This window comes from Juglans microcarpa x Juglans regia, chromosome 5D (genome assembly GCF_004785595.1).
Source record: "Juglans microcarpa x Juglans regia isolate MS1-56 chromosome 5D, Jm3101_v1.0, whole genome shotgun sequence".
NCBI classification, from domain to species: Eukaryota; Viridiplantae; Streptophyta; class Magnoliopsida; order Fagales; family Juglandaceae; genus Juglans; species Juglans microcarpa x Juglans regia.
In genome coordinates this window covers 21,237,320-21,309,408 of record NC_054602.1, presented here as the reverse complement: position 1 = coordinate 21,309,408, position 72,089 = coordinate 21,237,320, and the positions used below count along the sequence as shown (strand labels likewise).

Below are 72,089 nucleotides of genomic sequence, written 5' to 3'. Positions count from 1 at the left end.
AATTATGTAGTGAGTTTATGGAGTAGGAGGTTGTAAGTTCAACGAATTCCAAGGTTAGATTTTTTATAAGGTCACCTAAGGTTTGAGGCCTCATAGTTTTTAGGAAATAATTTTATGGGATTTAAGGTGATAGGTTCAACAAGCATTTGAAGGATTAGTTAGATTAGAAGTTTTCGATCTTGCCGACATTGATAAGCAGTTTGATAACATTCGGAGTTTTAGAATTTACAAGTTTTATAAGGTGAATGTTTTAGATTTAAGGTCATGGATCTTCAAGATTTTGGGAAATGATTTTTTATCTGGTTTAAGGTTTTAAAATTGAAGAGTTGAAGGGTTGAATTATAATAGGATTTGAGTTCTTAGTTTTGTAGACTTGGTACGCTAGCTTGGTCTATTCTATCAATTGATTAGTTGGTAACCATTAAATTGGGATTGATCAGAGTTGAGCTACTGATATGAGAATTTTTTGGAGAGAACTTCTTTGGAGATGGAAGGTAATGATCTAGTTTGTGTATTTTCCGAGGATTGAAGATGTTGATCTAGTTCAGATAATGATTGTTTTTAACTCGAGGTTAGTGACAGGTTGATGATTTAATCCATATCAATTTTAAGGAATAATAGATGGTGCGGACGTAGGAAATGATTCTTGTTGATTTCGAGGATATAGGCCCAGATGATGGAAATGGTAGTGACCGATCACTTGCACGTTTGGAGGATTATTGGTTCTGGCTAAGTGTGCATGAGATCGATGCATAGTAGTGGTGAGTGTGTATGCATTTCGGAGAGTACAAGGGTCCTTGTCTCATTTTTGGCTTGGAAGAAGTGTCTTGGGTAGGTGTTGAAGATGAATAAATACAATAGTATTAAATTCAAGAGATTTTGGTTTGGAGTTTTTGGTGAGTCAATCGGAGTGTGTAGTCGAAACGGATTACTCAATGAAATGATGGTTGACAATAATTATTGTGATTATCTATAGGAATTAATTGTGACTTGAGGTTACCTAGGAATTTAAATTTTGAGGTTTTACTTTCTTTGGAGATTGAGAATCCAGTTGGTTGAATTAAGGACATTGTTATTTAACTTGAACAGAGATTGATGGGTCGTCATGTTTGGTGTATGATAAGATCTTGGAAGTTGAAGCATAGGCATTAGCGATGAATAATATGATCAAGTATGTGAGTTAATCAAGCATTAGGATCCTTGGGTGATTTGCATTGGCTTTTGGTGGATTGATGATTTGAGCAATATGGCTAGCCTTGAGGTTTAATAGTGATGTGTTATTGAAGGAACTAGTCGTACTAATACTAGCTTATAGGAGTAGAAGTAGGCGGGTGAGTTATCAAATTGGTTTTGATAATGTTTTGGTGAAGTCAATGATGGTTCGTAATGAGTTTAGTCACCGCTAGAGTAGATGTTATTCTGAATGTCGGTGATGAGCTTTTGGGTTTAGATTATGGATAGAAGTTTATAGGTGCTCTTTTTGGTTGGTCAGGTTGGAATCGAATCTTTTTAAGGTATGTTCCTTATCGTAGATGAGACGGATATATTTTGGGTTGAGGTTGCTTATTTTCAATTTGGGATGCTGAGTTGGTTTTCTGTCTATGATCATAGATGTATTTTGTGGAATATTGATTTTGATCAAGGCAGCATGAGTTAATTGAGGAATATGAGTGATAACTCCTGGTTTTGGGAAAAAGAGTATTTTCTACCAAAAGGTGGTAAGAGTTTTATGGTTAGTAGGTATAGAGCCACCTTGTACTCGATGGTGCTAGTTTTTATAAGGACATAAATGTTATGCATGTGGCGAATTATCAGAGTGTGCAGCAGAAACGTGATATTTGTGGTTGTAGTTAAGAGTTCGGATTTTGTGCTGATCTTGAGGAATTAGTGGTGACTTGAATTTTTAGATGATGCTTGTAGTTAGAGATTAATCTTTTGGTTGTGCAATTTTTTATTGATGGTTAACCTTGGTAGTGGCCATTAGGTTACCAAAGGCATATTTTTTTTGAGAAATGTGCCACATGCCGTCAAGTTAAGTCTGAGCTTTAAGGACCTGCTATTAGACTTCAACCTCTCCCTATTCCTAAGTGGAAGTGGGATCATATTTTTATGGATTTTGTTGTGGTTTTGCTGAGGTCTCCTAGTGGAAAAAACTCAGTTTGGGTGATAGTTGATCGGTTGACCAAGAGTGCCCATTTCTTGCCTATCAATAATACCGACTATTTGGGTAAGATGACTCGGTTGTATGTCAAAGGGATAGTGTGTTTGCACGGAGTACCCAAGTATATCGTGTCGGATCGGGACCCGCGGTTCACGTCCCATTTTTGGAAGAGTTTGCAGGCAGCTTTAGACACTAAGTTGAAGTTTAGTACTGTATATCATCCTCAGACAGACGGTCAATCAGAGCGTACTATTCAGACTCTTGAGGTTATGTTGCGGTCTTGTGTCATGGAATTTCAAGGGAGTTGGGAGAATCATCTGCCGCTATTCAGTTTGCTTATAATAACAGTTTTCATTCCTCTATTCAAATGGCCCCGTATGAAGCTTTGTATGGGAGGAAGTGTAGATCACTATTGTGTTGGGATGAAGTTGGCGAAAGTAAATTGATTGGGCCTGAGATAATTCAATAAATGAAGGATCAAGTTCAATTTATAAGGACTAAAATGGTGGAAGCCCAAAGTCGCCAAAAGAGTTATGCAGATACAAGGAGAAGAGACTTATCATTTGAGATAGGTGATTAGGTTTACCTTAAAGTCTCTCCGATGATGGGGGTTAAGCGCTTTGGCAAGAAGGGAAAGCTTAGTCCTAGGTATGTTGGTCCTTTCCAGATTATAGAGAAAGTTGGGCTAGTTGCTTATAGAGTTGCTATGCCGGATTATTTTGGGGAAGGCCATGAACTAGGGTTTCTTTTTATTTTTCTGGAGATTTTAGAGTTTAATCCTGGGAAAGAGCAAAGGTTAAGGTCTAAGACAATACCTTTGGCGAATGTGTCATGGGGCAATCCGTTGGCTTAGGATTTCTCTTGGGAGAGAGAAGCTGTCATGAGAGAGCAGTATCCGTATTTATTTGATTGACTGGCGGTATGTTTCTTAAGTCTACTCTTGGTTGAATCGTATTCTTGTTTTAGCGTTAATGTTTGACCTTGCTAATTTCGAGGACGAAATTTTTTTTAAGGGGAGGAGGATGTAACACCCCGTATTTTAGTGTATTTTTATTGAAGGATTATTTTAATAATTCAAAAATTTATTCTCTTGTTTTAAAATTATCGGATATTTTAAATGGTTTTTTTTATGATCTTTAAATTGTGAAAATTAAATTGTTATGTTTTCTTCATATTTATTTATTGTTGTACATTTAAATTGTTCTTCTTTTTAAATTAATTAATTGTGAGATTTAATTATTTTATTTTCATTGTATCATTACGTTTAATTTATTTTAATGGATTGCTGTTTTAAAATCATTTTCGTTATATCATTTTCTGTGACCCAAGATGTGAGGATTGGACCTCATTTCTTTCCCTTCATTTTTCTTTTTCCTTTTATCTTTTCTTTCCTCTTTCTTTTTTTTTTCTTTTCGTTTTCTTTCCCCCAGCTCTCCCCCGCGCGACAGCCCTTCCCCTTCCCTTTCCCGCGCGTCTGAAAAAAGTCCCACAACAATGGCAAACAATTATGGGAAAAAAACTAGTTTTCCCGGTTATTTTTTAGTATCCGAAAAAATGGTTTCTCTTTAGCTCATAATACTTTTAAACTAGTACGGTGCCCCCTCCCCCCCCGCCCCCCCCCTCCCCAAAAACTCTTTGCTGCAATTTTTTGAAGTTGTTGTAAATACTTGATTTTTGAAGTTCTTGCAAAAAGTCTGAATTTTAAAATTTCATATTTTCTAGTATTTATTTTCTCAACTTTTAACATTATTTACTCAATTCATTTAGCCCAAGAATAGAAGAGGTGTCTCAATAGGAATAAATCTGTTGCTTGGCACCAAAATTATTATCTTGCTTTAAAGATATGTATGCTATGAAGACGATAAGAATAATAGTAATTAATTCAAAATAGTAGGTATATTAGAAACAAATAATGTGCATTTCATTTGTGCTCGTGTGACAGAAAGAGGTTAGTTTTGCCTTTTTATTTAACTTAATTATTATCATATTTATTCTTAAATATTATATATTACATTAGTCCTATCACTACCTACAAAACTATCTAGATAAGAACAAAAAGTTGTCTTACATATAATTTCTTACATAAAATTACAATTTTACTTATAGAACTCATTTTGTTAGTTTTCTTTTGAGATTCAAATTCTGAATTTCAAATTTCCTGATTTTCAGCATATCTATAATTCACAGGTGGAGAATTAAGTTTTTTGTAAGTTTTTCTTAAGTACATTTAGCTTTTTTCAAGAACAAAATCAACAATTCAAAAATGATAATGATAATTTGTGTACAAGTATGATAAGCATCTATCCCTTGATAGTCTTCCTTTGCGATAACAATCAATCTAGCCCCTTAATTTATGTACACCAAGTCAAATTAATGAATGTAATCATGATTATGATCATAATTCAACAAATCCAATTCAAAGACAATCTTCAGCAATGTTAATCAATATTGCCTGTTGATTATAAGATACCTTTAAATTAGTCTATTTGGGAAGAAATGATTAATTATAAGATATAATATGATTTGATTTGTTTCCTTTAGTTCTGAAAGACATACATATATATATACACATATGCATACATACATATACAGTCATGCGAGATTTTTGAAATTAGAATAAAAGAAAAAATACTTTTTCCCTCTACTGAAGTTGCCGAAAATTGTTGGCAAAATCGATGAAAAGAACCATTTCCAACGATGTTTTCTTGTCACAGCATATTCATTGTCCCCCCCCCCCCCCAAAAAAAAAAAATATTGCGGCAATGTTTTTTTTTCAAGTTGATGCAAATGCTTGGCTTGTTCTGGCAATTTTTCTCGAAAAAAAAATCCAAAAAGTGGCTGTAAGAGGTCCCAAAAATAATCTTGAGAAATACAATTTGTTTTTCTGTCAATTTTTTGGTAGCCAAAAAGAAACACTTGCGACAACTCATTGCCACTGGAAATCGATATTATTCCCGGCAAGGTTTGTTGCCAGAAATACAGATTACAAGCGACCTTTTCTCACATGCAATAATTTCTGCGTTCTCTATTTAGTTTGAAACTAGTATGTTTTCTCTCTAGAAAGGAAAAACGTCTCATAATATATTTAACCAGAAAATAGAAAATAATATACTTTAAAATTAGTCTGTCAGGGAAGAAATGGATAATTATAAGATACAATATGATTCGATATGTTTCCTTTAGTTCCAAATTAATTGACTATATATGTGTAAATATATATATATATATATACATATTTCTCATTCAAGTCTTATTTTCTTTTCATCAGATTATATCATGCGGGATTTTTAAAATTTTACTACAATAAAACCACCATTCAGTCACTAGAAATAGTAGCCAAAATTGCTGAAAAGAACGATTTCCGACGATTTCTTCTCATCACAGCATAGCCGCCTTTGTTGCCTAGCCCCCTCTCCCAAATAACTTTTTGTGCCGATTTTTTGAGTTTTCGCAAATATTTGATTTTTTCTAGCGATTTTACTTGCCACAAAAATTCTAAAAAATGACTGGATAAAGTCCAACAACAATGATAGATAATTGTGGGAAAACAATTAGAGTTTTTGACAACTTTTTGGTAGCTAGAAAAAACATTTGCTGCAATATTTCTGTAGAGGTCTCCTGAAGTTGGCTCATGTTGCCGCACAATATAACGACATTGAAACTGTCTCCACTCTTAATCTTCAGAACTCCCGTCAGTTTGTTGGCTTGAAATAATTTGTACATTCTTTCTCAAGTTTGAAACTAACTATTAAAAAAAAATTATGAGTCTCATATTTATTCAATTTTTAAAAATGAGTACGCGAGACTAGCATATCTTAAGGCTACATAATAACATCCAAATTCCTATTTCTTTTACATATTCTTTGTTCACTCTTTCTTTCTTTCTTTCTTTTTTTTTTTTTGGGTATCTCTTTTTTATTATTTTTTAACCATCCAAATGGTTACTTACTACAACAAATATTGCTTTTTCTCGGGAGTGACTGTCGTGGGAAAAAGTATATCCCCAGTGGGAAAAACTTTTTTGCCACCAATTTAGTCCGTGGGAGGCTCGTAACTATAAAATACATTAGGCTAATATTTTACCATTTATATATATATATATATATATGTTATACAGTATGTGAAATATATAATTTTTTCTATTTTTTTTTTTTGTGTTTTTGACACAATAATTTTTCATATTCTAAGTTTCGTATAAACTTCAAAATAGTTTAATTCATTCATTTCTTAACATTCAAATTATATAAATATTATATAAATGAAACAAGCTAGCAATTACGAGCTGCTATGATCAACAAATAAATGTGTGTGTGTGTGTGTTCAAATTTCTCTAGTAAATATAGGGAAAGAACGAGGCAAAAGAAATTAGATATATAAAGAAAAACTCAATATATTTTAGTAAGAATATTTAATTTGCGGTTGAAATTTTAAAAATCTGAATCTTATAAATTATGATCACATCCAAGGATTATAGGTTTTTCTAAAATGGTAAAATTTGATTTGTAATATTTAAATTTTAAAATTTATTTCATAAATTAAATTATGCCATATAGGCACTTTAGTAGTAGTAGGTGTGCTACCAATACACCGGTTTTAGAAACACATACATATGAATATTGATGAAACATGAAAATAACAAAATCACTTAAAATTAACATATATATCAATTATTGTCAACCCTGAAAGCTCTATATAGTACTTGGATCGATATTGAAGATCATTCATATCTGCCGATCATTCATATCTGCCACATAGGGTTAATGATAATATTGATCGAAGTTTTATTAGGAATTAATAAAAACCATCTCCATGAATCCGGTAGAAAATGTCAAGCTAGTACATAAATTAAGCTGCCAAAACTAGCTAAATCATCATCTTATATAAACTAATACGTAAGTTCTCTCAACAAATTAAAGATTAGTCGTCAGACTCTTCACTGCCATCTCTATCATCAGGATTATTATTTGGGACACTACCGGGAAGATGTACATACGACTCTTGGTAAAAGCTATAACTACTAGGATCCAATTGAGATGGCAAACTCATCAACAGATCCTCTTGGAATTCACTCGGTTCATTTGGATAGTTAGACCCAAAGACTCTCTGATCTGTGGAATTATACACCCAGTCGGACCACCCAATTGGTGGAACCATCGTGCCTGGAAGATCATGAGGACTTGCATAATTGAAGTAGCCATTGAAAGTAGCCCCAGTATCGAGAGCATGAGCATTACTGCATTGAGCATCAAATTCTGGCTGCTGGAACCCGTTTTGGAAGGTACTGGCCGTGGTGGTCAGCATATTATCCCAGGCTCCTATTATTGGCACTTCAACATCAGCAATAGCGACAGCTTCGAGATTTCCAAAATTCATCTCATCATCCCTCCCATCATGATCATCTAGCAGAGAAGTTGAACCAACCATCACAAGAGCATTATCTTCAATTTGAATTTTGATTGATTTAACAGCTTTTTTATAAATCCTGCATAAGACCCAGTCATCCAACTGCATAGTACAAGATTTAGTGCTGATCATGGTCAGTTTTTGAGAATAGAATGAAGAGTCTTAAAACGAACATATATATTAATTAGTAAAAGGATGAAAACCTACATACCCTCATGCCATTTGAGCCTCTTTCGCTACAGGGCGAATCCTTGACTCTAAATTCGTGCATAATCCAGTCGGTCTTTTTACCCTTTGGAGCCTTTCCTATATAAAAAACTAATGCCTTCCTATACCCAACTATTGTTCCATTGGATTTGATTTTTCTGTCAGCTCCGGTGGCTTTCCAATATCCATCACCAGCAGCTCGATTTGGCCGTCTTCCATTTTGATACTTTCGATCTCTTGGGGTGAAAATGTACAACTGATCTTCTTGATAATCCTTGCATTTTGCTGTTAATGGAAAAAATTCAAGTGTTACTTTCATAGTAACTTCTGATCTTTAATATGAAATAGTCTTAATTTAAGCTCAAAGTATCGAATGTCATGACTGTATGCACCACATGAATATGCACTCACAAGAACGATAATTAGTTCTACTTGATTAATTGCACATGATTTAATTCAGTCAAACGAAATGAAACTCCATCCAACGTGATGAATTAAACAAAATTGAAGCTAAACATGAATATTTGTTTAATTTCATATATTTATTCCCTTCCAGTTTTGCTAAGTGCATTCGACATGGAAAGAAGAAGATGGATGACATAAGGAATATTAGTTCCAAGAAAAAGAAGCACATCAAGAAAATTAAGGTATCTGCACAATATCTACCATGATTCTCACATTCAGATTATAAATAATTCGCAAACAAGAAACTTTATATCATGCAAAGTTATGTTCAAACCAATTTCATTGGAAAAGATCAAGTTCCAAACAGCTAAAACCATTAAAGAATACCAAGAAAGAAACAGGATGTTTGAACAAGATCAGTACTACCTACCTGCAAGAAAATCTGGGTTATATGCATATAGGTTAACCTCCACGATCTTGTTAATTGGCAGGGGTTGGTTCCATACTTTCTTCTCCAAGTAAAAGATGATGAGCTCTTCATCTGTTGGAAGGAATCTGTACCCGGGAGGCTTGGAAAAAAATCCTTGATCCTTAATCTTGCTGTTGCTGTTGAAATTGTTTGACTCATCATCGAGATCAGCAGGAAACCCTAGATCATGAGCAGCTCCAATATTATTCGTTGTGATCAATGAATTGTCGTTGCTCTCTGGTGTATTACAGTCGAGGGCTACTTGGGGTTGCTCTCCAGAGTTATTGGTGAATGATTGAGTAGTAACAGCAGCCATGAGAATCGGTTTACGTTCCTTGTCATTCTCAGCCTCCATAGCACGACTCTTCTCTGAAAAACAAGTAATTTCAGCAGACGTCAAATAACTTGAAACTCGTACGACGTTCTCTCTCTATAAATAAATATATTTTAACTCTTAGTGCCAGTCCACTTTTACAGATTTTTTTGGAGTCTTGGTGTAACTCCCCGGACCCGGATGGGTCAGAGAGTTACCTCTTAACACTTAAATTCATATCTCACTGTACAAATATAAACTCAAATTCCTCAATTACTCATAGACCCCATTACTTTAAACCATTTACTCCAAAATAAAGAATTAAGAATACGATGAAGTCTCAAAATACATGCCAACTTCCCAAAGTACTAAGTCAATGGAGCAAAATGAAAATATTTAATAAAAATTCTCCAAGAACAAGTACCCTCTTTGTATTTAAAATACTTTGCTCACAAAGTCTTACCCATGCTTCCTATTCTTGAACCTCCGTTGAAGTATCCAAAATATCTGAAAAATGTTGTGGAGATAAGGGGTGAGTTATCAACAACTCAGTAAGCAGAGGACATATGCTAGTGTCTAAACATGAGTATTTATGAAGTACAGTATGCAGAACAAAATATTTTTCAGAGTTATCATGCAGAACAAAACATGTTTTCAAAAGTACCAGAGCGATGGTTTTAAGACAAGTAAAACCCAGAGTACTTTGGCATAACATAACCTGAGCATCATCATCACATCAAAACAGAGCATCTCACAAAGCAGATACCATGTTTCACTCCCGTGATAGGGTTGTGCTAACCCCGGTGGCCAAACCAGAGTAAACATGGGTTCAATTTGAATGGCTCATTTGGGAATTGGAAAAATTTTGTGGGGGCCTGCCAAATAAAATGTAATCATCTATACCCATTTCAAATTGATAATATCTATATCTCATCTTCTCATAAATGATGAATAAAACAGGAATATATTACTTCTAAAAGCAATTTAGCCTATAACTATTCCCAAAAGTCGTGTCGATGATCAGAAAATTAGGGTTTAACAACGAGAAGAAATACAAAGCCATCAAGTTTGACAATACAATGAATCATAAGACACTCTTCATAATGTAAATTCCAATTACATTGAAATTCAACAACAAACAGATTCTACAAATTAGTGCACGACCACAACATCTTAAACAAAATCACAAAAGAGCATTGGAATAGACCATTTCAATTTTTTTTTTTTTGAATAGAGTGGTAATCAAATTTTTCCAGTATACATATAGATTTAAAATTAACAAAAAAAAAAAAAAAAAGAGGTCGGGTCAGGTCGGCATTCCAAAAGTATTGTCGAGTGGAGTAATGGCCAAACGGAACAAGACTATTTTCAGTTCAGGTCGGGTCGGAGAACAGTCCCACTCTAAGAGCCCCGAGTGTGCACATAGGAAAGACCACAATAAAACCATTTTGTTTCCAAAGTGGGTGCACTCAGAGACAAAGAAGTTGGTACCAACTCAAACAGAGCAGAGCAGAGACAGAGTCAGATACAAAATCAATAAACCATGCCAAAGGTTTTCAAATGCCATATCAAAACAAAACAGAGTATCAAAACATAATCGATCATTCTCACATACTGAAAACAAAAACAACACTCGGAGCATCTTTCTAAATCAATGCACAATTTTTCAGATTCACAATATCGCACTTTTTCAGATTTCAGAGACAACATGACAAAATTTGGCTTATTAGAAATCCTCCACAGCAGTACTAAACGAAAATCAATCGTCACCTATAAAATAATCACGTAACTTCCATAAATTTCCAATCTACGTATTTCAATTTTCAATATCTAAACCTGAAATACCTATTTTAATACCTCAAAACCTACAATTTCTCTCAGCTCTAAAATACTATCACTTTTTAAATTTATCATTTTTCCCACTTAACAACTCCGACCAAAACATTAATAATAACTAATATAATTTTGTACTAAAATATTTATTGAAAACTTTCGTAGCCCCGTGGAAAAACATGCCCTACCGGAAACACTTGTTCAAGAAACATTTGGCTAAAAGGGTAAAACTCTAATTATCACTCAAAATATTTACTAAACCCACAGAAGTCTACGGGAACAACTAAGAAAAAGTCTATTCGCAGGCGTGAAGGGGAAGGGCCCCGTGCACGCCAGCCATGGTGGCAAAATGCGACGACTTCCCTTTATTAGATTTCTTCCTCCTCCCCTCAAGATCAGTGTTCCCCTTCCTCCTCCACTCGATGAAAACAAACCCTAAGCCCTTTCTCTCAGGAATTTAGCAAAAGTTGTAGGTTCACAAAAATGTGGAGTTAGCAAAAGTTGCGGCAGAAAGATTTGTTCTTATTGAGCCTGACAACAGCGGGGCATACTCAGCCCTGCCAATCTATATTCAGGTTGGGGATGGAAGGATGCTGCTAAAATTAGAAAATCAATGAGAGATAGAGGATTGAAGAAAGATCAAGGATTCAGTTAGCTTCAAATACAGAAAAGAGTCCATGTCTTTGGGGTGGAATATGGGCTTCACCTACAAAAGGATGCTATATATGATATGGTGCCAAATATCTGGAAAGACAAAAAAAGATGGGTTTCATTACGGACATCTAATCAGATATTGAATGATGTTTAATTTCTCTTGATTTCAATGTACGTATGTGGTTTAACCATATGTGTCGAATTATTGTGCTCAAGTTTTCCTGGTTATTTCATTGTTCTATTTGACTTCTGAAATTATTTTCTTACATGTTTCTACTTCTCTTTCGGAAAGAAACCATGTGAGAAAAATGCAGCAAGGTTTCTAACATGATCATCAGTTTGGTATGAAATTCTGTAACTTATGATGGATGAAACTGTAAAGAAATGAAACAAAGAGATGATGGACGAAACTGTAAAAGAAATGAAAGCAAGAGAGAAGCCAGTCCAAAACTCAGCTTTTTCGAAATCAAGAGATAAAAAAAGAAAGAAATGAAAAGTCTGTTTTCCCTTTCTTCTTCCTCCATTTTGCGTTTTTTTATTTTGAAAATAAAATAAGTGCTGACGCGGTGTCAGAGGGGTGCGCATACAGGTACAATTTCTGCTTGTATGTAGCAGAACTGAACAACTAAACACCTATACCAGAAACAAGGCAGCGTCGTTGCGGTTGGAGAGTAACGGAGGACTTACCGACAGAAGTTTCGAGCGGCGGAAAGCGGCTGGGCACGGCGGTTGGGGTCGATACGCTGCCGAGCTGGGCATGGGAGAGAGAGAGAGTGAGAGAGACCTCACGTAGAAAGAGCGAGGGACCGAGAGAGAGCTCGGCGTGAGAGAGAACGGAAACTCACCGTGAGGCAGCGAGGCGTGCGACGGTCTGGGGCTGGGCGTCGACCAGGGCAGCCTCCGAAGGTGGAGGCTCGTCCTCCGGCGTCTTCTGATGGCTGTGGCGTCGAAGTGGAGGGGGCTAACGACGTGGCTCACGGTGGGGATGCTTCCCCTGTTTTGGCGTGCAAAAACAGAGCCCTACAGGTCCAAAGCGTATCGGCGGCTGGGCCCGGAAGTGCAGGGCAGAGTAGCGGTGGCCGACTCGAGTTGGGCTTCTGCGATGAAGCGGCGTGCAACAGCTGGGCTTTTTGCTACCGGTGGAGATTTACAGTGGCGCGGGTCATGCACAAAGGTGGTTGGCCACGGGTGCTGTGGTGGTGGCGTTAGTTTTCACGTGATCGAAGATGGAGGCCGATATGGGTCTCGGTGATGGTGGTTGAAGGAGGTAGCAGCGGCTGCATGGGGGTTCTATGAAGGTGCTTGCTGCTGCGGTTACACGTTGGCTGTAAAACAAACAAAAGGTGATTTGCTGGGTTATGCTCTCTGCCTTTAATGGCTGACGAGAGATTGTATATAAATAATAAACTGTTTACAAGATAGAGTCAGTTACAAGATTTGATATTCTCAATATGATAAATGTTATCTCCTGGAAACTTGGGCTTGAGACGGTGGTATCCGAATACTTTGGGATGGAGTTGGACTTGGAGTTGATGTCTTTTGAATCTGCTTTGAACTTATCCTGGAGTTCGACTTGTTGTTTGAATCTGTTTTGAACTTATCCTTATCAGGCTGGTCAGTGGGCTGGCGGATTTCGCCGTGCAGGAGAGAACTAGGGAGCGTGGAAATGGAGGTTGGCGTCGAAGCAGGGGAGGCTGGGTGATTCTTGTGGCTGGTTGCAACAACGACGGTAAATAGGCAGTTTCCAAAGGCATGAGATATATGTGTATATTTATATGGGTTATATGAAAACCCTAGAGAAAGAAAAGGGGCTCGAGGTGCATGGGTACGTAGTGTCGCTCGAAGGGGGAGTCGGAGATAAAAAATGAGGGATTTTCGGGATGAAGAGAAAACTACCGAAGAAATCTCATGATCATTTTAAACGGTGCGCTTTGTACCAAATTGAGCTGGGTGCGGCATTGGGCCATACGATGATCGAGTAGAGTCCATTTTAAAAATTTAGTTACAATGACAAGTAGGGGTGTAAACTGGTCGGTCCAGACCAGACCGAACACCCTATAGTTATCCGTCCGGTCCGGTCCGATCCGGTCGATCTATTCGGTCCGGCCTATTTTTTTTTAAATCAATTAATAAAAAAAAATTATTTAAAATACTAAATTAAATTAAGTGACTTATTAATGTGGATTATGTAACAAACTCAACAAAAAAATATTTTATATGGTCAATGATAATAAATTAAATGAAAATTACATTATTAATTTATATAATTACTATATAATTAACTAATTGATATTATATATTAGTTAATTCCTATAATATTAACAAGTGTTAATAACATATTTAAAATCTTATATTGTTAATAGTGATAGGTTAGATGAAAATATATACATAATATTGTTAATTTATAGAATATTAACAAGTATTAATAACATATTTAAAATTTTATATTGTTAATTGTACAATTATTATATAAATAATATATATAATTTTTTTTTATTCGGTCGGTCCGGTCCGGTCTGGTCCGAGAAATCTCCACCCTGGAACCGGACCGAAGACCGAAATTTATGTAGTGTTTGGACCGAAACCGACCATGCATTTTGGTCGGTCTGGTCCGGTCCGGTCGGTTTCTCCGGTCCGGACCGACCACTTTACACCCCTAATGACAAGTCTATTAGAAAAATTTGATAATTGTTAAAAACCAATTTTGGGACCATAAAATAGTATTCGAAAAAATGAGACCCATATGAAAAAATTAATTTTTTAAAAAGAATTCTACATGTCCCGATAAAGGGTCCCGAAATTTTATTTATTTATTTTTTACTCAATTATTAGGGAAGTATTTTGTAATGATGTTGTATTTTTTTAAATGTTTAACAGTATAAAAGAAATGTATGAAACAAAATGTCATTCGGCCTTATCGGTGACTTCTCCCGTGCTACATCCACCATTCTTTTAATAAAGTATTCATTTTTTTAAAAGATTGCTCATCGTTTGCACACTCCATGATTGTATCTAACATTATTCAATATAATACATTTTTAAAATTATTATTAAAAGAACTATAAACATTTTTTATCCTTTAAAAATTTATTATGACAAGAATAAGCTTTTATTTTCTAAGATCGGGATGGCAATTAAAAATTTGAAAAGAACAATAATATTATATATCTGTTCCAATAAGAAAATAATATTTTTATAATTAAAGAATAATATTTTAATACTTCAGGATATCCTTTCATATTATTTCTCATAATAATGAATCATATTGAACACATCTTTTAAATTAATATTACTTTCATTTAAAAAACATTATACTTTTTAAAATTTCAAATTAATACTCTATTTTTATGTTTTATCATTCCAATTACAATTATATCCATTTAGTTTTCTGAAACAATTAACAATTATTTTATTTGAAATTATTTTCTTTTATAAGAACATTATTATTATTATTATTATTAGTAGTATTATTGTTATTATTACTATTATTATGATTTACATGTCTAATAGGTCTTATAACAGGTGGAGCAATGCATCTCCTGTAATGACTTCCATATATAACTTAATTCTAAACATTTGATTTGTTATGGGTTCAATCATTCTAAATTTTCTGTTTCGTTTATTATTTTCAAATATAATTATAGTAGTTTGTAAAATTGGTTGCATAGATTTATGATTACGTTCGCTTTTATCATACTTGTTGTAAGACCCAGGCGACGTGAGGCCCGGACCCATGCGTGAAATGGCTCAGCCATTTCATTATCTTGAAGACTTTCCGCACGACGCCGTTTTGGGAGGTTAGTATTTCTTGCTCTGTTTCCGTTTCTTCCTCCCTTCTTTCTCGCACATTCAGTTTTCCCATTTTGGTTTCATTTCCTCCCGCATCCCTCTCTCCCACGTTACTCTTTTCTCTTCTGTTTCATTTCAGTTTTTCTCCTCGTCGATTTCAGTTGCTATTGCCGAAAACTCTTGCCCTTAATCTCATCATTTTCAGTTCTTCCTCAAAATCATTTCTCAGCTGTTGAGACTCTCCATTGCAGCAGTACACACAGTTTCTCTCTCACGTCCCTCTTGCGCAGTGTTTCATCTTCAGGTAAATCTCCCTCTTTGCTCTCAAGTTGACGCCTTCCTCTTAGTTTATTTCTCTGGTTTTTTGCATTTCTGACTTCAAATTGTTCCAGGCGGTGCCGTTGTGTTCTTCCCCATTCTGAAATCCCTTATTAGCACTCATTCTCTTACGGTCCAGTTGGTTTCACTTCTGTCCGCTCAGTGTTTAATCTCTTTGCTGTGGTTTGGCTTGAACTCTGTTGAACGGGTAAGGAAGTCGTGAACCACTCTCTTTCATGGTGTAGTTTATGACTTTTAATTGTTTGAGCATGGGAAGGATTTCTTCTGTTTATAATCAGAGTCGAGGGCTTAGTAAATATGATGGTTTGGTTGTTGATGAAGGAGTATAATTTCGGAATTTTTGTTGAGGTGCTGTGGTATATTGTTGGGTTGACGTGGGGTGTAGGATGAGTTCTGTATTTGTTCAGGGTTATGTTAGTGTTCTGAGTTTTGAAATATTTGGGTTGGAGGTACGGTAAAGCATTTGGATACTCTTTTGAGTAGGTGCTGTTTTTATATTGGTGGGTTGGTATTTTTGACCATTGAAGTAGATTAATATTTCATTTATAAGGTTGACGTTGATCTTGGGGAATGTTTAGGATAATACCAAAGACTAGTACTTGATTATTGTGTTGGATTTTCGGGCTGTCCAATGTTTTTTTAAGTGGTTGTCTTAGTGAGTTAAATGTGGGTTTTTTTTTTAATTATTAGATGAAGTTATGCCAATTGTCGTTTAATACTCTGTTCGTATTTCTTTGATTTTTATGAATAGGTGACGAGACTGATAGAGGTCTTTTTCAAAGCTTAGAAAATACGCTGCAGGAGTCAGGTAAGTGGGGTTCCTATGCTAGGTTTTATACAAGTTAATAAGACTGAGGTTGATTTTATGAAAACTTGCATATTTTGTGTTGTGTTGGGAACTTGTGAAAATAAAGATCAACCTCGGTCACTCATCTGCATTATTTATGAAATATGTGTGAAAAAGGAAAAATATGTTCTGGCATGCATTGTGTAGACATGAGCTAAATTCTGTTATGTGGTTTCTGAAATCTGAAAAATGAGCGATATTGAGAATATGAAAAGTTGTGCATTTATTTAGAAAGATGTTCTGACTTTCGTGTTCAGTGTGGGTAAACTGTCTGATTCTGTTTTGGTACTCTATATTATTTTGATATAACATTTGAAAACCTTTGGCATGGTGTACTGGTTTTCGTATCTGACTCTATCTCTGCTTTGCTCTGCTCTGTTTGGGTTGGTACCAACTTCTCTGTCTCTGAGTGCACCCACTTTGGAAACAAAGTGGTTTTATTGTGGTCTTTCCTGTATGCACACTCGGGGCTCCGAGAAGAATAAAGGAAAGATTCACTTCTGTCTCTGCCTGGTTTGGCCACCGGGGTTAGCACAACCCTACCACGGGGGTGAAACATGGTCTCTGCTCTGTTTGATGCTCTGTTTTGATCTGATGATGATACTCAGTTTATGTTATGCCAAAATACTATGGGTTTTACTTGTCTTAAAAATCATCGCTCTGTTATTTTGAAAATATGTTCTGTTCTGCATGATAACTCTGGAAAATATTTTATTCTGCATACTCTACTTTATAAATACTCATGTTTGCACGCTAGCATATGATTTCTGCTTACTGAGTTGTTGATAACTCACCCTCTATCATTATAATATTTTTTAGATGATGTGGTGAGTCCAAATGAGGACCTGGATTAGAATGCTGTTTGTGTTTAAGCTGAGGAGATGTTGGTAGAAGGAGGACTTCTGGTGTTCTTAGTTTTAATGTCTTTGAGTTTTATTTATGTCTTGAGTTTAGTAAGATATATGAAATATTTAGTTGGTTTGTTATGACTATCGGGAGGTTATGGACCCCTTTGATTTATTATTATTGCATTAAAGATTATGTGGAGTTTGTAATGAGATTATTGAGAAGATATGAGATTGATTTCATTTATGAAGTTTTTGGAGATTATCCTTTGGATGTGTTGGGAGACATGTTTATGAGTGACAGGTAGTAATTCTCCAAGCCACCTGGGTTTGGGGCGTTACACTTGTTGTTTTAATTTAGATACTTCGTTAAACCCCAATCTTGATGCAAGGGGATCTGGGTTTGATTCGACGTTAATAGCAGCTCTGACTCTGGACTACCTAGAGAAGGCATATCAGCACAAATCCAGTGGAAAAAGGTGAAACTATCTCGCTTTGTCTCTTTCCACGCCACATGTGCCGGATCACCAGAATCACCACCATAAAATCTTTCAGATATGATTTTTGTGGGAGAAAAGAGACAAAGCGTGTTGCCTTCATGCGTTGTCACAGATTTTAAAGTTTATCGGAGTTGGTACAAAATGTAATCCGTTCTTTTTTGCGTCTATCTTAGTACTTTCCTTATTGTATAGTAAAAATAAAAATAAAAAAAGGAGTTTGCCTTTTGGACCATTTTTTTGTAGAAGTTGAGTCATCTCTTTCTATGAAAAGTGAGATTGAGTCCTTATTGTTGTCTCCTGGATGTTTGTCTATAGAGAGTATCAGCAGTAGTGAAGACCAGACCAATCACAAAAGAAAATATTGTACTGATTGAGCTCAAAATGCATTAATTGGTTTATGAAATAATGCTTGATAAGGATGAAATAAAATTGTCCAAGAAATGACTTTTAAGGATGAAATTTAAATTTCATCCCAAAATATTGACAAAAGACATTTACCGTTCCATTGATCAATAAAACGTTCGAACGGGATATTTACTGATAAGAAATTTCTTCCTCAATAAATTTTTTGTTGTTATGGGAAATTGTAGGAAAACTCTCCAAAAAGAACCATTTACAACGATTTTTTGTCACCACGTCGTAGCCACTGTTGTCATCCCCACCCTCAAATAACTTTTTGTCGTATTTTGCTCACCACAAAAAGTCCAAAAAAGTTCCGAAAAAGTTCCACAACAATGGCAAACAACGCTCCACCTAAACTATGTCCAGTCACATACACATGCCATTTGAGCAGTGGCTCAGAAAGATCATCTCTGTCACCAAAACAAAAATCACAATAGGACATGTTAATATAGCCAGAATGCATGACAACAGTGTGTCAGTTATTCAACATAACCTGATCATTCAACTTAAATATTAATATCTTGTAATGCTACATATCAAGCCAAACCCTAAAGATATGAGCTAGGAGCTACATATATGTTCAAACCACTAAAACAAAGTTTGGAAAATCTGTACATACACATGGTTTGAAACATAATATTCTTCTAATTATTCTAAGAAATCATAGCTTTCTTTAGTTTAGTAGCTACTAGAAGCAATATGAAACACTAAAAATAAACTTCGAACATCAGCATGAAGCTGATTAACTATCAACTATCAAGTTCCTTGCGATTTAACCCTCTACATGTTTCTCTCATGTGACATTAAGATATATATTAGTTTCGCTTGGAATTGATAAGTTGAACAAAAGAACAACTTACATATGACCAACTGTAGATTTAACGAGAGAAATTATCCTTGTCCTAATTGAATCATATGCACTTAGAAAACCACTGTGAACCTGAAATAATTGGCGAACGGTTACTTACATTAAACTAGAAAACAGTTTTTGTTAGCATTCTGTGTATCTCAAGAATCCTTTTATAACTGCTATTATATTCAACAACAGTTGAATTTTTTAGATGATCACTTTTTCAATGGATCCTAACTCTCACGTTTTTCAACACTTATACTCTAGAATGATTGTATTTGTCAATGCAAATGGAAGCATTTTCACTCTACATTTGATTAATTTCAAAAATAGCTAGGCCCTATATCTATTATCTTCTCATGTAGAACATATTCTTGAACTTGATCACCTTCTATATGACTCTTCCTCCAAAGATGAGTTAGAAATCATTTATGCTTTTGCTATGCGCACAAGAAAAGTGATTGAATACAAAAAGCAAATCAACATGCATGGACATGCGACTCAGTAATTCTTATATTAGGCATAGTACTTTGAAAGACCAACAATACCATTAGGCATGCATACTTCTGAGTAGTATTACAATTTACATCATGTACGTACACATATTTTACGCGATAATATTATATATACTAAAATCTGTCCCTAATTTTTACTTTTTTCCTATTTGAATTTTAAGTAATTTTAAAATCTTCACCATTTCAATAATTGTCACATTAATTTGTACGTATATATATATATATATACATTGTGTGTAAAATTATAATTACTATTGATTGCATTTTCAAACCAACATTAATATATCCTCCTGTTTTTCGAAGAAGGCTTCGCATGCTTCATGAACATTTTCTTTGCATTTATTCCCGTATGTTCACAATCCTTCATGTTTTGTCCAAGCTCCAAGAAATGCTACATAACTATAAGATATCTAATAAATAACTATCAGATTAGTACGTATATATATACATGATTGTGCATAAAATTATAAGTACTATAGATTGCATTTTCAAACCAACAATGTATCTTTCTGTTTTTCAAAGAAGACTTCGTAAACTAATACTTAAGTTCTCTCGACAAATTAAACATTAGTCGTCAGGCTCTTCACTGCCATCTCTATCATCAGGATTATTATTTGGGACACTACCGGGAAGATGTACATACGACTCTTGGAAAAAGCTATAACTACTAGGATCCAATTGAGATGGCAAACTCATCAACAGATCCTCTTGGAATTCACTCGGTTCATTTGGATAGTTAGACCCAAAGACTCTCTGATCTGTGGAATTATACACCCAGTTGGACCACCCAATTGGTGGAACCATCGTGCCTGGAAGATCATGAGGACTTGCATAATTGAAGTAGCCATTGAAAGTAGCCCCAGTATCGAGAGCATGAGCATTACTGCATTGAGCATCAAATTCTGGCTGCTGGAACCCGTTTTGGAAGGTACTGGCCATGGTGGTCGGCATATTTTCCCAGGCTCCTATTATTGGCACTTCAACATCAGCAATAGCGACAGCTTCGAGATTTCCAAAATTCTTCTCATCATCCCTCCCATCATGATCATCTAGCAGAGAAGTTGAACCAACCATCACAAGAGCATTATCTTCAATTTGAATTTTGATTGATTTAACAGCTTTTTTATAAATCCTGCATAAGACCCAGTCATCCAACTGCATAGTACAAGATTTAGTGCTGATCATGGTCAGTTTTTGAGAATAGAATGAAGAGTCTTAAAACGAACATATATATTAATTAGTAAAAGGATGAAAACCTACATACCCTCATGCCATTTGAGCCTCTTTCGCTACAGGGCGAATCCTTGACTCTAAATTCGTGCATAATCCAGTCGGTCTTTTTACCCTTTGGAGCCTTTCCTATATAAAAAACCAATGCCTTCCTATACCCAACTATTGTTCCATTGGATTTGATTTTTCTGTCAGCTCCGGTGGCTTTCCAATATCCATCACCAGCAGCTCGATTTGGCCGTCTTCCATTTTGATACTTTCGATCTCTTGGGGTGAAAATGTACAACTGATCTTCTTGATAATCCTTGTATTTTGCTGTTAATGGAAGAAATTCAAGTGTTACTTTCATAGTAACTTCTGATCTTTAATATGAAATAGTCTTAATTTAAGCTCAAAGTATCGAATGTCATGACTGTATGCACCACATGAATATGCACTCACAAGAAAGATAATTAGTTCTACTTGATTAATTGGACATGATTTAACTCAGTCAAACGAAATGAAACTCCATCCAACGTGATGAATTAAACAAAATTGAAGCTAAACATGAATATTTGTTTAATTTCATATATTTATTCCCTTCCAGTTTTGCTAAGTGCATTCGACATGGAAAGAAGAAGATGGTTGACATAAGGAATATTAGTTCCAAGAAAAAGAAGCACATCAAGAAAATTAAGGTATCTGCACAATATCTACCATGATTCTCACATTCAGATTATAAATAATTCGCAAACAAGAAACTTTATATCATGCAAAGTTATGTTCAAACCAATTTCATTGGAAAAGATCAAGTTCCAAACAGCTAAAACCATTAAAGAATACCAAGAAAGAAACAGGATGTTTGAACAAGATCAGTACTACCTACCTGCAAGAAAATCTGGGTTATATGCATATAGGTTAACCTCCACGATCTTGTTAATTGGCAGGGGCTGGTTCCATACTTTCTTCTCCAAGTAAAAGATGATGAGCTCTTCATCTGTTGGAAGGAATCTGTACCCGGGACGCTTGGAAAAAAATCCTTGTTCCTTAATCTTGCTGTTGCTATTGAAATTGTTTGACTCATCATCGAGATCAGTAGGAAACCCTAAATCATGAGCAACTCCAATATTATTCGTTGTGATCAATGAATTGTCGTTGCTCTCTGGTGTATTACAGTCGAGGGCTACTTGGGGTTGCTCTCCAGAGTTATTGGTGAATGATTGGGTTGTAACAACAGCCATGAGAATCGGTTTACGTTCTTTGCCATTCTCAGCCTCCATAGCACGACTCTTCTCTGAAAAACAAGTAATTTCAGCAGACGTCAAATAACTTGAAACTCGTACGACGTTCTCTCTCTATAAATAAATATATTTTAACTCTTAGCGCCAGTCCACTTCTACAGATTTTTTTGGAGTCTTGGTGTAACTCCCCGGACCCGAATGGGTCAGAGAGTTACCTCTTAACACTTAAATTCATATCTCACTGTACAAATATAAACTCAAATTCCTCAATTACTCAAAGACCTCATTACTTTAAACCATTTACTCCAAAATAAAGAATTAAGAATACGACGAAGTCTCAAAATACATGCCAACTTCCCAAAGTACTAAGTCAACCGAGCAAAATGAAAATATTCAATAAAAATTCTCCAAGAACAAGTACCCTCTTTGTATTTAAAATACTATGCTCACAAAGCCTTACCCATGCTTCCTATTCTTGAACCTCCGTAGAAGCATCTAAAATATCTGAAAAATGTTGTGGAGATAAGAGGTGAGTTATCAACAACTCAGTAAGCAGAGGACATATGCTAGCCTCCAAACATGAGTATTTACAAAGTACAGTATGTAGAACAAAATATTTTTCAGAGTTATCATGCAGAACAAAACATGTTTTCAAAAGTACCAGAGCGATGGTTTTAAGACAAGTAAAACCTAGGGTACTTTGGCATAACATAACCTGAGCATCATCATCACATCAAAACAAAGCATCTCACAGAGCAGAGACCATGTTTCACTCCCGTGGTAGGGTTGTGCTAACCCCGGTGGCCAAGCCAGACAGAGATAGAGGTGAAATTTTTCCCTTATTACTCTTAGATAGGACTGAACAAAAAAGCCGGCCGAATATTAATTATGCTTTACCGACCCGAAATTGCTCGAACCGTTTAGTTTGCGAATTGGAAACGGAAATACTCAAACTATTTAAAAAACACACAGTTATTAACAGATACCCGAATTACACACAAAAAAGGAGGTCGTTTTTTCCAAAGATATATAACACGACGTTCTCTCTCTTGCATAGGACTGTTCACCATCTGCCTCCCTCAATCCCTCTTTTCTCTCGCTCGAACCTGGAGCCTCTTCCAGACTTGGCTCTCTCTAGTCTCTTCCATCTCTCTCACAGACCCAACAAAAAAAAAATGTATCGCAGCTCTCTCTCTCTGTGTTTCTCACTCTCTAACTCAGTCTCTCTTGCTCGCTCTCTATGGTGGTTGGATCGTGGAAGCTTTCTCTACAAGCCCCGAAAAAAACTAATCCAATGTAAGGAAAAACACTTGGTGATTTATCTGATTAGGTGGGTTAATTATGAGGTGTTAGGGTTAGGGTTTGTACTGGGTTTCCAACAGAAGGGTTGCTGTCTTAGGGCCTAGGGTTTGTATTTTTACATCAATGTTTTGTTCGATATTTCTAATGAAGGGGTTGTGCTTGACGTGGTTTGCATCATTCTGATCCACTGTGCCTGACTCCCATCATCCTCAGTTGATTTTATTCATATCACTTTTTTGTATTTATTTATGTGTCTCAAATGCTCAGTTGATTACATCAATGATTTATTTTATTTTTTTCTAGCCTTCAATTTAGGAAATATATAAAAACCAATTTTAGATTAAATGTGTCTTTCAATTTAAAGAGACTTCTGATCTGATCTATAAGAAGATCATTTTGGTGAGTTGATTTTCTGGACTAGAGTTTTTGATCTGGGTGTTGTAGTGGAGTGTATAAAATATGATGTGTTGTTGAGGAGGTGCAGTGGGAATGAGAAGAAGGGGAAAGTGGGTGTTAAATAAATATTGATTTTTCAGAAAATAGGTTGTGCTGTTGTATGCATATATATATATATATATATATATATATATATATATATATGCCCTGTGTATATATGATTTTTTGTGTATGCATGCCAAATATTTGGATATATGCGGGGAAAATAATGATGACTCCGGAGAGACTAGAAGTTCTGCCTCTTTTTTTTCTTGAAGCTGCCAACTACAATATAAGTTTGTCTATGTGATGCAAATTGGATGGAATTGGGAGTTACATAATGTTGTGGATAATAACTTAGGCTGATGTGCAATGAGGGTTGGGAGTTACTATATTTTGAAGTTTTGCACTATATATTTAAAATTAGTTTGCCCTGTTTGTAGTGTCCCTGGGTATATTGGAGAGTGGATCCTAGGGAGAGGGTTAAAGAAATTTAAAGTCTTACCCTCTTTGTTTAGTCTACTAACACTAAGGGTTTTCTTTACTTTGATGATGGCTACTGATGTGCTTAATAATGACAAGAAATTGCATGCTCTTAACCACACAATATCGACACTTAACAAGCTGAAGCTCGAGATATTAAGCAACCATTGTTGCAGACTGTTGTGATTCTTTATTCTTCATTCTTTTCTTTTGTATAGAAGAAAATGGTGACTAATGAATGGTGTATTGTAGTCGCTTATAACTGAAATGTTGAATAATTTGCAATTCAAATGTACAGAAGAATTCTGAAGTGTTGAGCCTTTTCTAGTCCATCATTAAACTCCACGATGGAATGTTTGTACGTTATTTAACGGACTTGTAATAAGCAGGGATGAATGAGGCTGAGGGTAGTGCATGCACTTGAGGATGAAATCATGAAACTGAAACTTTCTATGGCTTGCCATACAATTTATATTATTGATATAATGTTCGGAGACTCTGGCCATGTGACATACAATTTATATTATTGATGTGGGATGTTCAACAAGATATGGAAGCTCTTATTGATTTGATCCATTAAATGGAAACATTTTATTTGATGTGGAAATATCATGTGATTTGATCGAAATGTGAAGAGTGAACATGGGTTCAATTTGAATGACTCATTTGGGAATTGGAAAAATTTTGTGGGGGCCTGCCAAATAGAATGTAATCATCTATACCCATTTCAAATTGATAATATCTATATCTCATCTTCTCATAAATGATGAATAAAACAGGAATATATTACTTCTAAAAGCAATTTAGCCTATAACTATTCCCAAAAGTCGTGTCGATGATCAGAAAATTAGGGTTTAACAACGAGAAGAAATACAAAGCCATCAAGTTTGACAATACAATGAATCATAAGACACTCTTCATAATGTAAATTCCAATTACATTGAAATTCAACAACAAACAGATTCTACAAATTAGTGCACGATCACAACATCTTAAACAAAATCACAAAAGAGCATTGGAATAGACCATTTCAATTTTTTTTTTTTTTTTTGAATAGAGTGGTAATCAAATTTTTCCAGTATACATATAGATTTAAAATTAACTAAAAAAAAAAAAGAGGTCGGGTCAGGTCGGCATTCCAAAAGTATTGTCGAGTCGAGTAATGGCCAAACGGAACAAGACTATGTTCAGTTCAGGTCGGGTCGGAGAACAGTCCCACTCTTAGGGCCCCGAGTGTGCACACAGGAAAGATCACAATAAAACCACTTTGTTTCCAAAGTGGGTGCACTCAGAGACAAATAAGTTGGTACCAACTCAAACAGAGCAGAGCAGAGCAGAGACAGAGTCAGATACAAAATCAATAAACCATGCCAAAGGTTTTCACATGCCATATCAAAACAAAACAGAGTATCAAAACATAATCGATCATTCTCACATACTGAAAACAAAAACAAAACTCGGAGCATCTTTCTAAATCAATGCACAATTTTTCAGATTCACAATATCGCACTTTTTCAGATTTCAGAGACAACATGACAAAATTTGGCTTATCAGAAATCCTCCACAGCAGTACTAAACGAAAATCAATCGTCACCTATAAAATAATCACGTAACTTCCATAAATTTTCAATCTACGTATTTCAATTTTTAATATCTAAACCTGAAATACCTATTTTAATACCTCAAAACCTACAATTTCTCTCAGCTCTAAAATACTATCACTTTTTAAATTTATCATTTTTCCCACTTAACAACTCCGACCAAAACATTAATAATAACTAATATAATTTTGTACTAAAATATTTATTGAAAACTTTCGTTGCCCCGTGGAAAAACATGCCCTACCGGAAACACTTGTTCAAGAAACATTTGGCTAAAAGGGTAAAACTCTAATTATCACTCAAAATATTTACTAAACCCACAGAAGTTTACGGGAACAACTAAGAAAAAGTCTATTCGCAGGCGTGAAGGGGAAGGGCCCCGTGCACGCCAGCCATGGTGGCAAAATGCGACGACTGCCCTTTATTAGATTTCTTCCTCCTCCCCTCAAGATCAGTGTTCCCCTTCCTCCTCCACTCGATGAAAACAAACCCTAAGCCCTTTCTCTCAGGAATTTAGCAAAAGTTGTAGGTTCACAAAAATGTGGAGTTAGCAAAAGTTGCGGCAGAAAGATTTGTTCTTATTGAGCCTGACAACAGCGGGGCATACTCAGCCCTGCCAATCTATATTCAGGTTGGGGATGGAAGGATGCTGCTAAAATTAGAAAATCAATGAGAGATAGAGGATTGAAGAAAGATCAAGGATTCAGTTAGCTTCAAATACAGAAAAGAGTCCATGTCTTTGGGGTGGAATATGGGCTTCACCTACAAAAGGATGCTATATATGATATGGTGCCAAATATCTGGAAAGACAAAAAAAGATGGGTTTCATTACGGACATCTAATCAGATATTGAATGATGTTTAATTTCTCTTGATTTCAATGTACGTATGTGGTTTAACCATATGTGTCGAATTATTGTGCTCAAGTTTTCCTGGTTATTTCATTGTTCTATTTGACTTCTGAAATTATTTTCTTACATGTTTCTAATTCTCTTTCGGAAAGAAACCATGTGAGAAAAATGCAGCAAGGTTTCTAACATGATCATTAGTTTGGTATGAAATTCTGTAAGTTATGATGGATGAAACTGTAAAGAAATGAAACAAAGAGATGATGGACGAAACTGTAAAAGAAATGAAAGCAAGAGAGAAGCCAGTCCAAAACTCAGCTTTTTCGAAATCAAGAGATAAAAAAAGAAAGAAATGAAAAGTCTGTTTTCCCTTTCTTCTTCCTCCATTTTGCGTTTTTTTATTTTGAAAATAAAATAAGTGCTGACGCGGTGTCAGAGGGGTGCGCATACAGGTACAATTTCTGCTTGTATGTAGCAGAACTGAACAACTAAACACCTATACCAGAAACAAGGCAGCGTCGTTGCGGTTGGAGAGTAACGGAGGACTTACCGACAGAAGTTTCGAGCGGCGGAAAGCGGCTGGGCACGGCGGTTGGGGTCGATACGCTGGCGAGCTGGGCATGGGAGAGAGAGAGAGTGAGAGAGACCTCACGTAAAAAGAGCGAGGGACCGAGAGAGAGCTCGGCGTGAGAGAGAACGGAAACTCACCGTGAGGCAGCGAGGCGTGCGACGGTCTGGGGCTGGGCGTCGACCAGGGCAGCGTCCGAAGGTGGAGGCTCGTCCTCCGGCGTCTTCTGATGGCTGTGGCGTCGAAGTGGAGGGGGCTAACGACGTGGCTCACGGTGGGGATGCTTCCCCTGTTTTGGCGTGCAAAAACAGAGCCCTACACGTCCAAAGCGTATCGGCGGCTGGGCCCGGAAGTGCAGGGCAGAGTAGCGGTGGCCGACTCGAGTTGGGCTTCTGCGATGAAGCGGGGTGCAACAGCTGGGCTTGTTGCTACCGGTGGAGATTTACAGTGGCGCGGGTCATGCACAAAGGTGGTTGGCCACGGGTGCTGTGGTGGTCGCGTTAGTTTTCACGTGATCGAAGATGGAGGCCGATATGGGTCTCGGTGATGGTGGTTGAAGGAGGTAGCAGCGGCTGCATGGGGGTTCTATGAAGGTGCTTGCTGCTGCGGTTACACGTTGGCTGTAAAACAAACAAAAGGTGATTTGCTGGGTTATGCTCTCTGCCTTTAATGGCTGACGAGAGATTGTATATAAATAATAAACTGTTTACAAGATAGAGTCAGTTACAAGATTTGATATTCTCAATATGATAAATGTTATCTCCTGGAAACTTGGGCTTGAGACGGTGGTATCCGAATACTTTGGGATGGAGTTGGACTTGGAGTTGATGTCTTTTGAATCTGCTTTGAACTTATCCTGGAGTTCGACTTGTTGTTTGAATCTGTTTTGACCTTATCCTTATCAGGCTGGGCAGTGGGCTGGCGGATTTCGCCGTGCAGGAGAGAACTAGGGAGCGTGGAAATGGAGGTTGGCGTCGAAGCAGGGGAGGCTGGGTGATTCTTGTGGCTGGTTGCAACAACGACGGTAAATAGGCAGTTTCCAAAGGCATGAGATATATGTGTATATTTATATGGGTTATATGAAAACCCTAGAGAAAGAAAAGGGGCTCGAGGTGCATGGGTAGGTAGTGTCGCGCGAAGGGGGAGTCGGAGATAAAAAATGAGGGATTTTCGGGATGAAGAGAAAACTACCGAAGAAATCTCATGATCGTTTTAAACGGTGCGCTTTGTACCAAATTGAGCTGGGTGCGGCATTGGGTCATACGATGATCGAGTAGAGTCCATTTTAAAAATTTAGTTACAATGACAAGTAGGGGTGTAAACTGGTCGGTCCAGACCAGACCGAACACCCTATAGTTATCCGTCCGGTCCGGTCCGGTCCGGTCGATCTATTCGGTCCGGCCTATTTTTTTTAAAATCAATTAATAAAAAAAAATTATTTAAAATACTAAATTAAATTAAGTGACTTATTAATGTGGATTATGTAACAAACTCAACAAAAAAATATTTTATATGGTCAATGATAATAAATTAAATGAAAATTACATTATTAATTTTTATAATTACTATATAATTAACTAATTGATATTATATATTAGTTAATTCCTATAATATTAACAAGTGTTAATAACATATTTAAAATCTTATACTGTTAATAGTGATAGGTTAGATGAAAATATATACATAATATTGTTAATTTATAGAATATTAACAAGTATTAATAACATATTTAAAATTTTATATTGTTAATTGTACAATTATTATATAAATAATATATATAATTTTTTTTTATTCGGTCGGTCCGGTCCGGTCCGGTCTGGTCCGAGAAATCTCCACCCTGGAACCGGACCGAAGACCGAAATTTATGTAGTGTTTGGACCGAAACCGACAATGCATTTGGTCGGTCTGGTCCGGTCCGGTCCGGTCGGTTTCTCCGGTCCGGACCGACCACTTTACACCCCTAATGACAAGTCTATTAGAAAAATTTGATAATTGTTAAAAACCAATTTTGGGACCATAAAATAGTATTCGAAAAAATGAGACCCATATGAAAAAATTAATTATTTAAAAAGAATTCTACATGTCCCGATAAAGGGTCCCGAAATTTTATTTATTTATTTTTTACTCAATTATTAGTGAAGTATTTTGTAATGATGTTGTATTTTTTTAAATGTTTAACAGTATAAAAGAAATGTATGAAACAAAATGTCATTCGGCCTTATCGGTGACTTCTCCCGTGCTACATCCACCATTCTTTTAATAAAGTATTCATTTTTTTAAAGGATTGCTCATCGTTTGCACACTCCATGATTGTATCTAACATTATTCAATATAATACATTTTTAAAATTATTATTAAAAGAACTATAAACATTTTTTATCCTTTAAAAATTTATTATGACAAGAATAAGCTTTTATTTTCTAAGATCGGGATGGCAATTAAAAATTTGAAAAGAACAATAATATTATATATCTGTTCCAATAAGAAAATAATATTTTTATAATTAAAGAATAATATTTTAATACTTCAGGATATCCTTTCATATTATTTCTCATAATAATGAATCATATTGAACACATCTTTTAAATTAATATTACTTTCATTTAAAAAACATTATACTTTTTAAAATTTCAAATTAATACTCTATTTTTATGTTTTATCATTCCAATTACAATTATATCCATTAAGTTTTCTGAAACAATTAACAATTATTTTATTTGAAATTATTTTCTTTTATAAGAACATTATTATTATTATTATTATTATTATTATTATTAGTATTATTGTTATCAGTTTTTCTCCTCGTCGATTTCAGTTGCTATTGCCAAAAACTCTTGCCCTTAATCTCATCATTTTCAGTTCTTCCTCAAAATCATTTCTCAGCTGTTGAGACTCTCCATTGCAGCAGTACACACAGTTTCTCTCTCACGTCCCTCTTGCGCAGTGTTTCATCTTCAGGTAAATCTCCCTCTTTGCTCTCAAGTTGACGCCTTCCTCTTAGTTTATTTCTCTGGTTTTTTGCATTTCTGACTTCAAATTGTTCCAGGCGGTGCCGTTGTGTTCTTCCCCACTCTGAAATCCCTTATTGGCACTCATTCTCTTACGGTCCAGTTGGTTTCACTTCTGTCCGCTCAGTGTTTAATCTCTTTGCTGTGGTTTGGCTTGAACTCTGTTGAACGGGTAAGGAAGCCGTGAACCACTCTCTTTCATGGTGTAGTTTATGACTTTTAATTGTTTGAGCATGGGAAGGATTTCTTCTGTTTATAATCAGAGTCGAGGGCTTAGTAAATATGATGGTTTGGTTGTTGATGAAGGAGTATAATTTCGGAATTTTTGTTGAGGTGCTGTGGTATATTGTTGGGTTGACGTGGGGTGTAGGATGAGTTCTGTATTTGTTCAGGGTTATGTTAGTTGTTCTGAGTTTTGAAATATTTGGGTTGGAGGTACGGTAAAGCATTTGGATACTCTTTTGAGTAGGTGCTGTTTTTATATTGGTGGGTTGGTATTTTTGACCATTGAAGTAGATTAATATTTCATTTATAAGGTTGACGTTGATCTTGGGGAATGTTTAGGATAATACCAAAGACTAGTACTTGATTATTGTGTTGGATTTTCGGGCTGTCCAATGTTTTTTTAAGTGGTTGTCTTAGTGAGTAAAATGTGGGTTTTTTTTTTAATTATTAGATGAAGTTATGCCAATTGTCGTTTAATACTCTGTTCGTATTTCTTTGATTTTTATGAATAGGTGACGAGACTGATAGAGGTCTTTTTCAAAGCTTAGAAAATACGCTGCAGGAGTCAGGTAAGTGGGGTTCCTATGCTAAGTTTTATACAAGTTAATAAGACTGAGGTTGATTTTATGAAAACTTGCATATTTTGTGTTGTGTTGGGAACTTGTGAAAATAAAGATCAACCTCGGTCACTCATCTGCATTATTTATGAAATATGTGTGAAAAAGGAAAAATATGTTCTGGCATGCATTGTGTAGACATGAGCTAAATTCTGTTATGTGGTTTCTGAAATCTGAAAAATGAGCGATATTGAGAATATGAAAAGTTGTGCATTTATTTAGAAAGATGTTCTGACTTTCGTGTTCAGTGTGGGTAAACTGTCTGATTCTGTTTTGGTACTCTGTATTATTTTGATATAACATTTGAAAACCTATGGCATGGTGTACTGGTTTTCGTATCTGACTCTATCTCTGCTTTGCTCTGCTCTGTTTGGGTTGGTACCAACTTCTCTGTCTCTGAGTGCACCCACTTTGGAAACAAAGTGGTTTTATTGTGGTCTTTCCTGTATGCACACTCGGGGCTCCGAGAAGAATAAAGGAAAGATTCACTTCTGTCTCTGCCTGGTTTGGCCACCGGGGTTAGCACAACCCTACCACGGGGGTGAAACATGGTCTCTGCTCTGTTTGATGCTCTGTTTTGATCTGATGATGATACTCAGTTTATGTTATGCCAAAATACTATGGGTTTTACTTGTCTTAAAAACCATCGCTCTGTTATTTTGAAAATATGTTCTGTTCTGCATGATAACTCTGAAAAATATTTTATTCTGCATACTCTACTTTATAAATACTCATGTTTGCACGCTAGCATATGATTTCTGCTTACTGAGTTGTTGATAACTCACCCTCTATCATTATAATATTTTTCAGATGATGTGGTGAGTCCAAATGAGGACCTGGATTAGAATGCTGTTTGTGTTTAAGCTGAGGAGATGTTGGTAGAAGGAGGACTTCTGGTGTTCTTAGTTTTAATGTCTTTGAGTTTTATTTATGTCTTGAGTTTAGTAAGATATATGAAATATTTAGTTGGTTTGTTATGACTATCGGGAGGTTATGGACCCCTTTGATTTATTATTATTGTATTAAAGATTATGTGGAGTTTGTAATGAGATTATTGAGAAGATATGAGATTGATTTCATTTATGAAGTTTTTGGAGATTATCCTTTGGATGTGTTGGGAGACATGTTTATGAGTGACAGGTAGTAATTCTCCAAGCCACCTGGGTTTGGGGCGTTACACTTGTTGTTTTAATTTAGATACTTTGTTAAACCCCAATCTTGATGCAAGGGGATCTGGGTTTGATTCGACGTTAATAGCAGCTCTGACTCTGGACTACCTAGAGAAGGCATATCAGCACAAATCCAGTGGAAAAAGGTAAAACTATCTAGCTTTGTCTCTTTCCACGCCACATGTGCCGGATCACCAGAATCGCCACCATAAAATCTTTCAGATATGATTTTTGTGGGAGAAAAGAGACAAAGCGTGTTGCCTTCATGCGTTGTCACAGATTTTAAAGTTTATCGGAGTTGGTACAAAATGTAATCCGTTCTTTTTTGCGTCTATCTTAGTACTTTCCTTATTGTATAGTAAAAATAAAAATAAAAAAAGGAGTTTGCCTTTTGGACCATTTTTTTGTAGAAGTTGAGTCATCTCTTTCTATGAAAAGTGAGATTGAGTCCTTATTGTTGTCTCTTGGATGTTTGTCTATAGAGAGTATCAGGAGTAGTGAAGACCAGACCAGTCACAAAAGAAAATATTGTACTGATTGAGCTCAAAATGCATTAATTGGTTTATGAAATAATGCTTGATAAGGATGAAATAAAATTGTCCAAGAAATGACTTTTAAGGATGAAATTTAAATTTCATCCCAAAATATTGACAAAAGACATTTACCGTTCCATTGATCAATAAAACGTTCGAACGGGATATTTACTGATAAGAAATTTCTTCCTTAATAAATTTTTTGTTGTTATGGGAAATTGTAGGAAAACTGAACAACTAAACACCTAACCAGAAACAAGGCAGCGTCGTTGCGGTTGGAGAGTAACGGAGGACTTACCGACAGAAGTTTCGAGCGGCGGAAAGCGGCTGGGCACGGCGGTTGGGGTCGATACGCTGGCGAGCTGGGCATGGGAGAGAGAGAGAGTGAGAGAGACCTCACGTAGAAAGAGCGAGGGACCGAGAGAGAGCTCGGCGTGAGAGAGAACGGAAACTCACCGTGAGGCAGCGAGGCGTGCGACGGGCTGGGGCTGGGCGTCGACTAGGGCAGCGTCCAAAGGTGGAGGCTCGTCCTCCGGCGTCCTCTGATGGCTGTGGCGTCGAAGTGGAGGGGGCTAACGACGTGGCTCACGGTGGGGATGCTTCCCCTGTTTTGGCGTGCAAAAACAGAGCCCTACACGTCCAAAGCGTATCGGCGGCTGGGCCCGGAAGTGCAGGGCAGAGTAGCGGTGGCCGACTCGAGTTGGGCTTCTGCGATGAAGCGGCGTGCAACAGCTGGGCTTGTTGCTACCGGTGAGATTTACAGTGGCGCGGGTCATGCACAAAGGTGGTTGGCCACGGGTGCTGTGGTGGTCGCGTTAGTTTTCACGTGATCGAAGATGGAGGCCGATATGGGTCTCGGTGATGGTGGTTGAAGGAGGTAGCAGCGGCTGCATGGGGGTTCTATGAAGGTGCTTGCTGCTGCGGTTACACGTTGGCTGTAAAACAAAAGGTGATTTGCTGGGTTATGCTCTCTGCCTTTAATGGCTGACGAGAGATTGTATATAAATAATAAACTGTTTACAAGATAGAGTCAGTTACAAGATTTGATATTCTCAATATGATAAATGTTATCTCCTGGAAACTTGGGCTTGAGACGGTGGTATCCAAATACTTTGGGATGGAGTTGGACTTGGAGTTGATGTCTTTTGAATCTGCTTTGAACTTATCCTGGAGTTCGACTTGTTGTTTGAATCTGTTTTGACCTTGTCCTTATCAAGCTGGGCAGTGGGCTTGCGGATTTCGCCGTGCAGGAGAGAACTAGGGAGCGTGGAAATGGAGGTTGGCGTCGAAGTAGGGGAGGCTGGGTGATTCTTGTGGCTGGTTGCAACAACGACGGTAAATAGGCAGTTTCCAAAGGCATGAGATATATGTGTATATTTATATGGGTTATATGAAAACCCTAGAGAAAGAAAAGGGGCTTGAGGTGCATGGGTAGGTAGTGTCGCGCGAAGGGGGAGTCGGAGATAAAAAATTGAGGGATTTTCGGGATGAAGAGAAAACTATCGAAGAAATCTCATGATCGTTTTAAACGGTGCGCTTTGTACCAAATTGAGCTGGGTGCGGCATTGGGCCATACGATGATCGAGTAGAGTCCATTTTAAAAATTTAGTTACAATGACAAGTAGGGGTATAAACTGGTCGGTCCAGACCAGACCAAACACCCTATAGTTATCGGTCCGGTCCATCTATTCGGTCCGGCCTATTTTTTTTTAAATCAATTAATAAAAAAAATTATTTAAAATACTAAATTAAATTAAGTGACTTATTAATGTGGATTATGTAACAAACTCAACAAAAAAATATTTTATATGGTCAATGATAATAAATTAAATGAAAATTACATTATTAATTTATATAATTACTATATAAATAACTAATTGATATTATATATTAGTTAATTCATATACTATTAACAAGTGTTAATAACATATTTAAAATTTTATATTGTTAATAGTGATAGGTTAGATGAAAATATATATAAAATATTGTTAATTTATAGAATATTAACAAGTATTAATAACATATTTAAAATTTTATATTGTTAATTGTACAATTATTATATAAATAATATATATAATTTTTTTTTATTCCGTCGGTCCGGTCCGGTCCGAGAAATCTCGACCCTGGATCCGGACCGAAGATCGAAATTTATGTAGTGTTTGGACCGAAACCGACCATGCATTTGGTCGGTCTGGTCCGGTTCGGTCGGTTTCTCTGGTCCGGACCGACCACTTTACACCCCTAATGACAAGTCTATTAGAAAAATTTGATAATAGTTAAAAACCAATTTTGGGACCATAAAATAGTATTCGAAAAAATAAGACCCATATGAAAAAATTAATTTTTTAAAAAGAATTCTACATGTCCCGATAAAGGGTCCCGAAATTTTATTTATTTATTTTTTACTCAATTATTAGGGAAGTATTTTGTAATGATGTTGTATTTTTTTAAATGTTTAACAGTATAAAAGAAATGTATGAAACAAAATGTCATTCGGCCTTATCGGTGACTTCTCCCGTGCTACATCCACCATTCTTTTAATAAAGTATTCATTTTTTTAAAAGATTGCTCATCGTTTGCACACTCCATGATTGTATCTAACATTATTCAATATAATACATTTTTAAAATTATTATTAAAAGAACTATAAACATTTTTTATCCTTTAAAAATTTATTTTGACAAGAATAAGCTTTTATTTTCTAAGATCGGGATGGCAATTAAAAATTTGAAAAGAACAATAATATTATATATCTGTTCCAATAAGAAAATAATATTTTTATAATTAAAGAATAATATTTTAATACTTCAGGATATCCTTTCATATTATTTCTCATAATAATGAATCATATTGAACACATCTTTAAAATTAATATTACTTTCATTTAAAAAACATTATACTTTTTAAAATTTCAAATTAATACTCTATTTTTATGTTTTATCATTCCAATTACAATTATATCCATTTAGTTTTCTGAAACAATTAACAATTATTTTATTTGAAATTATTTTCTATTATAAGAACATTATTATTATTATTATTATTATTATTATTATTATTATTATTATGATTTACATGTCTAATAGGTCTTATAACATGTGGAGCAATGCATGTCCTGTAATGACCTCAATATATAACTTAATTCTAAACATTTGATTTGTTATGGGTTCAATCATTCTAAATTTTCTGTTTCATTCATTATTTTCAAATATAATTATACTAGTTTGTAAAATTGGTTGCATAGATTTATGATTACGTTCGCTTTCATCATACTTGTTGTTTTAATTTAGATACTTCATTAAACCCAATCTTGATGCAAGGGGATATGGGTTTGATTCGACGTTAATAGCAGCTCTGACTCTTGACTACCTAGAGAGGGCATATCAGCACAAATCCAGTGGAAAAAGGTGAAACTATCTCGCTTTGTCTCTTTCCACGCCACATGTGCCGGATCATCGGAATCGCCACCATAAAATCTTTCAGATATGATTTTTGTGGCAGAAAAGAGACAAAGCGTGTTGCTTTCATGCGTTGTCACAGATTTTAAAGTTTATTGGAGTTGGTACAAAATGTAATCCGTTCTTTTTTGCGTCTATCTTAGTACTTTCCTTATTGTATAGTAAAAATAAAAATAAAAAAAGGTGTTTGCCTTTTGGACCTTTTTTTTGTAGAAGTTGAGTCATCTCTTTCTATGAACAGTGAGATTGAGTCCTTATTGTTGTCTCTTGGATGTTTGTCTATAGAGAGTATCAACAGTAGTGAAGACCAGACCAGTCACAAAAGAAAATATTGTACTGATTGAGCTCAAAATGCATTAATTGGTTTATGAAATAATGCTTGATAAGGATGAAATAAAATTGTCCAAGAAATGACTTTTAAGGATGAAATTTAAATTTCATCCCAAAATATTGACAAAAGACATTTACCGTTCCATTGATCAATAAAACATTCGAACGGGATATTTACTGATAAGAAATTTCTTCCTCAATAAATTTTTTGTTGTTATGGGAAATTGTAGGAAAACTCCCCAAAAAGAACCATTTACAACGATTTTTTGTCACCACGTCGTAGCCACTGTTGTCATCCCCACCCTCAAATAACTTTTTGTCGTATTTTGCTCACCACAAAAAGTCCAAAAAAGTTCCGAAAAAGTTCCACAACAATGGCAAACAATGCTCCACCTAAACTATGTCCAGTCACATACACATGCCATTTGAGCAGTGGCTCAGAAAGATCATCTCTGTCACCAAAACAAAAATCACAATAGGACATGCTAATATAGCCAGAATGCATGACAACTGTGTGTCAGTTATTCAACATAGCCTGATCATTCAACTTAAATATCAATATCTTCTAATGCTACATATCAAGCCAAACCCTAAAGATATGAGCTAGGAGCTACATATATGTTCAAACCACTAAAACAAAGTTTGGAAAATCTGTACATACACATGGTTTGAAACATAATATTCTTCTAATTATTCTAAGAAATCATAGCTTTCTTTAGTTTAGTAGCTACTAGAAGCAATATGAAACACTAAAAATAAACTTCGAACATCAGCATGAAGCTGATTAACTATCAACTATCAAGTTCCTTGCGATTTAACCCTCTACTTGTTTCTCTCATGTGACATTAAGATATATATTAGTTTCGCTTGGAATTGATAAAGTTGAACAAAAGAACAACTTACATATGACCAACTGTAGATTTAACGAGAGAAATTATCCTTGTCCTGACTGAATCATATGCACTTAGAAAACCACTTTGAACCTGAAATAATTGGCGAACGGTTACTTACATTAAACTAGAAAACAATTTTTGTTAGCATTCTGTGTATCTCAAGAATCCTTTTATAACTGCTATTATATTCAACAACAGTTGAATTTTTTAAATGATCACTTTTTCAATGGATCCTAACTCTCACGTTTTTCAACACTTATACTCTAGAATGATTGTATTTGTCAATGCAAATCGAAGCATTTTCACTCTACATTTGATTAATTTCAGAAATAGCTAGGCCCTATATCTATTATCTTCTCATGTAGAACATATTCTTGAACTTGATCACCTTCTATATGACTCTTCCTCCAAAGATGAGTTAGAAATCATTTATGCTTTTGCTATGCGCACAAGAAAAGTGATTGAATACAAAAAGCAAATCAACATGCATGGACATGCCACAATTCTGGCTGACTCAGTAATTCTTATATTAGGCATAGTACTTTGAAAGACCAACAATACCATTAGGCATGCATACTTTTGAGTAGTATTACAATTTACATCATGTACGTACACATATATTTACGCGATAATATTATATATACTGAAATCTGTCCCTAATTTTTACTTTTTTCCTATTTGAATTTCAAGTAATTTTAAAATCTTCACCATTTCAATAATTGTCACATTAATTTGTACGTATATATATACATTGTGCGTAAAATTATAATTACTATAGATTGCATTTTCAAACCAACATTAATATATCCTCCTGTTTTTCGAAGAAGGCTTCGCATGCTTCATGAACATTTTCTTTGCATTTATTCCCGTATGTTCACAATCCTTCATGTTTTGTCCAAGCTGCAAGAAATGCTACATAATTATAAGATATCTAATAAATAACTATCAGATTAGTACGTATATATATGCATGATTGTGCATAAAATTATAAGTACTATAGATTGCATTTTCAAACCAACAATGTATCTTCCTGTTTTTCAAAGAAGACTTCGTATGGTTCATGAACTTTTTCTTTGCATTTATTCCTGCACCATTCTTTTTCCAAGCTGCTGCAAGAAATGCTGCATAATTATAAGATATCTAATAAATAATTTTTGGTAATATACAAATTTATAGCCATCAAGGACGAAACATCGGATTAGACTCCTTTTTATTGAATCCTAATTTGTTCTACATACTAGGCGTGTAACTGTAAAATATATTAGGCTAATATTTTACCATTTATATATATATTATACAGTATGTGAAATATATAATTTTTTTCTATTTTTTTCTTTTTTGTGTTTTTGACACAATAATTTTTTATATTCTAAGTTTCGTATAAACTTCAAAATAGTTTAATTAATTCATTTCTTAACATTCAAATTATATAAATATTATATAAATGAAACAAGCTAGCAATTACGAGCTGCTATGATCAACAAATAAATGTGTGTGTGTGTGTTCAAAATTTTCTAGTAAATATAGGGAAAGAACGAGGCAGATGAAATTAGATATATAAAGAAAAACTCAATATAATTTAGCAAGAATATTTAATTTGCGGTTGAAATTTTAAAAATCTGAATCTTATAAATTATGATCACATCCAAGGATTATAGGTTTTTCTTAAATGGTAAAATTTGATTTGTAAGATTTAAATTTTAAAATTTATTTCATAAATTAAATTATGTCATATAGGCACTTTAGTAGTAGTAGGTGTGCTACCTATACACCGGTTTTAGAAACACATACATATGAATATTGATGAAACATGAAAATAACAAAATCACTTAAAATTAACATATATATCAATTATTGTCAACCCTGAAAGCTCTATATAGTACTTGGATCGATATTGAAGATCATTCATCTTTGCCACATAGGGTTAATGATAATATTGATCGAAGTTTTATTAGGAATTAATAAAAACCATCTCCATAAATCCGGTAGAAAATGTCAAGCCAGTACATAAATTAAGCTGCCAAAACTAGCTAGATCATCATCTTATATAAACTAATACTTAAGTTCTCTCAACAAATTAAAGATTAGTCGTCAGACTCTTCACTGCCATCTCTATCAACAGGATTATTATTTGGAACACTACCGGGAAGATGTACATACGACTCTTGGTAAAAGCTATAACTACTAGGATCCAATTGAGATGGCAAACTCATCAACAGATCCTCTTGGAATTCACTCGGTTCATTTGGATAGTTAGACCCAAAGACTCTCTGATCTGTGGAATTATACACCCAGTTGGACCACCCAATTGGTGGAACCATCGTGGCAGGAAGATCATGAGGACTTGCATAATTGAAGTAGCCATTGAAAGTAGCCCCAGTATCGAGAGCATGAGCATTACTGCATTGAGCATCAAATTCTGGCTGCTGGAACCCGTTTTGGAAGGTACTGGCCGTGGTGGTCAGCATATTATCCCAGGCACCTATTATTGGTACTTCAACATCAGCAATAGCGGCAGCTTCGAGATTTCCAAAATTCATCTCATCATCCCTCCCATCATGATCATCTAGCAGTGAAGTTGAACCAACCATCACAGGAGCATTATCTTCAATTTGAATTTTGATTGATTTAACAGCTTTTTTATAAATCCTGCATAAGACCCAGTCATCCAACTGCATAGTACAAGATTTAGTGCTGATCATGGTCAGTTTTTGAGAATAGAATGAAGAGTCTTAAAATGAACATATATATTAATTAGTAAAAGGATGAAAACCTACATACCCTCATGCCATTTGAGCCTCTTTCGCTACAGGGTGAATCCTTGACTCTAAATTCGTGCATAATCCAGTCGGTCTTTTTACCCTTTGGAGCCTTTCCTATATAAAAAACCAATGCCTTCCGATACCCAACTATTGTTCCATTGGATTTGATTTTTCTGTCAGCTCCGGTGGCTTTCCAATATCCATCACCAGCAGCTCGATTTGGCCGTCTTCCATTTTGATACTTTCGATCTCTTGGGGTGAAAATGTACAACTGATCTTCTTGATAATCCTTGTATTTTGCTGTTAATGGAAGAAATTCAAGTGTTACTTTCATAGTAACTTCTTATCTTTAATATGAAATAGTCTTAATTTAAGCTCAAAGTATCGAATGTCATGACTGTATGCACCACATGAATATGCACTCACAAGAAAGATAATTAGTTCTACTTGTTTAATTGCACATGATTTAATTCAGTCAAACGAAATGAAACTCCATCCAACGTGATGAATTAAACAAAATTGAAGCTAAACATGAATATTTGTTTAATTTCATATATTTATTCCCTTCCAGTTTTGCTAAGTGCATTCGACATGGAAAGAAGAAGATGGTTGACATAAGGAATATTAGTTCCAAGAAAAAGAAGCACATCAAGAAAATTAAGGTATCTGCACAATATCTACCATGATTCTCACATTCAGATTATAAATAATTCGCAAACAAGAAACTTTATATCATGCAAAGTTATGTTCAAACCAATTTCATTGGAAAAGATCAAGTTCCAAACAGCTAAAACCATTAAAGAATACCAAGAAAGAAACAGGATGTTTGAACAAGATCAGTACTACCTACCTGCAAGAAAATCTGGATTATATGCATATAGGTTAACCTCCACGATCTTGTTAATTGGCAGGGGCTGGTTCCATACTTTCTTCTCCAAGTAAAAGATGATGAGCTCTTCATCTGTTGGAAGGAATCTGTACCCGGGAGGCTTGGAAAAAAATCCTTGATCCTTAATCTTGCTGTTGCTGTTGAAATTGTTTGACTCATCATCGAGATCAGCAGGAAACCCTAGATCATGAGCAGCTCCAATATTATTCGTTGTGATCAATGAATTGTCGTTGCTCTCTGGTGTATTACAGTCGAGGGCTACTTGGGGTTGCTCTCCAGAGTTATTGGTGAATGATTGGGTAGTAACAGCAGCCATGAGAATCGGTTTACGTTCCTTGCCATTCTCAGCCTCCATAGCACGACTCTTCTCTGAAAAACAAGTAATTTCAGCATACGTCAAATAACTTGAAACTCGTACGACATTCTCTCTCTATAAATAAATATATTTTAACTCTTAGCGCCAGTCCACTTCTACAGATTTTTTTGGAGTCTTGGTGTAACTCCCTGGACCCGGATGGGTCAGAGAGTTACCTCTTAACACTTAAATTCATATCTCACTGTACAAATATAAACTCAAATTCCTCAATTACTCATAGACCTCATTGCTTTAAACCATTTACTCCAAAATAAAGAATTAAGAATACGACGAAGTCTCAAAATACATGCCAACATCCCAAAGTACTAAGTCAACGGAGCAAAATGAAAATATTCAATAAAAATTCTCCAAGAACAAGTACCCTCTTTGTATTTAAAATACTATGCTCACAAGGGCTTACCCATGCTTCCTATTCTTGAACCTCCGTAGAAGCATCTAAAATATCTGAAAAATGTTGTGGAGATAAGGGGTGAGTTATCAACAACTCAGTAAGCAGAGGACATATGCTAGCCTCCAAACATGAGTATTTACAAAGTAGAGTATGTAGAACAAAATATTTTTCAGAGTTATCATGCAGAACAAAACATGTTTTCAAAAGTACCAGAGCGATGGTTTTAAGACAAGTAAAACCCAGAGTACTTTGGCATAACATAACCTGAGCATCATCATCACATCAAAACAAAGCATCTCACAGAGCAGAGACCATGTTTCACTCCCGTGGTAGGGTTGTGCTAACCCCGGTGGCCAAGCCAGACAGAGATAGAGGTGAAATCTTTCCCTTATTACTCTTAGATAGGACTGAACAAAAAAGCCGGCCGAATATTAATTATGCTTTACCGACCCGAAATTGCTCGAACCGTTTAGTTTGCGAATTGGAAACGGAAATACTCAAACTATTTAAAAAACACACAGTTATTAACAGATACCCGAATTACACACAAAAAAGGAGGTCGTTTTTTCCAAAGATATATAACACGACGTTCTCTCTCTTGCATAGGACTGTTCACCATCTGCCTCCCTCAATCCCTCTTTTCTCTCGCTCGAACCTGGAGCCTCTTGCAGACTTGGCTCTCTCTAGTCTCTTCCATCTCTCTCACAGACCCAACAAAAAAAAAAAAAAATGTATCGCAGCTCTCTCTCTCTGTGTTTCTCACTCTCTAACTCAGTCTCTCTTGCTCGCTCTCTATGGTGGTTGGATCGTGGAAGCTTTCTCTACAAGCCCCGAAAAAAACTAATCCAATGTAAGGAAAAACACTTGGTGATTTATCTGATTAGGTGGGTTAATTATGAGGTGTTAGGGTTAGGGTTTGTACTGGGTTTCCAGCAGAAGGGTTGCTGTCTTAGGGCCTAGGGTTTGTATTTTTACATCAATGTTTTGTTCGATATTTCTAATGAAGGGGTTGTGCTTGACGTGGTTTGCATCATTCTGATCCACTGTGCCTGACTCCCATCATCCTCAGTTGATTTTATGCATATCACTTTTTTGTATTTATTTATGGGTCTCAAATGCTCAGTTGATTACATCAATGATTTATTTTATTTTTTTCTAGCCTTCAATTTAGGAAATATATAAAAACCAATTTCAGATTAAATGTGTCTTTCAATAAACCATGCCAAAGGTTTTCACATGCCATATCAAAACAAAACAGAGTATCAAAACATAATCGATCATTCTCACATACTGAAAACAAAAACAAAACTCGGAGCATCTTTCTAAATCAATGCACAATTTTTCAGATTCACAATATCGCACTTTTTCAGATTTCAAAGACAACATGACAAAATTTGGCTTATCAGAAATCCTCCACAGCAGTACTAAACGAAAATCAATCGTCACCTATAAAATAATCACGTAACTTCCATAAATTTTCAATCTACGCATTTCAATTTTCAATATCTAAACCTGAAATACCTATTTTAATACCTCAAAACCTACAATTTCTCTCAGCTCTAAAATACTATCACTTTTTAAATTTATCATTTTTCCCACTTAACAACTCCTACCAAAACATTAATAATAACTAATATAATTTTGTACTAAAATGTTTATTGAAAACTTTCGTAGCCCCGTGGAAAAACATGCCCTACCGGAAACACTTGTTCAAGAAACATTTGGCTAAAAGGGTAAAACTCTAATTATCACTCAAAATATTTACTAAACCCACAGAAGTTTACGGGAACAACGAAGAAAAAGTCTATTCGCAGGCGTGAAGGGGAAGGGCCCCGTGCACGCCAGCCATGGTGGCAAAATGCGACGACTTCCCTTTATTAGATTTCTTCCTCCTCCCCTCAAGATCAGTGTTCCCCTTCCTCCTCCACTCGATGAAAACAATCCCTAAGCCCTTTCTCTCAGGAATTTAGCAAAAGTTGTAGGTTCACAAAAATGTGGAGTTAGCAAAAGTTGCGGCAGAAAGATTTGTTCTTATTGAGCCTGACAACAGCGGGGCATACTCAGCCCTGCCAATCTATATTCAGGTTGGGGATGGAAGGATGCTGCTAAAATTAGAAAATCAATGAGAGATAGAGGATTGAAGAAAGATCAAGGATTCAGTTAGCTTCAAATACAGAAAAGAGTCCATGTCTTTGGGGTGGAATATGGGCTTCACCTACAAAAGGATGCTATATATGATATGGTGCCAAATATCTGGAAAGACAAAAAAAGATGGGTTTCATTACGGACATCTAATCAGATATTGAATGATGTTTAATTTCTCTTGATTTCAATGTACGTATGTGGTTTAACCATATGTGTCGAATTATTGTGCTCAAGTTTCCTGGTTATTTCATTGTTCTATTTGACTTCTGAAATTATTTTCTTACATGTTTCTAATTCTCTTTCGGAAAGAAACCATGTGAGAAAAATGCAGCAAGGTTTCTAACATGATCATCAGTTTGGTATGAAATTCTGTAACTTATGATGGATGAAACTGTAAAGAAATGAAACAAAGAGATGATGGACGAAACTGTAAAAGAAATGAAAGCAAGAGAGAAGCCAATCCAAAACTCAGCTTTTTCGAAATCATGAGATAAAAAAAGAAAGAAATGAAAAGTCTGTTTTCCCTTTCTTCTTCCTCCATTTTGCGTTTTTTTATTTTGAAAATAAAATAAGTGCTGACGCGGTGTCAGAGGGGTGCGCATACAGGTACAATTTCTGCTTGTATGTAGCAGAACTGAACAACTAAACACCTATACCAGAAACAAGGCAGCGTCGTTGCGGTTGGAGAGTAACGGAGGACTTACCGACAGAAGTTTCGAGCGGCGGAAAGCGGCTGGGCACGGCGGTTGGGGTCGATACGCTGGCGAGCTGGGCATGGGAGAGAGAGAGAGTGAGAGAGACCTCACGTAGAAAGAGCGAGGGACCGAGAGAGAGCTCGGCGTGAGAGAGAACGGAAACTCACCGTGAGGCAGCGAGGCGTGCGACGGTCTGGGGCTGGGCGGCGACCAGGGCAGCGTCCGAAGGTGGAGGCTCGTCCTCCGGCGTCTTCTGATGGCTGTGGAGTCGAAGTGGAGGGGGCTAACGACGTGGCTCACGGTGGGGATGCTTCCCCTGTTTTGGCGTGCAAAAACAGAGCCCTACACGTCCAAAGCGTATCGGCGGCTGGGCCCGGAAGTGCAGGGCAGAGTAGCGGTGGCCGACTCGAGTTGGGCTTCTGCGATGAAGCGGCGTGCAACAGCTGGGCTTGTTGCTACCGGTGGAGATTTACAGTGGCGCGGGTCATGCACAAAGGTGGTTGGCCACGGGTGCTGTGGTGGTGGCGTTAGTTTTCACGTGATCGAAGATGGAGGCCGATATGGGTCTCGGTGATGGTGGTTGAAGGAGGTAGCAGCGGCTGCATGGGGGTTCTATGAAGGTGCTTGCTGCTGCGGTCACACGTTGGCTGTAAAACAAAAGGTGATTTGCTGGGTTATGCTCTCTGCCTTTAATGGCTGACGAGAGATTGTATATAAATAATAAACTGTTTACAAGATAGAGTCAGTTACAAGATTTGATATTCTCAATATGATAAATGTTATCTCCTGGAAACTTGGGCTTGAGACGGTGGTATCCGAATACTTTGGGATGGAGTTGGACTTGGAGTTGATGTCTTTTGAATCTGCTTTGAACTAATCCTGGAGTTCGACTTGTTGTTTGAATCTGTTTTGACCTTATCCTTATCAAGCTGGGCAGTGGGCTGGCGGATTTCGCCGTGCAGGAGAGAACTAGGGAGCGTGGAAATGGAGGTTGGCGTCGAAGCAGGGGAGGCTGGGTGATTCTTGTGGCTGGTTGCAACAACGACGGTAAATAGGCAGTTTCCAAAGGCATGAGATATATGTGTATATTTATATGGGTTATATGAAAACCCTAGAGAAAGAAAAGGGGCTTGAGGTGCATGGGTAGGTAGTGTCGCGCGAAGGGGGAGTCGGAGATAAAAAATGAGGGATTTTCGGGATGAAGAGAAAACTACCGAAGAAATCTCATGATCGTTTTAAACGGTACGCTTTGTACCAAATTGAGCTGGGTGCGGCATTGGGCCATACGATGAACGAGTAGAGTCCATTTTAAAAATTTAGTTACAATGACAAGTAGGGGTGTAAACTGGTCGGTCCAGACCAGACCGAACATCCTATAGTTATCGGTCCGGTCGATCTATTCGGTCCGGCCTATTTTTTTTTAAATCAATTAATAAAAAAAATTATTTAAAATACTAAATTAAATTAAGTGACTTATTAATGTGGATTATGTAACAAACTCAACAAAAAAATATTTTATATGGTCAATGATAATAAATTAAATGAAAATTACATTATTAATTTATATAATTACTATATCAATAACTAATTGATATTATATATTAGTTAATTCATATAATATTAAGAAGTGTTAATAACATATTTAAAATTTTATATTGTTAATAGTGATAGGTTAGATGAAAATATATATAAAATATTGTTAATTTATAGAATATTAACAAGTATTAATAACATATTTAAAATTTTATATTGTTAATTGTACAATTATTATATAAATAATATATATAATTTTTTTTTATTCGGTCGGTCCGGTCCGGTCCGAGAAATCTCCACCCTGGATCCGGACCGAAGACCGAAATTTATGTAGTGTTTGGACCGAAACCGACCATGCATTTGGTCGGTCTGGTCCGGTTCGGTCGGTTTCTCTGGTCCGGACCGACCACTTTACACCCCTAATGACAAGTCTATTAGAAAAATTTGATAATAGTTAAAAACCAATTTTGGGACCATAAAATAGTATTCGAAAAAATAAGACCCATATGAAAAAATTAATTTTTTAAAAAGAATTCTACATGTCCCGATAAAGGGTCCCGAAATTTTATTTATTTATTTTTTACTCAATTATTAGGGAAGTATTTTGTAATGATGTTGTATTTTTTTAAATGTTTAACAGTATAAAAGAAATGTATGAAACAAAATGTCATTCGGCCTTATCGGTGACTTCTCCCGTGCTACATCCACCATTCTTTTAATAAAGTATTCATTTTTTTAAAAGATTGCTCATCGTTTGCACACTCCATGATTGTATCTAGCATTATTCAATATAATACATTTTTAAAATTATTATTAAAAGAACTATAAACATTTTTTATCCTTTAAAAATTTATTTTGACAAGAATAAGCTTTTATTTTCTAAGATCGGGATGGCAATTAAAAATTTGAAAAGAACAATAATATTATATATCTGTTCCAATAAGAAAATAATATTTTTATAATTAAAGAATAATATTTTAATACTTCAGGATATCCTTTCATATTATTTCTCATAATAATGAATCATATTGAACACATCTTTAAAATTAATATTACTTTCATTTAAAAAACATTATACTTTTTAAAATTTCAAATTAATACTCTATTTTTATGTTTTATCATTCCAATTACAATTATATCCATTTAGTTTTCTCAAACAATTAACAATTATTTTATTTGAAATTATTTTCTATTATAAGAACATTATTATTATTATTATTATTATTATTATTATTATTATTATTATGATTTACATGTCTAATAGGTCTTATAACATGTGGAGCAATGCATGTCCTGTAATGACCTCAATATATAACTTAATTCTAAACATTTGATTTGTTATGGGTTCAATCATTCTAAATTTTCTGTTTCATTCATTATTTTCAAATATAATTATACTAGTTTGTAAAATTGGTTGCATAGATTTATGATTACGTTCGCTTTCATCATACTTGTTGTTTTAATTTAGATACTTCATTAAACCCAATCTTGATGCAAGGGGATATGGGTTTGATTCGACGTTAATAGCAGCTCTGACTCTGGACTACCTAGAGAGGGCATATCAGCACAAATCCAGTGGAAAAATGTGAAACTATCTCGCTTTGTCTCTTTCCACGCCACATGTGCCGGATCATCGGAATCGCCACCATAAAATCTTTCAGATATGATTTTTGTGGCAGAAAAGAGACAAAGCGTGTTGCTTTCATGCGTTGTCACAGATTTTAAAGTTTATTGGAGTTGGTACAAAATGTAATCCGTTCTTTTTTGCGTCTATCTTAGTACTTTCCTTATTGTATAGTAAAAATAAAAATAAAAATAAAAAAAGGAGTTTGCCTTTTGGACCTTTTTTTTGTAGAAGTTGAGTCATCTCTTTCTATGAACAGTGAGATTGAGTCCTTATTGTTGTCTCTTGGATGTTTGTCTATAGAGAGTATCAACAGTAGTGAAGACCAGACCAGTCACAAAAGAAAATATTGTACTGATTGAGCTCAAAATGCATTAATTGGTTTATGAAATAATGCTTGATAAGGATGAAATAAAATTGTCCAAGAAATGACTTTTAAGGATGAAATTTAAATTTCATCCCAAAATATTGACAAAAGACATTTACCGTTCCATTGATCAATAAAACATTCGAACGGGATATTTACTGATAAGAAATTTCTTCCTCAATAAATTTTTTGTTGTTATGGGAAATTGTAGGAAAACTCCCCAAAAAGAACCATTTACAACGATTTTTTGTCACCACGTCGTAGCCACTGTTGTCGTCCCCACCCTCAAATAACTTTTTGTCGTATTTTGCTCACCACAAAAAGTCCAAAAAAGTTCCGAAAAAGTTCCACAACAATGGCAAACAATGCTCCACCTAAACTATGTCCAGTCACATACACATGCCATTTGAGCAGTGGCTCAGAAAGATCATCTCTGTCACCAAAACAAAAATCACAATAGGACATGCTAATATAGCCAGAATGCATGACAACTGTGTGTCAGTTATTCAACATAGCCTGATCATTCAACTTAAATATCAATATCTTCTAATGCTACATATCAAGCCAAACCCTAAAGATATGAGCTAGGAGCTACATATATGTTCAAACCACTAAAACAAAGTTTGGAAAATCTGTACATACACATGGTTTGAAACATAATATTCTTCTAATTATTCTAAGAAATCATAGCTTTCTTTAGTTTAGTAGCTACTAGAAGCAATATGAAACACTAAAAATAAACTTCGAACATCAGCATGAAGCTGATTAACTATCAACTATCAAGTTCCTTGCGATTTAACCTCTACATGTTTCTCTCATGTGACATTAAGATATATATTAGTTTCGCTTGGAATTGATAAAGTTGAACAAAAGAACAACTTACATATGACCAACTGTAGATTTAACGAGAGAAATTATCCTTGTCCTGACTGAATCATATGCACTTAGAAAACCACTGTGAACCTGAAATAATTGGCTAACGGTTACTTACATTAAACTAGAAAACAATTTTTGTTAGCATTCTGTGTATCTCAAGAATCCTTTTATAACTGCTATTATATTCAACAACAGTTGAATTTTTTAAATGATCACTTTTTCAATGGATCCTAACTCTCACGTTTTTCAACACTTATACTCTAGAATGATTGTATTTGTCAATGCAAATCGAAGCATTTTCACTCTACATTTGATTAATTTCAGAAATAGCTAGGCCCTATATCTATTATCTTCTCATGTAGAACATATTCTTGAACTTGATCACCTTCTATATGACTCTTCCTCCAAAGATGAGTTAGAAATCATTTATGCTTTTGCTATGCGCACAAGAAAAGTGATTGAATACAAAAAGCAAATCAACATGCATGGACATGCCACAATTCTGGCTGACTCAGTAATTCTTATATTAGGCATAGTACTTTGAAAGACCAACAATACCATTAGGCATGCATACTTTTGAGTAGTATTACAATTTACATCATGTACGTACACATATATTTACGCGATAATATTATATATACTGAAATCTGTCCCTAATTTTTACTTTTTTCCTATTTGAATTTCAAGTAATTTTAAAATCTTCACCATTTCAATAATTGTCACATTAATTTGTACGTATATATATACATTGTGCGTAAAATTATAATTACTATAGATTGCATTTTCAAACCAACATTAATATATCCTCCTGTTTTTCGAAGAAGGCTTCGCATGCTTCATGAACATTTTCTTTGCATTTATTCCCGTATGTTCACAATCCTTCATGTTTTGTCCAAGCTGCAAGAAATGCTACATAATTATAAGATATCTAATAAATAACTATCAGATTAGTACGTATATATATGCATGATTGTGCATAAAATTATAAGTACTATAGATTGCATTTTCAAACCAACAATGTATCTTCCTGTTTTTCAAAGAAGACTTCGTATGGTTCATGAACTTTTTCTTTGCATTTATTCCTGCACCATTCTTTTTCCAAGCTGCTGCAAGAAATGCTGCATAATTATAAGATATCTAATAAATAATTTTTGGTAATATACAAATTTATAGCCATCAAGGACGAAACATCGGATTAGACTCCTTTTTATTGAATCCTAATTTGTTCTACATACTAGGCGTGTAACTGTAAAATATATTAGGCTAATATTTTACCATTTATATATATATTATACAGTATGTGAAATATATAATTTTTTTCTATTTTTTTCTTTTTTGTGTTTTTGACACAATAATTTTTTATATTCTAAGTTTCGTATAAACTTCAAAATAGTTTAATTAATTCATTTCTTAACATTCAAATTATATAAATATTATATAAATGAAACAAGCTAGCAATTACGAGCTGCTATGATCAACAAATAAATGTGTGTGTGTGTGTTCAAAATTTTCTAGTAAATATAGGGAAAGAACGAGGCAGATGAAATTAGATATATAAAGAAAAACTCAATATAATTTAGCAAGAATATTTAATTTGCGGTTGAAATTTTAAAAATCTGAATCTTATAAATTATGATCACATCCAAGGATTATAGGTTTTTCTTAAATGGTAAAATTTGATTTGTAAGATTTAAATTTTAAAATTTATTTCATAAATTAAATTATGTCATATAGGCACTTTAGTAGTAGTAGGTGTGCTACCTATACACCGGTTTTAGAAACACATACATATGAATATTGATGAAACATGAAAATAACAAAATCACTTAAAATTAACATATATATCAATTATTGTCAACCCTGAAAGCTCTATATAGTACTTGGATCGATATTGAAGATCATTCATCTTTGCCACATAGGGTTAATGATAATATTGATCGAAGTTTTATTAGGAATTAATAAAAACCATCTCCATAAATCCGGTAGAAAATGTCAAGCCAGTACATAAATTAAGCTGCCAAAACTAGCTAGATCATCATCTTATATAAACTAATACTTAAGTTCTCTCAACAAATTAAAGATTAGTCGTCAGACTCTTCACTGCCATCTCTATCAACAGGATTATTATTTGGAACACTACCGGGAAGATGTACATACGACTCTTGGTAAAAGCTATAACTACTAGGATCCAATTGAGATGGCAAACTCATCAACAGATCCTCTTGGAATTCACTCGGTTCATTTGGATAGTTAGACCCAAAGACTCTCTGATCTGTGGAATTATACACCCAGTTGGACCACCCAATTGGTGGAACCATCGTGGCAGGAAGATCATGAGGACTTGCATAATTGAAGTAGCCATTGAAAGTAGCCCCAGTATCGAGAGCATGAGCATTACTGCATTGAGCATCAAATTCTGGCTGCTGGAACCCGTTTTGGAAGGTACTGGCCGTGGTGGTCAGCATATTATCCCAGGCACCTATTATTGGTACTTCAACATCAGCAATAGCGGCAGCTTCGAGATTTCCAAAATTCATCTCATCATCCCTCCCATCATGATCATCTAGCAGTGAAGTTGAACCAACCATCACAGGAGCATTATCTTCAATTTGAATTTTGATTGATTTAACAGCTTTTTTATAAATCCTGCATAAGACCCAGTCATCCAACTGCATAGTACAAGATTTAGTGCTGATCATGGTCAGTTTTTGAGAATAGAATGAAGAGTCTTAAAATGAACATATATATTAATTAGTAAAAGGATGAAAACCTACATACCCTCATGCCATTTGAGCCTCTTTCGCTACAGGGTGAATCCTTGACTCTAAATTCGTGCATAATCCAGTCGGTCTTTTTACCCTTTGGAGCCTTTCCTATATAAAAAACCAATGCCTTCCGATACCCAACTATTGTTCCATTGGATTTGATTTTTCTGTCAGCTCCGGTGGCTTTCCAATATCCATCACCAGTAGCTCGATTTGGCCGTCTTCCATTTTGATACTTTCGATCTCTTGGGGTGAAAATGTACAACTGATCTTCTTGATAATCCTTGTATTTTGCTGTTAATGGAAGAAATTCAAGTGTTACTTTCATAGTAACTTCTTATCTTTAATATGAAATAGTCTTAATTTAAGCTCAAAGTATCGAATGTCATGACTGTATGCACCACATGAATATGCACTCACAAGAAAGATAATTAGTTCTACTTGTTTAATTGCACATGATTTAATTCAGTCAAACGAAATGAAACTCCATCCAACGTGATGAATTAAACAAAATTGAAGCTAAACATGAATATTTGTTTAATTTCATATATTTATTCCCTTCCAGTTTTGCTAAGTGCATTCGACATGGAAAGAAGAAGATGGTTGACATAAGGAATATTAGTTCCAAGAAAAAGAAGCACATCAAGAAAATTAAGGTATCTGCACAATATCTACCATGATTCTCACATTCAGATTATAAATAATTCGCAAACAAGAAACTTTATATCATGCAAAGTTATGTTCAAACCAATTTCATTGGAAAAGATCAAGTTCCAAACAGCTAAAACCATTAAAGAATACCAAGAAAGAAACAGGATGTTTGAACAAGATCAGTACTACCTACCTGCAAGAAAATCTGGATTATATGCATATAGGTTAACCTCCACGATCTTGTTAATTGGCAGGGGCTGGTTCCATACTTTCTTCTCCAAGTAAAAGATGATGAGCTCTTCATCTGTTGGAAGGAATCTGTACCCGGGAGGCTTGGAAAAAAATCCTTGATCCTTAATCTTGCTGTTGCTGTTGAAATTGTTTGACTCATCATCGAGATCAGCAGGAAACCCTAGATCATGAGCAGCTCCAATATTATTCGTTGTGATCAATGAATTGTCGTTGCTCTCTGGTGTATTACAGTCGAGGGCTACTTGGGGTTGCTCTCCAGAGTTATTGGTGAATGATTGGGTAGTAACAGCAGCCATGAGAATCGGTTTACGTTCCTTGCCATTCTCAGCCTCCATAGCACGACTCTTCTCTGAAAAACAAGTAATTTCAGCATACGTCAAATAACTTGAAACTCGTACGACATTCTCTCTCTATAAATAAATATATTTTAACTCTTAGCGCCAGTCCACTTCTACAGATTTTTTTGGAGTCTTGGTGTAACTCCCTGGACCCGGATGGGTCAGAGAGTTACCTCTTAACACTTAAATTCATATCTCACTGTACAAATATAAACTCAAATTCCTCAATTACTCATAGACCTCATTGCTTTAAACCATTTACTCCAAAATAAAGAATTAAGAATACGACGAAGTCTCAAAATACATGCCAACATCCCAAAGTACTAAGTCAACGGAGCAAAATGAAAATATTCAATAAAAATTCTCCAAGAACAAGTACCCTCTTTGTATTTAAAATACTATGCTCACAAGGGCTTACCCATGCTTCCTATTCTTGAACCTCCGTAGAAGCATCTAAAATATCTGAAAAATGTTGTGGAGATAAGGGGTGAGTTATCAACAACTCAGTAAGCAGAGGACATATGCTAGCCTCCAAACATGAGTATTTACAAAGTAGAGTATGTAGAACAAAATATTTTTCAGAGTTATCATGCAGAACAAAACATGTTTTCAAAAGTACCAGAGCGATGGTTTTAAGACAAGTAAAACCCAGAGTACTTTGGCATAACATAACCTGAGCATCATCATCACATCAAAACAAAGCATCTCACAGAGCAGAGACCATGTTTCACTCCCGTGGTAGGGTTGTGCTAACCCCGGTGGCCAAGCCAGACAGAGATAGAGGTGAAATCTTTCCCTTATTACTCTTAGATAGGACTGAACAAAAAAGCCGGCCGAATATTAATTATGCTTTACCGACCCGAAATTGCTCAAACCGTTTAGTTTGCGAATTGGAAACGGAAATACTCAAACTATTTAAAAAACACACAGTTATTAACAGATACCCGAATTACACACAAAAAAGGAGGTCGTTTTTTCCAAAGATATATAACACGACGTTCTCTCTCTTGCATAGGACTGTTCACCATCTGCCTCCCTCAATCCCTCTTTTCTCTCGCTCGAACCTGGAGCCTCTTGCAGACTTGGCTCTCTCTAGTCTCTTCCATCTCTCTCACAGACCCAACAAAAAAAAAAAAAAATGTATCGCAGCTCTCTCTCTCTGTGTTTCTCACTCTCTAACTCAGTCTCTCTTGCTCGCTCTCTATGGTGGTTGGATCGTGGAAGCTTTCTCTACAAGCCCCGAAAAAAACTAATCCAATGTAAGGAAAAACACTTGGTGATTTATCTGATTAGGTGGGTTAATTATGAGGTGTTAGGGTTAGGGTTTGTACTGGGTTTCCAGCAGAAGGGTTGCTGTCTTAGGGCCTAGGGTTTGTATTTTTACATCAATGTTTTGTTCGATATTTCTAATGAAGGGGTTGTGCTTGACGTGGTTTGCATCATTCTGATCCACTATGCCTGACTCCCATCATCCTCAGTTGATTTTATGCATATCACTTTTTTGTATTTATTTATGGGTCTCAAATGCTCAGTTGATTACATCAATGATTTATTTTATTTTTTTCTAGCCTTCAATTTAGGAAATATATAAAAACCAATTTCAGATTAAATGTGTCTTTCAATAAACCATGCCAAAGGTTTTCACATGCCATATCAAAACAAAACAGAGTATCAAAACATAATCGATCATTCTCACATACTGAAAACAAAAACAAAACTCGGAGCATCTTTCTAAATCAATGCACAATTTTTCAGATTCACAATATCGCACTTTTTCAGATTTCAAAGACAACATGACAAAATTTGGCTTATCAGAAATCCTCCACAGCAGTACTAAACGAAAATCAATCGTCACCTATAAAATAATCACGTAACTTCCATAAATTTTCAATCTACGCATTTCAATTTTCAATATCTAAACCTGAAATACCTATTTTAATACCTCAAAACCTACAATTTCTCTCGGCTCTAAAATACTATCACTTTTTAAATTTATCATTTTTCCCACTTAACAACTCCTACCAAAACATTAATAATAACTAATATAATTTTGTACTAAAATGTTTATTGAAAACTTTCGTAGCCCCGTGGAAAAACATGCCCTACCGGAAACACTTGTTCAAGAAACATTTGGCTAAAAGGGTAAAACTCTAATTATCACTCAAAATATTTACTAAACCCACAGAAGTTTACGGGAACAACGAAGAAAAAGTCTATTCGCAGGCGTGAAGGGGAAGGGCCCCGTGCACGCCAGCCATGGTGGCAAAATGCGACGACTTCCCTTTATTAGATTTCTTCCTCCTCCCCTCAAGATCAGTGTTCCCCTTCCTCCTCCACTCGATGAAAACAAACCCTAAGCCCTTTCTCTCAGGAATTTAGCAAAAGTTGTAGGTTCACAAAAATGTGGAGTTAGCAAAAGTTGCGGCAGAAAGATTTGTTCTTATTGAGCCTGACAACAGCGGGGCATACTCAGCCCTGCCAATCTATATTCAGGTTGGGGATGGAAGGATGCTGCTAAAATTAGAAAATCAATGAGAGATAGAGGATTGAAGAAAGATCAAGGATTCAGTTAGCTTCAAATACAGAAAAGAGTCCATGTCTTTGGGGTGGAATATGGGCTTCACCTACAAAAGGATGCTATATATGATATGGTGCCAAATATCTGGAAAGACAAAAAAAGATGGGTTTCATTACGGACATCTAATCAGATATTGAATGATGTTTAATTTCTCTTGATTTCAATGTACGTATGTGGTTTAACCATATGTGTCGAATTATTGTGCTCAAGTTTTCCTGGTTATTTCATTGTTCTATTTGACTTCTGAAATTATTTTCTTACATGTTTCTAATTCTCTTTCGGAAAGAAACCATGTGAGAAAAATGCAGCAAGGTTTCTAACATGATCATCAGTTTGGTATGAAATTCTGTAACTTATGATGGATGAAACTGTAAAGAAATGAAACAAAGAGATGATGGACGAAACTGTAAAAGAAATGAAAGCAAGAGAGAAGCCAATCCAAAACTCAGCTTTTTCGAAATCATGAGATAAAAAAAGAAAGAAATGAAAAGTCTGTTTTCCCTTTCTTCTTCCTCCATTTTGCGTTTTTTTATTTTGAAAATAAAATAAGTGCTGACGCGGTGTCAGAGGGGTGCGCATACAGGTACAATTTCTGCTTGTATGTAGCAGAACTGAACAACTAAACACCTATACCAGAAACAAGGCAGCGTCGTTGCGGTTGGAGAGTAACGGAGGACTTACCGACAGAAGTTTCGAGCGGCGGAAAGCGGCTGGGCACGGCGGTTGGGGTCGATACGCTGGCGAGCTGGGCATGGGAGAGAGAGAGAGTGAGAGAGACCTCACGTAGAAAGAGCGAGGGACCGAGAGAGAGCTCGGCGTGAGAGAGAACGGAAACTCACCGTGAGGCAGCGAGGCGTGCGACGGTCTGGGGCTGGGCGTCGACCAGGGCAGCGTCCGAAGGTGGAGGCTCGTCCTCCGGCGTCTTCTGATGGCTGTGGAGTCGAAGTGGAGGGGGCTAACGACGTGGCTCACGGTGGGGATGCTTCCCCTGTTTTGGCGTGCAAAAACAGAGCCCTACACGTCCAAAGCGTATCGGCGGCTGGGCCCGGAAGTGCAGGGCAGAGTAGCGGTGGCCGACTCGAGTTGGGCTTCTGCGATGAAGCGGCGTGCAACAGCTGGGCTTGTTGCTACCGGTGGAGATTTACAGTGGCGCGGGTCATGCACAAAGGTGGTTGGCCACGGGTGCTGTGGTGGTGGCGTTAGTTTTCACGTGATCGAAGATGGAGGCCGATATGGGTCTCGGTGATGGTGGTTGAAGGAGGTAGCAGCGGCTGCATGGGGGTTCTATGAAGGTGCTTGCTGCTGCGGTCACACGTTGGCTGTAAAACAAAAGGTGATTTGCTGGGTTATGCTCTCTGCCTTTAATGGCTGACGAGAGATTGTATATAAATAATAAACTGTTTACAAGATAGAGTCAGTTACAAGATTTGATATTCTCAATATGATAAATGTTATCTCCTGGAAACTTGGGCTTGAGACGGTGGTATCCGAATACTTTGGGATGGAGTTGGACTTGGAGTTGATGTCTTTTGAATCTGCTTTGAACTAATCCTGGAGTTCGACTTGTTGTTTGAATCTGTTTTGACCTTATCCTTATCAAGCTGGGCAGTGGGCTGGCGGATTTCGCCGTGCAGGAGAGAACTAGGGAGCGTGGAAATGGAGGTTGGCGTCGAAGCAGGGGAGGCTGGGTGATTCTTGTGGCTGGTTGCAACAACGACGGTAAATAGGCAGTTTCCAAAGGCATGAGATATATGTGGATATTTATATGGGTTATATGAAAACCCTAGAGAAAGAAAAGGGGCTTGAGGTGCATGGGTAGGTAGTGTCGCGAGAAGGGGGAGTCGGAGATAAAAAATGAGGGATTTTCGGGATGAAGAGAAAACTACCGAAGAAATCTCATGATCGTTTTAAACGGTACGCTTTGTACCAAATTGAGCTGGGTGCGGCATTGGGCCATACGATGAACGAGTAGAGTCCATTTTAAAAATTTAGTTACAATGACAAGTAGGGGTGTAAACTGGTCGGTCCAGACCAGACCGAACATCCTATAGTTATCGGTCCGGTCGATCTATTCGGTCCGGCCTATTTTTTTTTAAATCAATTAATAAAAAAAATTATTTAAAATACTAAATTAAATTAAGTGACTTATTAATGTGGATTATGTAACAAACTCAACAAAAAAATATTTTATATGGTCAATGATAATAAATTAAATAAAATTACATTATTAATTTATATAATTACTATATAAATAACTAATTGATATTATATATTAGTTAATTCATATAATATTAAGAAGTGTTAATAACATATTTAAAATTTTATATTGTTAATAGTGATAGGTTAGATGAAAATATATATAAAATATTGTTAATTTATAGAATATTAACAAGTATTAATAACATATTTAAAATTTTATATTGTTAATTGTACAATTATTATATAAATAATATATATAATTTTTTTTTATTCGGTCGGTCCGGTCCGGTCCGAGAAATCTCCACCCTGGATCCGGACCGAAGACCGAAATTTATGTAGTGTTTGGACCGAAACCGACCATGCATTTGGTCGGTCTGGTCCGGTTCGGTCGGTTTCTCCGGTCCGGACCGACCACTTTACACCCCTAATGACAAGTCTATTAGAAAAATTTGATAATAGTTAAAAACCAATTTTGGGACCATAAAATAGTATTCGAAAAAATAAGACCCATATGAAAAAATTAATTTTTTAAAAAGAATTCTACGTGTCCCGATAAAGGATCCCGAAATTTTATTTATTTATTTTTTACTCAATTATTAGGGAAGTATTTTGTAATGATGTTGTATTTTTTTAAATGTTTAACAGAATAAAAGAAATGTATGAAACAAAATGTCATTCGGCCTTATCGGTGACTTCTCCCGTGCTACATCCACCATTCTTTTAATAAAGTATTCATTTTTTTAAAAGATTGCTCATCGTTTGCACACTCCATGATTGTATCTAACATTATTCAATATAATACATTTTTAAAATTATTATTAAAAGAACTATAAACATTTTTTATCCTTTAAAAATTTATTTTGACAAGAATAAGCTTTTATTTTCTAAGATCGGGATGGCAATTAAAAATTTGAAAAGTAACAATAATATATATATCTGTTCCAATAAGAAAATAATATTTTTATAATTAAAGAATAATATTTTAATACTTCAGGATATCCTTTCATATTATTTCTCATAATAATGAATCATATTGAACACATCTTTAAAATTAATATTACTTTCATTTAAAAAACATTATACTTTTTAAAATTTCAAATTAATACTCTATTTTTATGTTTTATCATTCCAATTACAATTATATCCATTTAGTTTTCTGAAACAATTAACAATTATTTTATTTGAAATTATTTTCTATTATAAGAACATTATTATTATTATTATTATTATTATTATTATTATGATTTACATGTCTAATAGGTCTTATAACAGTGGAGCAATGCATGTCCTGTAATGACTTCAATATACAACTTAATTCTAAACATTTGATTTGTTATGGGTTCAATCATTCTAAATTTTCTGTTTCATTCATTATTTTCAAATATAATTATACTAGTTTGTAAAATTGGTTGCATAGATTTATAATTACGTTCGCTTTCATCATACTTGTTGTTTTAATTTAGATACTTCATTAAACCCAATCTTGATGCAAGGGGATATGGGTTTGATTCGACGTTAATAGCAGCTCTGACTCTGGACTACCTAGAGAGGGCATATCAGCACAAATCCAGTGGAAAAAGGTGAAACTATCTCGCTTTGTCTCTTTCCACGCCACATGTGCCGGATCACCGGAATCGCCACCATAAAATCTTTCAGATATGATTTTTGTGGCAGAAAAGAGACAAAGCGTGTTGCTTTCATGCGTTGTCACAGATTTTAAAGTTTATTGGAGTTGGTACAAAATGTAATCCGTTCTTTTTTGCGTCTATCTTAGTACTTTCCTTATTGTATAGTAAAAATAAAAATAAAAAAAGGAGTTTGCCTTTTGGACCTTTTTTTTGTAGAAGTTGAGTCATCTCTTTCTATGAACAGTGAGATTGAGTCCTTATTGTTGTCTCTTGGATGTTTGTCTATAGAGAGTATCAGCAGTAGTGAAGACCAGACCAGTCACAAAAGAAAATATTGTACTGATTGAGCTCAAAATGCATTAATTGGTTTATGAAATAATGCTTGATAAGGATGAAATAAAATTGTCCAACAAATGACTTTTAAGGATGAAATTTAAATTTCATCCCAAAATATTGACAAAAGACATTTACCGTTCCATTGATCAATAAAACATTCGAACGGGATATTTACTGATAAGAAATTTCTTCCTCAATAAATTTTTTGTTGTTATGGGAAATTGTAGGAAAACTTCCGAAAAAGAACCATTTACAACGATTTTTTGTCACCACGTCGTAGCCACTGTTGTCGTCCCCTCCCTTAAATAACTTTTTGTCGTATTTTGCTCACCACAAAAAGTCCAAAAAAGTTCCGAAAAAGTTCCACAACAATGGCAAACAATGCTCCACCTAAACTATGTCCAGTCACATACACATGCCATTTGAGCAGTGGCTCAGAAAGATCATCTCTGTCACCAAAACAAAAATCACAATAGGACATGTTAATATAGCCAGAATGCATGACAACAGTGTGTCAGTTATTCAACATAGCCTGATCATTCAACTTAAATATCAATATCTTCTAATGCTACATATCAAGCCAAACCCTAAAGATATGAGCTAGGAGCTACATATATGTTCAAACCACTAAAACAAAGTTTGGAAAATCTGTACATACACATGGTTTGAAACATAATATTCTTCTAATTATTCTAAGAAATCATAGCTTTCTTTAGTTTAGTAGCTACTAGAAGCAATATGAAACACTAAAAATAAACTTCGAACATCAGCATGAAGCTGATTAACTATCAACTATCAAGTTCCTTGCGATTTAACCCTCTACATGTTTCTCTCATGTGACATTAAGATATATATTAGTTTCGCTTGGAATTGATAAAGTTGAACAAAAGAACAACTTACATATGACCAACTGTAGATTTAACGAGAGAAATTATCCTTGTCCTGACTGAATCATATGCACTTAGAAAACCACTGTGAACCTGAAATAATTGGGGAACGGTTACTTACATTAAACTAGAAAACAATTTTTGTTAGCATTCTGTGTATCTCAAGAATCCTTTTATAACTGCTATTATATTCAACAACAGTTGAATTTTTTAAATGATCACTTTTTCAATGGATCCTAACTCTCACGTTTTTCAACACTTATACTCTAGAATGATTGTATTTGTCAATGCAAATCGAAGCATTTTCACTCTACATTTGATTAATTTCAGAAATAGCTAGGCCCTATATCTATTATCTTCTCATGTAGAACATATTCTTGAACTTGATCACCTTCTATATGACTCTTCCTTCAAAGATGAGTTAGAAATCATTTATGCTTTTGCTATGCGCACAAGAAAAGTGATTGAATACAAAAAGCAAATCAACATGCATAGACATGCCACAATTCTGGCTGACTCAGTAATTCTTATATTAGGCATAGTACTTTGAAAGACCAACAATACCATTAGGCATGCATACTTTTGAGTAGTATTACAATTTACATCATGTACGTACACATATATTTACGCGATAATATTATATATACTGAAATCTGTCCCTAATTTTTACTTTTTTCCTATTTGAATTTCAAGTAATTTTAAAATCTTCACCATTTCAATAATTGTCACATTAATTTGTACGTATATATATACATTGTGCGTAAAATTATAATTACTATAGATTGCATTTTCAAACCAACATTAATATATCCTCCTGTTTTTCGAAGAAGGCTTCGCCTGCTTCATGAACATTTTCTTTGCATTTATTCCCGTATGTTCACAATCCTTCATGTTTTGTCCAAGCTGCAAGAAATGCTACATAATTATAAGATATCTAATAAATAACTATCAGATTAGTACGTATATATATACATGATTGTGCATAAAATTATAAGTACTATAGATTGCTTTTTCAAACCAACAATGTATCTTCCTGTTTTTCAAAGAAGACTTCGTATGGTTCATGAACTTTTTCTTTGCATTTATTCCTGCACCATTCTTTTTCCAAGCTGCTGCAAGAAATGCTGCATAATTATAAGATATCTAATAAATAATTTTTGGTAATATACAAATTTATAGCCATCAAGGACGAAACATCGGATTAGACTCCTTTTTATTGAATCCTAATTTGTTCTACATACTAGGCGTGTAACTGTAAAATATATTAGGCTTATATTTTACCATTTATATATATATTATACAGTTTGTGAAATATATAATTTTTTTCTATTTTTTTCTTTTTTGTGTTTTTGACACAATAATTTTTTATATTCTAAGTTTCGTATAAACTTCAAAATAGTTTAATTAATTCATTTCTTAACATTCAAATTATATAAATATTATATAAATGAAACAAGCTAGCAATTACGAGCTGCTATGATCAACAAATAAATGTGTGTGTGTGTGTGTTCAAAATTTTCTAGTAAATATAGGGAAAGAACGAGGAAGATGAAATTAGATATATAAAGAAAAACTCAATATAATTTAGCAAGAATATTTAATTTGCGGTTGAAATTTTAAAAATCTGAATCTTATAAATTATGATCACATCCAAGGATTATAGGTTTTTCTTAAATGGTAAAATTTGATTTGTAAGATTTAAATTTTAAAATTTATTTCATAAATTAAATTATGCCATATAGGCACTTTAGTAGTAGTAGGTGTGCTACCTATACACCGGTTTTAGAAACACATACATATGAATATTGAAGAAACATGAAAATAACAAAATCACTTAAAATTAACATATATATCAATTATTGTCAACCCTGAAAGCTCTATATAGTACTTGGATCGATATTGAAGATCATTCATCTTTGCCACATAGGGTTAATGATAATATTGATCGAAGTTTTATTAGGAATTAATAAAAACCATCACCATAAATCCGGTAGAAAATGTCAAGCCAGTACATAAATTAAGCTGCCAAAACTAGCTAGATCATCATCTTATATAAACTAATACTTAAGTTCTCTCAACAAATTAAAGATTAGTCGTCAGACTCTTCCCTGCCATCTCTATCAACAGGATTATTATTTGGAACACTACCGGGAAGATGTACATACGACTCTTGGTAAAAGCTATAACTACTAGGATCCAATTGAGATGGCAAACTCATCAACAGATCCTCTTGGAATTAACTCGGTTCATTTGGATAGTTAGACCCAAAGACTCTCTGATCTGTGGAATTATACACCCAATTGGACCACCCAATTGGTGGAACCATCGTGGCAGGAAGATCATGAGGACTTGCATAATTGAAGTAGCCATTGAAAGTAGCCCCAGTATCGAGAGCATGAGCATTACTGCATTGAGCATCAAATTCTGGCTGCTGGAACCCGTTTTGGAAGGTACTGGCCGTGGTGGTCGGCATATTATCCCAGGCACCTATTATTGGTACTTCAACATCAGCAATAGCGGCAGCTTCGAGATTTCCAAAATTCATCTCATCATCCCTCCCATCATGATCATCTAGCAGTGAAGTTGAACCAACCATCACAGGAGCATTATCTTCAATTTGAATTTTGATTGATTTAACAACTTTTTTATAAATCCTGCATAAGACCCAGTCATCCAACTGCATAGTACAAAATTTAGTGCTGATCATGGTCAGTTTTTGAGAATAGAATGAAGTGTCTTAAAACGAACATATATATTAATTAGTAAAAGGATGAAAACCTACATACCCTCATGCCATTTGAGCCTCTTTCGCTACAGGGTGAATCCTTGACTCTAAATTCGTGCATAATCCAGTCGGTCTTTTTACCCTTTGGAGCCTTTCCTATATAAAAAACCAATGCCTTCCTATACCCAACTATTGTTCCATTGGATTTGATTTTTCTGTCAGCTCCGGTGGCTTTCCAATATCCATCACCAGCAGCTCGATTTGGCCGTCTTCCATTTTGATACTTTCGATCTCTTGGGGTGAAAATGTACAACTGATCTTCTTGATAATCCTTGTATTTTGCTGTGAATGGAAGAAATTCAAGTGTTACTTTCATAGTAACTTCTTATCTTTAATATGAAATAGTCTTAATTTAAGCTCAAAGTATCGAATGTCATGACTGTATGCACCACATGAATATGCACTCACAAGAAAGATAATTAGTTCTACTTGTTTAATTGCACATGATTTAATTCAGTCAAACGAAATGAAACTCCATCCAACGTGATGAATTAAACAAAATTGAAGCTAAACAAGAATATTTGTTTAATTTCATATATTTATTCCCCTCCAGTTTTGCTAAGTGCATTCGACATGGAAGGAAGAAGATGGTTGACATAAGGAATATTAGTTCCAAGAAAAAGAAGCACATCATGAAAATTAAGGTATCTGCACAATATCTACCATGATTCTCACATTCAGATTATAAATAATTCGCAAACAAGAAACTTTATATCATGAAAAGTTATGTTCAAACCAATTTCATTGGAAAAGATCAAGTTCCAAACAGCTAAAACCATTAAAGAATACCAAGAAAGAAACAGGATGTTTGAACAAGATCAGTACTACCTACCTGCAAGAAAATCTGGATTATATGCATATAGGTTAACCTCCACGATCTTGTTAATTGGCAGGGGCTGGTTCCATACTTTCTTCTCCAAGTAAAAGATGATGAGCTCTTCATCTGTTGGAAGGAATCTGTACCCGGGAGGCTTGGAAAAAAATCCTTGATCCTTAATCTTGCTGTTGCTGTTGAAATTGTTTGACTCATCATCGAGATCAGCAGGAAACCCTAGATCATGAGCAGCTCCAATATTATTCGTTGTGATCAATGAATTGTCGTTGCTCTCTGGTGTATTACAGTCGAGGGCTACTTGGGGTTGCTCTCCAGAGTTATTGGTGAATGATTGGGTAGTAACAGCAGCCATGAGAATCGGTTTACGTTCCTTGCCATTCTCAGCCTCCATAGCACGACTCTTCTCTGAAAAACAAGTAATTTCAGCAGACGTCAAATAACTTGAAACTCGTACGACATTCTCTCTCTATAAATAAATATATTTTAACTCTTAGCGCCAGTCCACTTCTACGGATTTTTTTGGAGTCTTGGTGTAACTCCCCGGACCCGAATGGGTCAGAGAGTTACCTCTTAACACTTAAATTCATATCTCACAGTACAAATATAAACTCAAATTCCTCAATTACTCATAGACCTCATTACTTTAAACCATTTACTCCAAAATAAAGAATTAAGAATACGACGAAGTCTCAAAATACATGCCAACTTCCCAAAGTACTAAGTCAACGGAGCAAAATGAAAATATTCAATAAAAATTCTCCAAGAACAAGTACCCTCTTTGTATTTAAAATACTATGCTCACAAAGCCTTACCTATGCTTCCTATTCTTGAACCTCCGTTGATCTGAAAAATGTTGTGGAGATAAGGGGTGAGTTATCAACAACTCAGTAAGCAGAGGACATATGCTAGCGTCCAAACATGAGTATTTACAAAGTACAGTATGCAGAACAAAATATTTTTCAGAGTTATCATGTAGAACAAAACATGTTTTCAAAAGTACCAGAGCGATGGTTTTAAGACAAGTAAAACCCAGAGTACTTTGGCATAACATAACCTGAGCATCATCATCACATCAAAACAGAGCATCTCACAGAGCAGAGACCATGTTTCACTCCCGTGGTAGGGTTGTGCTAACCCCGGTGGCCAAGCCAGACAGAGATAGAGGTGAAATCTTTCCCTTATTACTCTTAGATAGGACTGAACAAAAAAGCCGGCCGAATATTAATTATGCTTTACCAACACGAAATAGCTCGAACCGTTTAGTTTGCGAATTGGAAACGGAAATACTCAAACTATTTAAAAAACACACAGTTATTAACAGATACCCGAATTACACACAAAAAAGGAGGTCGTTCTTTCCAAAGATATATAACACGACGTTCTCTCTCTTGCATAGGACTGTTCACCATCTGCCTCCCTCAGTCCCTCTTTTCTCTCGCTCGAACCTGGAGCCTCTTGCAGACTTGGGTCTCTCTAGTCTCTTCCATCTCTCTCACAGACCCAACAAAAAAAAAAAAAATGTATCGCAGCTCTCTCTCTCTGTGTTTCTCACTCTCTAACTAAGTCTCTCTTGCTCGCTCTCTATGGTGGTTGGATCGTGGAAGCTTTCTCTACAAGCCCCGAAAAAAACTAATCCAATGTAAGGAAAAACACTTGGTGATTTATCTGATTAGGTGGGTTAATTATGAGGTGTTAGGGTTAGGGTTTGTACTGGGTTTCCAGCAGAAGGGTTGCTGTCTTAGGGCCTAGGGTTTGTATTTTTACATCAATGTTTTGTTCGATATTTCTAATGAAGGGGTTGTGCTTGACGTGGTTTGTATCATTCTGATCCACGGTGCCTGACTCCCATCATCCTCAGTTGATTTTATTCATATCACTTTTTTGTATTTATTTATGGGTCTCAAATGCTCAGTTGATTACATCAATGATTTATTTTATTTTTTTCTAGCCTTCAATTTAGGAAATATATAAAAACCAATTTCAGATTAAATGTGTCTTTCAATTTAAAGAGACTTCTGATCTGATCTATAAGAAGATCATTTTGGTGAGTTGATTTTCTGGACTAGAGTTTTTGATCTGGGTGTTGTAGTGGAGTGTATAAAATATGATGTGTTGTTGAGGAGGTGCAGTGGGAATGAGAAGAAGGGGAAAGTGGGTGTTAAATAAATATTTATTTTTCAGAAAATAGGTTGTGCTGTTGTATGCATATATATATATATATATATATATATATATATATATATATATATGCCCTGTGTATATATGATTTTTTGTGTATGCATGCCAAATATTTGGATATATGCGGGGAAAATAATGATGACTCCTGAGAGACTAGAAGTTCTGCCTCTTTTTTTTCTTTTTTTTCTTGAAGCTGCTAACTACAATATAAGTTTGTCTATGTGATGCAAATTGGATGGAATTGGGAGTTACATAATGTTGTGGATAATAACTTAGGCTGATGTGCAATGAGGGTTGGGAGTTACTATATTTTGAAGTTTTGCACTATATATTTAAAATTAGTTTGCCCTGTTTGTAATGTCCCTGGGTATATTGGAGAGTGGATCCTAGGGAGAGGGTTAAAGAAATTTAAAGTCTTACCCCTTTGTTTAGTCTAGTAACACTAAGGGTTTTCTTTACTTTGATGATGGCTACTGATGTGCTTAATAATGACAAGAAATTGCATGCTCTTAACCACAAAATATCGACACTTAACAAGCTGAAGCTCGAGATATTAAGCAACCATTGTTGCAGACTGTTGTGATTCTTTATTCTTCATTCTTTTCTTTTGTATAGAAGAAAATGGTGACTAATGAATGGTGTATTGTAGTCGCTTATAACTGAAATGTTGAATAATTTGCAATTCAAATGTACAGAAGAATTATGAAGTGTTGAGCCTTTTCTAGTCCATCATTAAACTCCACGATGGAATGTTTGTACGTTATTTAACGGACTTGTAATAAGCAGGGATGAATGAGGCTGAGGGTAGTGCATGCACTTGAGGATGAAATCATGAAATTGAAACTTTCTATGGCTTGCCATACAATTTATATTATTGATATAATGTTCGGAGACTCTGGCCATGTGACATACAATTTATATTATTGATGTGGGATGTTCAACAAGATATGGAAGCTCTTATTGATTTGATCCATTAAATGGAAACATTTTATTTGATGTGGAAATATCATGTGATTTGATCGAAATGTGAAGAGTAAACATGGGTTCAATTTGAATGGCTCATTTGGGAATTGGAAAAATTTTGTGGGGGCCTGCCAAATAGAATGTAATCATCTATACCCATTTCAAATTGATAATATCTATATCTCATCTTCTCATAAATGATGAATAAAACAGGAATATATTACTTCTAAAAGCAATTTAGCCTATAACTATTCCCAAAAGTCGTGTCGATGATCAGAAAATTAGGGTTTAACAACGAGAAGAAATACAAAGCCATCAAGTTTGACAATACAATGAATCATAAGACACTCTTCATAATGTAAATTCCAATTACATTGAAATTCAACAACAAACAGATTCTACAAATTAGTGCACGATCACAACATCTTAAACAAAATCACAAAAGAGCATTGGAATAGACCATTTCAATTTTTTTTTTTTTTTTTGAATAGAGTGGTAATCAAATTTTTCCAGTATACATATAGATTTAAAATTAACTAAAAAAAAAAAGAGGTCGGGTCAGGTCGGCATTCCAAAAGTATTGTCGAGTCGAGTAATGGCCAAACGGAACAAGACTATGTTCAGTTCAGGTCGGGTCGGAGAACAGTTCCACTCTTAGGGCCCCGAGTGTGCACACAGGAAAGACCACAATAAAACCACTTTGTTTCCAAAGTGGGTGCACTCAGAGACAAATAAGTTGGTACCAACTTAAACAGAGCAGAGCAGAGCAGAGACAGAGTCAGATACAAAATCAATAAACCATGCCAAAGGTTTTCACATGCCATATCAAAACAAAACAGAGTATCAAAACATAATCGATCATTCTCACATACTGAAAACAAAAACAAAACTCGGAGCATCTTTCTAAATCAATGCACAATTTTTCAGATTCACAATATCGCACTTTTTCAGATTTCAGAGACAACATGACAAAATTTGGCTTATCAGAAATCCTCCACAGCAGTACTAAACGAAAATCAATCGTCACCTATAAAATAATCACGTAACTTCCATAAATTTCCAATCTACGTATTTCAATTTTCAATATCTAAACCTGAAATACCTATTTTAATACATCAAAACCTACAATTTCTCTCAGTTCTAAAATACCATCACTTTTTAAATTTATCATTTTTCCCACTTAACAACTCCAACCAAAACATTAATAATAACTAATATAATTTTGTACTAAAATATTTATTGAAAACTTTCGTAGCCCCGTGGAAAAACATGCCCTACCGGAAACACTTGTTCAAGAAACATTTGGCTAAAAGGGTAAAACTCTAATTATCACTCAAAATATTTACTAAACCCACAGAAGTTTACGGGAACAACTAAGAAAAAGTCTATTCGCAGGCGTGAAGGGGAAGGGCCCCGTGCACGCCAGCCATGGTGGCAAAATGCGACGACTTCCCTTTATTAGATTTCTTCCTCCTCCCCTCAAGATCAGTGTTCCCCTTCCTCCTCCACTCGATGAAAACAAACCCTAAGCCCTTTCTCTCAGGAATTTAGCAAAAGTTGTAGGTTCACAAAAATGTGGAGTTAGCAAAAGTTGCGGCAGAAAGATTTGTTCTTATTGAGCCTGACAACAGCGGGGCATACTCAGCCCTGCCAATCTATATTCAGGTTGGGGATGGAAGGATGCTGCTAAAATTAGAAAATCAATGAGAGATAGAGGAATGAAGAAAGATCAAGGATTCAGTTAGCTTCAAATACAGAAAAGAGTCCATGTCTTTGGGGTGGAATATGGGCTTCACCTACAAAAGGATGCTATATATGATATGGTGCCAAATATCTGGAAAGACAAAAAAAGATGGGTTTCATTACGGACATCTAATCAGATATTGAATGATGTTTAATTTCTCTTGATTTCAATGTACGTATGTGGTTTAACCATATGTGTCGAATTATTGTGCTCAAGTTCTCCTGGTTATTTCATTGTTCTATTTGACTTCTGAAATTATTTTCTTACATGTTTCTAATTCTCTTTCGGAAAGAAACCATGTGAGAAAAATGCAGCAAGGTTTCTAACATGATCATCAGTTTGGTATGAAATTCTGTAACTTATGATGGATGAAACTGTAAAGAAATGAAACAAAGAGATGATGGACGAAACTGTAAAAGAAATGAAAGCAAGAGAGAAGCCAATCCAAAACTCAGCTTTTTCGAAATCATGAGATAAAAAAAGAAAGAAATGAAAAGTCTGTTTTCCCTTTCTTCTTCCTCCATTTTGCGTTTTTTTATTTTGAAAATAAAATATGTTGAGGGAAAAATGAGTTAATTGGCATATTCTTGTGAAAACCTATGTAAAGTTGAGTTGTAACAAGTGTGTTCATGAAAAAGATTGAAGTGTGCTCAACATGGCTCGACTGGCGCTCGAGCGGAACCTTCCAGAGAGGTTCGCTCGATGGGCGCTCGACCTGGCGCTCGAGCGGAACCAGGCAGAGTGGTTCGCTCGATGTGCGCTTGACTAAGCGCTCGAGCGGAACCAGGCAGAGTGGTTCGCTCGATGGGCGCTCGACTAAGCGCTCGAGCGGAACCCAGGCAGAGTGGTTCGCTCGAGGTGAGCTTGACGTAACGCTCGAGCAGAACCCATCCAGAGTGGCTCGCTCGATGTGCGCTCGACTCAGCGCTCGAGCGGAACTCATCCAGAGTGGTTCGCTCGATGTGCGCTCGATGGTGCGCGCGAGCTGAACTCATCCAGAGACCTTCGCTTGACCTTCGCTCGACATCTCGCTCGAGCGGTTTCAGGAAGATAACGTGCGCTCGACATTCGCTCGACACCTCGCTCGAGCCAATGTTCAAGACAACCTAAAGATTCATGTTTTGAGCGCCGTGACTTGCTTGAACTATAAATAGAACAGATCATTTCTGTTCTAATGGGTGGAAAAAGAGAGAAAAACCCTAAGTGTTTCAAAAGCCAAAGAGAGAAACCTATTCCTCACCTTGTGAATCTCTCTTAGCCAAACACATATCCACCACACCACACTCAAGATAAAATCTCATTCAAAGTCCATTGAAATGGACGTGTTGTTGGCCGGAAGGTTTCCGGAGCTGCTGTGATGCAGAGATCGAGAGGTTCTCGTAGAAAGCTATAGAAGGTTGGAGTTCCGACATTACATGCGTGTAGAGATCGAGTGGGTCATTCGTGATGTTGCAAGCCAGGTTTAGGAACTACAAAGGTTTTGTGAGTGTCTCTAAATTGGTTGTAATAAACTTTTTCTATAGTAGATTTTAGGTGGTGCCTTACACCCGGAGTGGTTTTAGAATTTGAAGAAGTTCTTCAAATGAGTTTCCACTTCGTGACCAAAATCATTGTGTTAATTGTTTGTGTCTATTGATTAACTGTTTATTTGTTTCTAATATTGAAAAGACGATCAAAATTGGAATACACCTATTCACCCCCCTCTAGGTGTAGTGATTGGTAGAACCACTGCTTTTTCAATTGGTATCAGAGCGGGTTCACTCCGCTGGGATTAAATTCCTGAGTGTGATCCTGCTGTAGTGGTTAAAATGGATAAGTCTCAATCTCTCACATCGCCACCTTATTTTGATGGAAACAACTATGCTTATTGGAAAGTTCGAATGAGAGCTTTTCTAAAATCTGTGGATGAACGAGTGTGGGTTTCTATAACAAAGGGATGGAGAGAACCAGTCACTATTATTGAAGGAGTTCAAACTCCCAAAGGTGTGGATAATTACTCTAGGGAGGAAATTAGTGAGTGTGGTTGGAATAGCAAAGGCCTGAATGCGATTTTCATGGCCGTGTCCCAGGAGGAGTTCAAGCGAATCTCCATGTGTGAGAATTGCAAAGAAGTTTGGGACATTCTTGAGGTCACCCATGAGGGTACCAAAGCTGTAAAGAATTCTAAACTTCAAATGCTGACCACAAGTTTTGAAGAACTTAGAATGAAGGATGATGAAACCTTCGATGCCTTTTATGCCAAACTAAATGATGTTGTCAATTCTCGTTTTAATCTAGGGGACAGAATTCCTGAGAACAGAATTGTGAGAAAAGTTCTCAGATCACTCCCTGAGAGGTTTCGTCCTAAAGTTACTGCTATTGAAGAAAGCAAAGATCTAGACAGTATGAGAATTGAAGAATTGGTAGGCTCTCTACAAACATATGAACACACTTTTCCTGTGGATAAGAAACACAAGTCCATAGCCCTCAATACCATTAGAGAAGAGTCAGATGAGTCATCCGATGAGTCGGCTATGAGTGACAGAGAAATAGCATTTTATGCTAAGAAGTTCAGGAAAATGTTTGTGGCTAGAAACAATAAGAACCAGAGGCCAGAGAAGAAAAAGTTTGAAAGATATAATAGAGGCTCACGTTCAGGGAACAAAGAGAGAAGCACTGAGAAGTACACCAGAACAAATAAAGACAAGGTACAATCAAGGGTGCAGTGTCATGAATGTCATGGATTTGGACACATTCGTCTGGAATGTGCAAATTACAAAAAGGCAAAAGAAAGAGCTAAGATTGCATCTCTAAGTGAGAGTGAATCAGAGTCGAGTGAATCATCAGATAACTCTTCTCCAA

The 72,089-nt window shown here is 35.6% G+C and overlaps 5 protein-coding genes across 5 annotated transcripts; all 5 read right to left on the bottom strand.

Annotated features, from left to right (window-relative positions):
* Positions 1 to 7,078: 7,078 nt before the first annotated feature.
* On the bottom strand, positions 7,079 to 9,000 carry LOC121265809 (NAC domain-containing protein 1-like). The gene is made up of 3 exons (XM_041169472.1): positions 8,607 to 9,000; positions 7,776 to 8,056; positions 7,079 to 7,666 (listed from the first exon to the last, which is right to left on the bottom strand). Exons 1-3 carry the CDS (start codon positions 8,998 to 9,000, stop codon positions 7,079 to 7,081), a joined length of 1,263 nt encoding a protein of 420 aa, XP_041025406.1.
* Positions 9,001 to 20,673: 11,673 nt separating this feature from the next.
* LOC121266429 (NAC domain-containing protein JA2-like) lies at positions 20,674 to 22,283 on the bottom strand. Its single transcript, XM_041170246.1, has 2 exons — positions 21,628 to 22,283; positions 20,674 to 21,077 (listed from the first exon to the last, which is right to left on the bottom strand). Exons 1-2 carry the CDS (start codon positions 22,019 to 22,021, stop codon positions 20,770 to 20,772), a joined length of 702 nt encoding a protein of 233 aa, XP_041026180.1. The 5' UTR covers positions 22,022 to 22,283; the 3' UTR covers positions 20,674 to 20,769.
* A 17,203-nt stretch (positions 22,284 to 39,486) lies between these two features.
* Positions 39,487 to 41,517, bottom strand: LOC121266427 (NAC domain-containing protein 1-like). The gene is made up of 3 exons (XM_041170243.1): positions 41,064 to 41,517; positions 40,233 to 40,513; positions 39,487 to 40,123 (listed from the first exon to the last, which is right to left on the bottom strand). Exons 1-3 carry the CDS (start codon positions 41,455 to 41,457, stop codon positions 39,536 to 39,538), a joined length of 1,263 nt encoding a protein of 420 aa, XP_041026177.1. The 5' UTR covers positions 41,458 to 41,517; the 3' UTR covers positions 39,487 to 39,535.
* Positions 41,518 to 51,148: 9,631 nt separating this feature from the next.
* On the bottom strand, positions 51,149 to 53,172 carry LOC121266428 (NAC domain-containing protein 1-like). Its single transcript, XM_041170245.1, has 3 exons — positions 52,719 to 53,172; positions 51,888 to 52,168; positions 51,149 to 51,778 (listed from the first exon to the last, which is right to left on the bottom strand). Exons 1-3 carry the CDS (start codon positions 53,110 to 53,112, stop codon positions 51,191 to 51,193), a joined length of 1,263 nt encoding a protein of 420 aa, XP_041026179.1. The 5' UTR covers positions 53,113 to 53,172; the 3' UTR covers positions 51,149 to 51,190.
* A 9,807-nt stretch (positions 53,173 to 62,979) lies between these two features.
* On the bottom strand, positions 62,980 to 64,888 carry LOC121265807 (NAC domain-containing protein 72-like). The gene is made up of 3 exons (XM_041169471.1): positions 64,361 to 64,888; positions 63,530 to 63,810; positions 62,980 to 63,420 (listed from the first exon to the last, which is right to left on the bottom strand). The coding sequence occupies exons 1-3, from the start codon at positions 64,752 to 64,754 to the stop codon at positions 62,980 to 62,982; spliced, it is 1,116 nt and encodes a 371-aa protein (XP_041025405.1). The 5' UTR covers positions 64,755 to 64,888.
* Between the last annotated feature and the right edge of the window lie 7,201 nt (positions 64,889 to 72,089).

Bases quoted from the DNA above. Each gene is read 5' to 3' on its own strand.
- LOC121265809 (XM_041169472.1), bottom strand. From the start codon at position 9,000: ATGGAGGCTGAGAATGACAAGGAACGTAAACCGATTCTCATGGCTGCT. The intron at 8,057-8,606 runs GTAGGTAGTACT...TTCCATTAACAG, and splicing joins TAACCCAGATTTTCTTGCAG to CAAAATGCAAGGATTATCAA. The intron at 7,667-7,775 runs GTATGTAGGTTT...TGTACTATGCAG, and splicing joins GAGGCTCAAATGGCATGAGG to TTGGATGACTGGGTCTTATG.
- LOC121266429 (XM_041170246.1), bottom strand. From the start codon at position 22,021: ATGGAGGCTGAGAATGGCAAAGAACGTAAACCGATTCTCATGGCTGTT. The intron at 21,078-21,627 runs GTAGGTAGTACT...TTCCATTAACAG, and splicing joins TAACCCAGATTTTCTTGCAG to CAAAATACAAGGATTATCAA.
- LOC121266427 (XM_041170243.1), bottom strand. From the start codon at position 41,457: ATGGAGGCTGAGAATGGCAAGGAACGTAAACCGATTCTCATGGCTGCT. The intron at 40,514-41,063 runs GTAGGTAGTACT...TTCCATTAACAG, and splicing joins TAATCCAGATTTTCTTGCAG to CAAAATACAAGGATTATCAA. The intron at 40,124-40,232 runs GTATGTAGGTTT...TGTACTATGCAG, and splicing joins GAGGCTCAAATGGCATGAGG to TTGGATGACTGGGTCTTATG.
- LOC121265807 (XM_041169471.1), bottom strand. From the start codon at position 64,754: ATGGAGGCTGAGAATGGCAAGGAACGTAAACCGATTCTCATGGCTGCT. The intron at 63,811-64,360 runs GTAGGTAGTACT...TTCCATTCACAG, and splicing joins TAATCCAGATTTTCTTGCAG to CAAAATACAAGGATTATCAA. The intron at 63,421-63,529 runs GTATGTAGGTTT...TGTACTATGCAG, and splicing joins GAGGCTCAAATGGCATGAGG to TTGGATGACTGGGTCTTATG.
- LOC121266428 (XM_041170245.1), bottom strand. From the start codon at position 53,112: ATGGAGGCTGAGAATGGCAAGGAACGTAAACCGATTCTCATGGCTGCT. The intron at 52,169-52,718 runs GTAGGTAGTACT...TTCCATTAACAG, and splicing joins TAATCCAGATTTTCTTGCAG to CAAAATACAAGGATTATCAA. The intron at 51,779-51,887 runs GTATGTAGGTTT...TGTACTATGCAG, and splicing joins GAGGCTCAAATGGCATGAGG to TTGGATGACTGGGTCTTATG.